This window comes from Jatropha curcas, chromosome 5 (genome assembly GCF_041381405.1).
Source record: "Jatropha curcas cultivar XTBG-Jc1 chromosome 5, XTBG_Jcur_1.0, whole genome shotgun sequence".
NCBI lineage: Eukaryota > Viridiplantae > Streptophyta > Magnoliopsida > Malpighiales > Euphorbiaceae > Jatropha > Jatropha curcas.
This window is the reverse complement of record NC_143155.1, coordinates 17,686,703-17,758,791: the sequence shown is the minus strand read 5'-3', so window position 1 is coordinate 17,758,791 and position 72,089 is coordinate 17,686,703. Positions and strand designations below refer to the sequence as shown.

Genomic DNA, 72,089 nt, shown 5'->3' with positions numbered 1-72,089 from the left:
ATTTTTGAAGCCTCAATCTTTTAAGAGTTAGCATCATCGACATGAGAATTATACTCATTTTCACTTTAGGATTCCAAGGTTGATCAGCATTGACAATTTCTTGTAAATAACTTCGTATCGGCATGAACTTTTGCGTGCATAAAATGTTCAGAATTCATTAATTCTTTTTCTTCCCTCATTTTTTTTTTTTTTTGGTTTTTGGTTCTTTTTGAATTCTATAGCTTGTTTGTTTCATTGAAACTTGAACTATGGAAATGTCAAATTATGGCTCTCATATAACATAAAGAGATAAACTCGAACTATGGCATGTGTCTCATGTCTTGGTTATCTTTTAAATTAACATGATGGAACTATTTTCAAGTTCTTTTTCCATTGTAATGTGAATTCAATTGATTGCAATTTCATTTGTTTGAGCCTTTGAGGAACCTAATAATAAATAAGGAGGCTGGAGGCAGGATATTTCACCTTGAAGCTTAATGTTCTGACTCCATAAACTTTTGCTTCCTGTTTATAATTCATATTGTTCTATTTTGTTATCATAATCATCATCATAATCATGATCTAGCATTTTCTTTTCTGGTATGCAGTCAAAACTTTGATGGGAATAGGAATTCGGGGTTCACCCCACAATCTGTGCTAATGGGCAAAAAATCTCAAGATGCTGCAGTTGGTGTTCTTGTGCGCATGCTGAGAACAGCACCTCCTCTGCGTCAAGATCCAAGTTGTTACTCATCCCATTCTATGAGGACTGACTTAGATGAAGGGATTGCCACAGCTTCTGGATTCTTTATGCCTCGAAAGATAGCAGATGGACTAGAAGAGCTTAGGAGCTATAGAGAAATGAAAGATCTACTGCTATCTAAGAGTGGAACTCGGATCTTCAGTAAAGAAGAAGCATAACCACAGCTACTTTTTATGGATTTACAGGGGCAATATAGATGATGTTGGACACCATACTAACCCGTGTTCGTTATCAAAGAAGCTTCGGAGTTATACACAAATGAAAGATCTACTAGTATTTAAGAGCGGAACTCGGATATTCAGTGAAGAAGAAGCTTAACAGCAGCTACTTTTTGTGGGTTCATGTTTTATGATAGACAGGCCAGAGTTACAAAGGGCAATATTGTAGATGATGTGGAATACTGTACTTATCTGTGTTTGTTATAAGAGAACCACAACTCAGCTGATCTATAAATATCCTGACAGACAATTTTGTTTAGATATTTAACAATTATGTACATATTGTGATTGAAAATTTGTTATCTAAATTTATCCATAGATTTTAGTGGCTGCTGATGTATTCTTTCTATCTGTAATGTGCACTGGTGGGCTCATTCAAAAACTGGGTGAGAGCTGTACCATGTTTGCAATTTCACAAACTATGTTTAATATAGAGCTTGTTTTGTAAACGACTTAAAGCTTTTATTTCCCTTATGGTTGAAAATTATTACTGGAGATAAATTTAGTACCTGTTTGGTATATGTTGTAATAACCTATGACCCGTTAACCTATGAGATATATATATATATATATATATATATATATATATATATTACAATTTTTAAACTCAAAATCTGCTACTGAGAATAACAAGGCAAAGTTAGGTTGAACTTTTCTTCTTCCTTTATTATTTTATTTCACATTGAAAAAGTTTAAAAAAAAAAAAAAAAAAAAAAATGAAGGCACATATAAAAGCTGCCCATTTGTACGGATGTTTTCGAATTTTATAATTTTAGGTTCGTAAAAACTAATTTATTTAGATTTTTCAATTTAAAACTAACTCGTTTAATTACATAAATTTTAAATTGGAAATTCCTATAGCTAATTGTCATCTCAAGAGTTTGGCAGTAACTTGTATAACCCTGTCTACGCTCCGAGATTATAAAATGTATTAAAATGTGCGCAAAGACTTCAAAAGGAGAGGAAAAGAAAAAGACAAACAGAATGGAGCAAAATTTAATCTTCCCATTATTTGAAAAGAACATTATAAATAAAAAAAAAAAAAAACGTTATATTGCCAGTGGCTCGATGACAATACTGTTTAAAAGCACAATGAACAACTCAACTTGCTTCACCTTCTCTAATAAGATGCCCATGTTCGGTCAATTGGTTTTGTCTCAGGAAAAGTCATGGCAACCGATAAACTCGAACCAGACCAACCAGTTTTCTCCAGCAACTTACCAATTAGGTCGCCTGCTATATAACAAGCGCCAGACGCCATGACTCCAATCACCACATGATAGAGCACAGTGCTTATATAAGATTTTGGTCGTCGCCGAACATGAGCCTTTCCAATAGCAAGTAACATAATACATATAAGCGAAGCACCTCCAACCACTGCAAGCTTGAGATCTTTATTATCACTCTTATGAAATGAGAATCCATATATGACAGGAGGCAACATCCCGAAAATGAGGAATGATATAATAACTACTGTTGCATGAAGTAAAAAATTCTCTCGCCGTCCTAATGTTTCATGGTACCGGTCCTTGGGTTCGTACATTTGATCAGAAGTCCCGCCAGAGGTATCATTTTTTAGCTCCAGAAGCTGTAAATATCATAGTTCTTCAAGTTTAAATTGCAATAAAATGAACATGAAAGGAACATGCTGCATTTTAATTATACCTATCATGATATCAAGTGTAAGATAAAGCAAAGGTCCAACTCTTTTTGTCAATGCCGCTTAACATTTGCCTTTTAATTGTTAATATTATATTATAATGATTCTTTATAAAATTGATCAACACAGAACTGTTACATGTATTGCTGATTTCAGAAGTGAAGACATGGAAATATCACTCACATTGTGACCAATGATGAAAAGTCCTCCAATCACATTCGCCAATCCCAGAGCTAAAATGTTTACTGCGGAATCAAAGGTCAACAAAGTTTCATGTCGCTATGCATTTAAATTACTTCAAAAATACAAAAGAGGGGATTTTTAAATATATATACATATATGATTTATATATATATATATATATATATATATATATATAAATAGAAGCAAATTATTTTTACTGTAAATGAAAGGATAGCATCTCAGGAAGCTGGAATTAGCCGAATCTTAATTCATATGTCATCCAGTAAAATAGCATGAAGTGATTATAATTTAAATTTTTATTTTATGGAATCCAATGAAAAGCACGAGGTTTCGTAGTAAAAAGAGTTTTCTTATCTTAGAAGACATGTAGATGTATAAACACATCAGTCATTAGCCAAATTTGGCAAGGTTTTGAAACTTTAACTACAATGTTTCACATATAAGAAATATGAACATCTATAGTCGTTTATGACCCAATACCTTAGCGAAGCGCATTGAAGTGTCTCACATACCATAAGATAATAATATAGTTGAACCTAATAAAACTAGATAATACTGTTTAGTTAATTTGTTATTTACTGTAGAGTAGCATCCAGTTAAAGCAAAATAATGCTTACATGTAGCAGAACCAGCAGCAGCTGCAGACGACACAATGCCTAGACTTGTGATGGATTCTATTAAACCACCATAAACAATGCTTTTCAAGATATCCACAGTAAGTCCAGTACCAATTTGCTCTCTGACATATGTCTGAGTCCCAGTTTCTAGCAAGCTTGTGGCTTCAGTTCGATCATCAATATTTTGTGCCCCCAGAGAAGCTGTTGCAGGTTCCAGTTCTTTTGTTTCAACAATAACTATCACATCACTCCCTGCATCATATGGTCATGTCAAATCAATCTAACAACTAAGAAGCCCGACGCCACATATCTACATACACATATAAAAGATTGCTAGAAGGAAGCATTAGAATAATTAATAACTAGATTGCACAATGGCAAACAATCTGAGATTGTTATCATAGTCACGAGATTATTTGACAACATGATAGCATTAAACTTTCGTGTATCCTAGGCATGAAATTTCACAAGGATCAAGTTACATTCCTAATTATGAAGCATCACTACAATTCAAATGAAGATGGAGATGACTATATTTTCATCAGTCATTTATCAAGTATGAAGTATGTGGAATGGAAATATGAATCATATGCCTAATACATATGAACATTATGACTGGCTCGTCATGTAATATAAGTTCATAAGTAGCTTAAAAAGATTTCATTAAGTGTGCGAATCAGCCAGAGGCATTGATAATTTAAAGAGACAACCGTATCTAAGAAAGAAGATTCACATTTTGAAATCATTTTGTCTGCCACTAGAAAGATTCTAGATGGTCACTTTCATGCAAGACCCTGCAATTTTGTACATACCTGTGTTCTTTTCTGCAGAACCAAATACTGTCTCTCCAACACCAATTTTCCGTTTTTCAAGAACTAAAGTTTCTTGGATTGAAGAAGACATAGCATCTTTTCTAGATTCATGGTGTACAACTGCTGAATCATTTAGAATTTCTCCTTTACCATGCAATTGTGAGGGCAAGGGAGCGCCTAGTACTACTGAGGCTTGATCATTTTGAACAGGTCGTTCTTCTGGCATAGCTATGTTGATTTTCCTGTCTATCTCTAGCTGTGAATGCTCAGGTATTAAAGACTTGTACGATGAAGCCATTTTAGGATTCACTTCACCCTGCAGAGGTCCCAACGAGGCATCTTCAGCAGGTTCTCCAGCATTAATACTGATCCCTGGAATGCGAGTTGCTAAATGACCTTTCTTATGTTGATCTACAATGTCTGTAAAACATTATCAGTTAAAATGTTTAACAGCATGCATTATGGTATTGTTCCATGCATACCAATTGTAAAAAAATGTGCAATGCTGCAATGCATTTTGCCAGTCATCTGAGAGATGAGTGGAAGTACCTTAACTACACCCCAGTTCAATCTCATACAATATCAAATTCCAAAGAAAATATCTACTCTCATAAATATTAAAGGAGCACACAGACAGATTGGTAAATTTATTGACAACAAAAATGCAAAAAAGCTGGATTTGATATTAATTTTAATAAGAACAGTTATAAATACCAAGTCCCCAGAATTTGGAAGCATTAACGTACACTAGAAAACATTGACATGCATGTATAGACACAGCTTAAACACACACACACACACACACACACACATGTGAAACAGCAAATGCAAAACAACCTTGGATCAAGATAAAAGTGCATGTCAATGCCACTTCACAATCTCACAAGCCACAAGGTGGATAAAATTACATTGAGAAATGGAAAAATGAGGATCTCATTCTGGAGATGATGATTAGCAGGGTGGCAATTAATCTTGAACTGCTAGGTCATTCCTGAAACCTGAATAATAGGTAAATGGAAAACCACTTGTCTTTTCAAGAAATGGTAAATCTTGGAAAATAAATTGATGGCCATTTATTATAGTAATAGGCATATGATTAAATTATTTCCTTTATGGTATGAGTCATCTCCTGAAAACTTGATTAAGCATTAAACAGGCCAGTACCCAACAAGGCATATTACATATGTAACTGGACATGTGCACCAGGAAAAAGAATTTTCATACCTGTATTAGCTTGTTCAGTTGCATTTTTTGGTTTCTCTCCAATGCTGGTTGACGCATTTTCAAAATATGTATTATCTCCTGTTGAAGAACTTGCAACCTTCTTTCTAGCATCTTGGTGTGCACTCCCCAAATCATTTACTGAGGCTGTAGTGGAGGAGCAAAAGGAGTGACAAGCTGATTAGATATATCTCATTTCCTGCTGTGGAAAAGTCTATTTCAAGAACTATTAATACTAATTGTTTGGAATGGAGTAAAACAGCTCCAAAGCTTACAACGGAATCAAGAAAAGTGTGTTTGGGTTATGCTCCAAATTAGGTCCTTCAGTTTTTTGAGGTAAGGGGGCGGACATGAACATGAAACAAAGAGCACTTGGGCGCGACAGCATGAACATAATGTGAGTAATAAAGACAAGGGTTTATAGACCAAAATCCCATGGCAATCTAGACCAATTACCCACAGCCTTGTGCCAAGAATCTTCAAGTAACATAATAATTCCACATACCTATACGGACCATTAGTACATCAACTTTGTAATAGTTGATCCTTAGAACCTGTTTGAGATAACTCTATGATCCGAGTTTTAGAAACTCCAATCTCTTTTAAAATTATGCTTACATCGTCATTACTCCACAACCTTTTAAACAACTAAATGAACCTAAAGACTTATAACTACCCACTACAATAAAATAACTTCCCACTACCATAAAGAACTTGTACAACCACCACCAACCAATAAAGAAACTGATTCTAACCTTCTTAGCAACACATGGGAAAACAAAAGAATGGAATACTAAGGGCCCATTTGGTTTAACGGTTTGTACCAGATGATAGCTGATAGTAGTTGCTGATAGCGGTTAGCTGATTACTATTCATGTTTGGTAAATCGTTGGTAGTGGTTGCTGTTAAAATATAAAATGACTATTAAAGGAGTAATTGTTTTTCTATATTATGATGTATAATATATATGAAGACAAATCGAGGGACAAGAAGTACTTCGACCTAAGATCATCAACCCCAGCCCCAAATCCTTCATTCTCTATATATATATATATATATATATATATATATATATATAAATTTAAGGTGAATATGTTATTTTAATGTATTATGTTAATAAAATAATGATTAAAAATTTTAAAATAATATTTTAAAGAAATCATTTTTAAATAACTACAAATAAAATGATCATAAAAAAGATATCAATTTGAAAAAACAATTTATTAGCAATTACTTTTATGAGGTTAATGAAGTCCAAAGTAATATAAATAGGAATCAGCTACCAGCTGATATGAAAAAGCTCCAAAACTTAGCTGATGAAAATTGCAGCTGATTGAGACTTCCATGAGCTATCAGCAGCTGAAACTTTCCAAACACATACAACGTAGCTGTTGGGTGTGCTACGTCGTATGTGTAACAACTATCAGCTCCATGAAACAGCAGAACCAAATGCCCCCTAAGTAAATATTACACTAAATACAGCAGCAGATGCGGCAACTCCATAACAGAATGCTTCAAAGTAAAAGATAACTTGCATTGTAGATACCTTGAATTAACCATCTTTTTTATTTTTTTCAAAGGCTTATATGCAGATGAAAAGATGCATACAACAAATGATAAGAGAGTATGCAAGCTAAAAACTCATTTTAAGTAGAAGAGTTTCATAATATTTCTCTTTCTTTCTTTCTTTTATCCCCCACTCTGTATTGATAGTTTTTCCAGAAACTAATTCATATTTCACCTTCATATGATCTACTTTCATATCATCTAAAGTATTTCCTTGAATCCATTGTGTTAACCTTTAAATATTACTTTTCAAGATGTTAAATATCTCAGTAATAAGATTAGCATTTTTCACTAACTAGACCATATTGGGTGACATGAAACTCCATGTCATGAAGAAAGAATGGTCTAATCCGCAAGGACATTATTACAACATAAAGCAGAAAGATGTGTAAACATAATCACTGTGTTATTAAGTATATCTTCAATGGATGGAAGCCAAATCATACCTGGTTCAGTAATCATGTTATTTTTATATCCTGCAAACATGGAAAAGAACCAATTTCTCTCTGTTGCATGTTTCATTTGAAGACTTTGAACATTTTCATTTTCATGGCTTTGAAGACTTTGCACATTTTTATCTTCAGGGCTACCTCCAAAAAGACGAAACAATTTAAAACCACCTCCTGTCAAATTTGACAAAATAGTTAAGCTTCACAAAGTAGATGAATAAAGCAATACTCTGAATTAGGAAGCAAAGTAATGCACTCCAATTCTGAAAGCATATTGAAGCATTAACAAATTGGTAGAACAGCTTCATTTTATACGCAAAGGAAAAAAGGGAAAACAAAAACAAAAAACAAAATGAGAGAGAAGGAAAGGAATCTTTGGTTACTAACAAGTTCATTGTTTTTTGTATTCCTTTTGAAGTGTGAACCAGAAAACAAGAAATGGAGGCCATTGAAAGATTAAATGTTAAGCATGATTCAATTAATAAAAAGCCTAAGGGCAGAACATTTGGTCCACTTAGCTACTTGTCATGTCCAAGGTCCAAGTTCAAGAAGTAAAAACTTATTTTGAATGGAAAATTTCAATATGATGCATTACATGAGGAATGTTGTCTAATATTAACTAAACGAAGATGAGTGGCAAATTCTATGAAGAATGAGGATCATAATATCGTATAAAGAAAGAAAATAGTTACAAGTAATGCACTTATAGGCATGCAATATTAATGTTACAAAATGGACGGTGATGTGAACAATAATGAATGTAAGCATTTGTAGGAAGGTGATGTGGCACCTAAGGAAAGTTGCGAGAAAGGAGATTGAAATGATTTGGACACAAGCATCATATGGTAGCAAATATACCCATATAGAAGGTTGAGGATATTGAAGTTGGAAGAGAAAAAGAAAATGAAAGGTACTAGAATGATGTTGGGAATAGTGGCAGAGACTTTTGGCAGCCCTAAATCAAGTGGAATGAAAGAAAAAAAAGTTCATATGGTTGACCCCAACTAATTTGGGATATTTTGTTTAGTTGAGTTGATTCTCCAACTTCCATATTGCCAACCAAGCAAAATTGTTTGCAGAACCCTCTAAAGTCCTCTTACAAGAGCAAATAATACGATTTGACAACAATTAATGTGAAGATAAAGTTAGATGACAAGAAATTAGATGTGATACTTTTTAACATAGGAATAACAATAATCCCACATTGATAGGCTTGCTTATTTGATGTTGAAAATCTCTAAAAATCTTGAGGAATGCAGACATTCACCGTCCTTAAAAATAGCTGCTATTGCTAAGATATTAAGAAGATTAAACATAAGGCAGAGTTCTTTACACAAGAAGGATAACATCAGTACCTGTAGGTATGAAAAAGCTGAAGCATGATAAGCATCTGAATATCTCTGGTTCCCTGTCTCCATTGTAATCATTGGCTGTACCCTCAGGACTACCTCTTGGATGAAGGTTAACTGAGTCATGAACTTGCACATTGACTGAATTGGTAGAATTGGCATCCAAATCAGAGCACAAAACTGTGTCCACTTTATTGTGCTTTGGTTTACGACGTAAACTTCGAATTTTTTGTTTTCTTCTACGGAGGATAACTCGTCTAGTAATACAAGAATTACAGTTTGGGCAGTACAAATCATGAGTATTTTGCTTCTCTAACACTCTCTCAACATCAAATTCTGTCACTTCCTGGTCAGTTTCTTCTATTAAGTCATCTACTAGTCCAGTTCCATTGTTAAAAGAGTTCAATTTTATTTTTTGTTCATCATGTGGCTCCTCTAAAGGTTTTAAACCTGAATCAGATAATCCTTTATCATCTAAATTTTCACTGTATTGATTGTTCATTTCCTCAACGAGGCTTTTCTGAATCTCCACATTTGCATGGACGTCAACATCTTTGGAATTCATAATAAAAGCAGAACTTAGAAAATTACCATTCTTCATTTGAGAAACCCCATCAACAGATTCAGTACCTGCAACCAAGTAGCCGCTAAACCTTTAATTTTTGAAGCAAGGAACAAGAAAACAAGATTTTTGTTGATTGTACATGTACGAAATCCATCTGAAGAATATTAGAGGATTATATCAATGTTACAAATTTGCAGTAAAGAAATATCAGTAAACATCGCATACTTAACAGTTTCATTTTCAACAAGCACCTACAATAATCTTATACTTGATATACTTCATGAATCAGAAATTGGCATCCAAAATTTTGGTATTTAGAAATGAGATATTTGAAATTCTTCCAGTTAATGCAATTTAAAAAACAAGTGTACCATCTGAGAAGAGCTACGCTGCTGACAGAAGGCTACTAACTTTTACACTACCTCTAGTCCACATGGATAAGAGACTAGTTTCTCACAATATAGTGTGGACAAATTTACGACGGTTGACTGTTCACAATTTAAGGGCAATGCAAATTGCATTTTCACTAACAGTAACTGCTAGCATTCAGCCAAGAAATCTTGGCATCTACTGACCTTTAGTTTCAAAATTGAAACTTGGTCGCTGCTGATCTAAGATTGGCATGTGCAAATACCCTTTAAGATTCTGATTAAGATCAATCAACGGACTTCCCATGCAGTAGGTCCAATTGCAGTGGCAACATTTCCATATTCCTTCAGTCAAAAACAAGGAAAAGTAACAAAAGATTTGCCAAAACACCAAATCCTACAGATTACGCATAAAACATAAATAAGAAAACTAGTCACAATTTTGAGTTGAGAGTCTCACGATTGGTTAATATGAGACTTAGGTTTCCTTTTTCTTCTTTCTTTAGGATTCAGTAAAAATTTAAGGGAACTAACCGAGATATAACCTTACTTGGCAGATCTCACATCTGGAATGAATCTCTATCCTAAAACTGGAACCAGGATGACCAGGTTTACAGACATCATCCAAACTCAAAGTACAACTGTGGGTTTAAAGTTTAACCAATTAGAGTTTGTGGAACAAAATCAATTTTGCTAATAGCTTCAGTTCTTTATACAACCAACCAAAGTTTGTGATCATGATGAAAGCAGGTCTTGGGAATTAACATACATCAAATTTTACTGAGAACCTTCAGAGACTGTTGGAATGATATAACAACTAGCCATACAGGAAAATATGCTAAGTCCCTCCTTGACATGAGCTCTATAGGTAAAGGAAACGAATTTCAATGATTTTTCTGTTGCATAAAGAAATGGATTCTTTATTGGATAGAACAGTGTATTTTTTTTTTTTTTCAATTTCATAGCAAATCAATCAGATAGTAACTCAATCAGCTACTATTATTACAGAAAGTGCACAAAGGTGAAGCCAAAATGTTGTGAGACACAAGAAAATTTTGACCGTCATAAAACTAAAATTAGAAAATCCTGAAATCAGCTAGAAATCTAAAAATACATTTTGGTGGCAACTCAGCAACGTAATTCAGCTGGTGAACAAAGTGAGACATGGAAACGCTATGGTCCATCAGATGGTGCGCGTAGGCAAACTGAACATGTGAAATCGAGGTCACACACACACATACACCTTTTACTACTCCATTAAAAGTATCAAAGTTGAACTTGTTATGAGAACTGAACTAATACTTATCAATGCTTCTATTTCGCATGTTCCAAGTAGAAATGATTCAGAAACACCATTCCACATGAAGTAACAGAACTGCAGCATACAGTATGAAAAATAGCAAGACATCCGGTGAACCGAACCTACCTTGATCTCCAAAACAAGAAATCGATCACTCACACTCACATGCTCCTGGCAAATTTTCTTAAGTAGATTAAGACTTATTTTCAACATAGATTCGAGTTGGCTAACAATAGATGACATATGATAAGAGTAAAACTCTCCTTAGATGTATAAACAAGTTCTAAAAGAGAACGCAAGGCAATTGATTAAGAAATCAGTAAATCAAAAATTAAGAACAGAGAACAACAAATGCAATGAAGGAATACAGCAGAATTGGAAAGTGGAGAATAGAATAATACCATCACTTTGGTCGAAGTAAACGCTACTAATATGCAATTTATTATCGTCCTCAATGTCTTTACTAGGAGATTCATATCCAATTCCATTTGCAGTCGTAATTCCATCACTATTGCTACTCGGAGAAGGAACCACGTAGCTATTGCCATTTCCATTGCTAGAAATGACAGTGGAGGAGGCAATGTTGCTGCGCCGTCCTGATTGCCTGCCTTGCAAAGCAGCCTCCTCCTCCACTTCCTCTTCCTCCTCCAACACCAAAATATGGTGATCAGTTTCCATTCCTAAAGTACAGAGAGAGAGAGAGAGAGAGAGCGTGAGAGAAGGAGTAAGAGCTTTTCTACTTATCCTCCTCAGCCTTCTGTCTCAATTCAACTCCCAAGGAAGGAAAAGGTAGCTTCACATTTATGGCGAGTTACAACTTCTTTGTCTGTTTTTCTGTTTTTCTCTCTCTCCAAGGTCTAAAGTCTTGAAGTCGCAAATTAGAAAATAAATCCATAGTTGTCAACAAATTTTTTTTATGCACAAAAAGACTAATTACTATAGCACATAAGTACGCTTTAGTGCCAAGTGAAAATTCATTCTCATCGGTTAAATAATTAAATATAGATTAATATGCTGTCAGCTCCGTCTTATTCTAGAAGAAATTTATTTTTCATTAAATCTAAAATTATGTTAAGATAATTTTGATTATTAGTCGATGGACAACTATTTATATTAATGACTAATCTGTAATGTTATATGAAGATATATGACAAGATATTAGGAGATGACTCACATTTTCTCTCCCAATAGGCAACAGCTATATTTTTCCTATATGAAAACGTGTCTCTTTGGGGTAATGTCATTCCAACTATTATTCTCATATTGAAAATCAAGCAATCTACAGTTTCCATAATTGTCTCTTACACCTTATTTTGACTGCTTTGGTTTTATCACTATCATTAAAAAGAGTTGATTCTTTTGAAAAAAAAAATTAAAAAAGGTTAATTACATAGTTGATACCTGAACTTTTTAATTTTTATTATTGTGACATTTCAATGGATAAATTTTCCAATCAAGTGTTTAACAGTCAAAAAAAACTTTCCAATCAGTTATTTTTTACATACATAACACTCCTAATTTGGTATATGGCTTAAAATAAGATTCACTTCATTCGGATAATGTATAATATAAACTTTCAAATTACCCTGCCAAAGAGGATCCGAATGTTTATTAAACTTTTACAATTTGCTTAGAAAAAAAAATTAATCTTGTCAGCTCTAGTAAACATAATCACTATTATCTGCATTTCCTAAAATTCATTTTGTCATATTTTCCTTCCTCCCTCTTAATTTTTAGTAAGAAGAGATAATTATTGATATGGAGTAATTAGGTAAGACCAAAGGTTATTTAGGGAAATTAAGAAATATTTTACGGTAATTTAGGTGATTTAATTATTTCTTTATTTATTTTGAAAAAACCTTATAAGACAAAAATGGACAAAAAGAATAGTTTTTATCCTATAAAAATAGGTCTAGCTTAACTTCACATGAATAAAGAAAACATATTCACTATGGTTAAACCGCTTTTTTTATGTTACCCTTATAATATTTTCCTGATATAGGAATATAGAAGGTTCACAATTTAATTAGTTGTTGAGTTGAAAGACTTGATTTATAATAACAACGGTTACCGAATAGTATAAAAGATTTCAAATTGGCATGAGCTAATTGGCTCACTCAAACAAGTAATCATGACTCAGCACCCAATTGAGTTACGAGGCAAGTCTCTAGTCAACTATGCAAAAATCAGAGCTTAGAAGCAGGATTAAATTATAATTTTAGAGAGCTAACTCAAAATCAACTTATAATTTTAGAGAGCTAACTCAAATTTTTTAGAATCAATTTACAGCATCCAATCCTCCTAAAAGTTATCCTTTGACTTTCAAGAGATGAAATAGAGCTATAACGAGAGCTTAAGACAGGATATAATGCACTTTAACAATGAAGAAAATCACGTGAAAATTTTGAATTATAAAATAGCTCGTGAAGCTATAAGAATAGCAACCAGAAATATCAAATTTACTGAATCATTGTTCAAAACACCTCCAAAAAAATAGTTCATAAAGCGAGTTTAAAAAGACGTTCGATTTGATGATGTCATATCATCTCAAGAATCTTAACATAAACCTAATAGGACCAGAGCTCAATGCATAGATGATTAGCTCAAAAGACAATTAACGTGATACCCTTTTAACGATTCAAGAAGAAGAATCCTCCTTTGGATTCAACAATCTCAAATTCCTATCAAGTATCTACAAAAAGATAGATAAAATATCTACTATCACTGGGGATTGAAGCAAGTTCTATAAATTTTATGATGACTACAGACATACAATGGAGGAATATAGACAACTCAAAGATGAAGTTGAAAATTTTAATAAACAAAAAAGTCTAAAACATTTGTTTTTTATACTGGTTAGTCTATATTTACTCCCGTTAAAACATTTATTATATCCAAAAAGTATCATTTTAAGAATTAAGTACCGTACAATATTTTACTCTTTAATCTTCATATTTAGTATAGCATTACAATTTAGTTCCTCATATCTATTATTAAATAATCATTAATTTCTTTTTTAAAGGAAAAAAATATTTTTGACGAATGACTAAATACTAACCACATTGATCCATTCTAAACTTGATGGTTAAACTCTATTGCGGTAAAGATAGCGTAGGATAGATCCTCCGGAAAAATAGCTCGACCCAAAGCTGAAATCAGTGTATTAAAAAAATAAGTGTACTAACAAAATAAGAAATATTAAGTTTCAATTATGATCAAATTTGAGAGATTAAACAATTCTTTACCCTAATTTAAATTATATAATAGGTATAACCCTTATTCAATTTAAACAAAACCAAATATACACTAACAAAATTTATTTGACGCACATATTTTGAATTACACTATTCAAAAATTTAAAAAGCTCAATTAATTAAACAGAATTGAAAATTTTATTTTCAAATTTTCTTTTTATTCAATTTTAACTCAATATTTATTCATTTATTGCAAAACTATGCACAAACTTACTCTTATTTTAATAATTTTTGTTATATTAGCAAAATTTTTTTGTCATATAACCAAAAATTGAAAATTTTAGTTAAATATTCTTACTCATCCAAAGAAAATAAAAACTGAAAAATTCTTAATTTCCTCTATTTAAAGAAAAAAAAATAGAGACTAATCATGTTAGACTTAGTTGAAGAGGTATGTTTTTGTAAATTTGAATAATTAAAAATGTTTTACTGTTCGCTACAGAAAGGAAATCAATTTTAAATTCTTAAAAAATTCAAGATACTTTGTGCTCGTGGGATTCCAACTAAGCACATTTGTTATTCTCAGAAGAATAACTCTTTAGAGTAGAATAATAAATAAAATAATATAATTTAAAAATTTATAAGTGAGTATTTAATTAGTTATATATAATATAGCTCATTTGGTTTAAAATAAAATAAAATTTAATAGCTTATCAAAAATTAATGTCTGATAGCTGAGGGATAAATAAGTAATTAGCTAACTTGTTTTTACTATAGTCCAATTACATTAAAGTGAGTGCATAGAATAAAATAAATAATACTACTAGTATGAAAACTTATAACATGTAGTATAAATAAAATAACTTAATGCTGTTTTCAAAAAAAAAAAAAAAAAAAAAAAAACTTAATGCAAAAAACAAGAATTAAAATACTACCTCCCCTAAATACTTATGATATTTGAGAAATTATTATATTTTAAAATATTTATTACCTTTGTAATTTCAATGAGTAATAATTTTTTTTTCTATATTTACCATTCGTATATGACCAATAATTATTGTTTTAATTTCTAAGTAATTTGGTATTTGGATATATTAAATATTGGGTAATATAATCAATTTATTCGATAATTTATTGTGATAGACAAATTTAATAGTCTCCTATGAAATATGAAATTTCAAATATGACAAATATTTAGAAAAAGAGAGAGTAACTTAAAAATGTATAGATGATTACGTAAGAGTAATACTAAAACAACAACAACAAATTATAACTAAAAAATTTTATAGATGTCAACAAGGCGGTAGCCTGGTTGGTCTTCTAAATTATACGAAAAGTGAAAAGTCATGAGTTCGAGTTCTCTTGACCATAGTTATTGTTACCAGTTTGGTGAACTAAGGGGAGAGCTACCTCTTATTGTATAGCTCGCAGTGTTATTTTAGATCATAAAAGCCTTCAATAAATTAAAAAAAAATTTATAGATTGTTAACGACTTTTTTTCAACCAAAAAAAATTTTTGTAAATTCATGAAATGTTTAAATTTTATGAAATTAAAATAATAAATTTATATAATATTGGTCAATTATTCTCCTACCAGATCAAAGTCGATCGGGATTTATTGTTTTAAATTAATGCGCATTAATGACAGCAAATGAATAACAGCCCACAGGCTGATAAAGTGGAATGGCATTTTCAATTTTTTACAATAAAATGTCAACTATTCTATTCACACAAGTTATTACTCTTATTAAACTCAGAACGTGACACACGTTTAGACCATCATCTCTCGTGTCTCTGATTCAAAGTCTAGATCTATCTTTTAAATCCACGTGGTAACTTACTTTTTCTAACCTATCATACTTTTCTACTACTACTTTTTATGTTGATGTATTGGACAATTTATTTATAACTAGTACTGGTACTAGTTTTAATAAGGTGGTTTGGAAGTTGTTTATATTTATTATTCGTTGTTGTGATTTAATATTTTTGAATAATAAATTTAAGTTTGAATATAAAGATTAATGTTTTGCACTTCCTCCATTTTTTTTATATAAAAATAAATAAATTTTCACCAAGATTAAAAAAAAAAAATGCCTTAACCAATTTGATGTCTTTTTTTTTTTTTCCTAATTTACCTTAGTATCTCATTAATTTCTCTTCGATTATCAATATAAGCCTTAAATTAGGTTTTAATCTTGAATAAAGATTTAACTATTTTGTTGATTAAAAAAAAAACAAATAAATACATGTTTGAAAATTCAAAAGTGAGAAGTTGTTGGAGCCAAATTTTCGTTTCCCCAAAAAGAGTCTCCTCAACTTCATCAAGACGTTTTCATATAAATATGGATTAGCACACAACTCCAGTTGTTCATCCACAAGTTTTTTGCCAGCATGAATCCACAAAATCCATTTGACTTAAATGTATCTCTAGTTAGGTCTTTAAACATATAATTTACAAGCAATTGATAAGTGGTGCTTGCATTTTTTAGACCGAATGCTATGGTTCTATTCGTCTTGTTTTTTTTTTATCTATATTTGATGATATCCTGTAGTTACATTTATAAAATTATATATTTTATATCCAGCTAAATCATCTAATATACTCTGAACTTAACGACTTGTATCAATTGTACTTCAAAATAACCTTAACCCTTCATGCACCCTAAAATGACATTTTTGTTAAACTTGCATCCTAATTTTAATTTGGTCAAAATTAGATAATAAAAATTAATACAGTTGGGCTTCACACCTGTAGCTTGAGTTAGTTAACCCAAGAAAATGGGTAGCACAAAATATTGTATTCATACTTACTATAAGCTAACCACAAATTCAAGTTCAAAATATTAAGCAGGCAAAAAAAAAAAAATCCTTCTATCGAATAAAAGCAAATCAAATATTATCAGCAACCAAAATAAACCAACTAATGAACTAAAACAATTAAACAAAACAAAATGATTAAAACTAATCTCAAAGCCAACAACAAGTAATATAAATGACTAAAGATAGTGATAAGCTTATAGATTAGAGAAGAGAAGGATCAAAGACAAGATTGCTTTTCGTCAAAAAAAAAAAGACAAGATTGCTGGTCAAATTGGAATCTTTGCGCTAACGGACAGGGTTCGATGTTGGAAATTCAATTTCCTTTCTCTCGAGAGGCCATTAATTCAATTACTTCTCTGACTCGAGCCAATTGAGAGTTTTTTTACTTGGCTATCCTTTGACAACGCATCACTCAAACGACTTACATCGGTGGAATAATCAAGCGACGATTTCTTAGCAAAGCGAATGGGAAAAGATTTAGATCGGAAAGGAGAAGTGTGACATTCCAGGCTTGGGGCACTACACCTTAGGCAAATCCCACATCAGCTAAGCACAAATTGAAAGTGATGTATATAAATGGTGGCAGGCCTTAGGATGTCAATACGTGTTTTGGGCTATCAGGCGTGGTTTTGCTGGCTTAGGAACAAAATCATGCGGGCTCGTGGGCCCAAAGCGGACAATATCTTGGTAGGCCTGAGCTCTTAAAAGAAGTAGATTTGGATCCTTCTCCTTAAAGGAGTATGAACTGGTTTAAGTTGAGCAATATCAAATTTTAATGCCTTAAAAATTTCCAAAGTTAGTAAATTTACTGCATTGCCATAATCTACTAATATCATTTTTGCTCGATAATTTTCAATTATCCCCTGCACGATAAGTGCATCCACATGAGGGTAATGTACATGAGCTGCATCCTTCTTTGAGAATGTGATTGGTAATTGATTCTTAGGAACCTGACTTTGGATCGAGTAAATCTTCTAAGCATGTCTCTTCTTAGCTATATTACTATCTCCTCATGTGGCTCCTCCGAAAAATTATATTTATTATTCTTATTATTTTTATTTTCGAAGATTGCTTTCCATCTTTTTTTTGGCTCTTCAAGTTGAGAAGCTCGTATTGGAAAATTTTATCTCGGCTAAATAAAATTATTTAATACTCCTTTTTGTATTAAACGTTTTATCTCTTTTTTAAGTTGCCATTGATATTCGATATCATATCCTATATCTCTTTGAAAGTCACTGTACTTATTTTTATCTCTGTATTCAGATGATTATTCTTTCATCCTTTTAGGATAAGTAACATATACTCTATCTTCGGGAATGGAATGTCCACCATTATAAATTTAGCTCGGAATATCTATGTGTGCTTGCCTCTCTCCGAGCTCGATTGTTACATCTATGGATCCTTCTACCGGTATGTGTTTCCCTATAAGACTTACTAAAGGAGTATGAACTGGTTTAAGTTTAGCAATATCAAATTTTAATGCCTTAAAAACTTCCAAAGCTAGTAAATTTACTGCATTGCCATAATCTACCAATACCCTTTTTGCTCGATAATTTTCAATTATCCCTTGCACGATAAACACATCCACATGAGGGTAATGCATATGAACTCCATCCTTTGAAAATGTTACTGGTAATGGATTCCTAGGAACCTGACTCTGGATTGAGTAAATCTTCTAAGCATGTCTCTTCCTGGCTATATTACTATCTCCTCCTATGGCTTCTCCGAAAATTATATTTATTGTTCTTATTATTTTTATTTTCAAAGTTTGTTTTTCATCTTTTTTTAGCTCTTCAAACTAATAAGCTCATATTGGGCAATTTGTCTTGTCTAAATAAAATTATTTAATACTTCTTCTTGCATTAAACGTTTTATCTCTCTTTTAAGTTGCCATTCATATTCAATATTATGTTTTATATCTTATAAAAGTCACTGTATTTATTTTTATCTCTGTGTATAGATGATTATTCTTTTATCTTTTTAGGATAAGTAATATATACGCTACCTTCGTATTGCTATAACCAATTAAGTATTGAAGTTTTGCTTCTGTTCAGAGGTATGAAATACTCATCATCATGTTCACCAGCTCAAGAGTATGGTGTTCGAGATGAATAGTTGTTCGGGAATAACTTAGTCTATAATGTCTTGGTGGAGACCTCTTCCTAGAGGATTCTTCTTTTTCATTTTCTGTTTGAGTCTTTGATTGAGACTGTTGGGATTTCTAAGCTTCATCCAATCTCATATAATTATTTGCTCTTACCATGAGTTCTGCAAAAGAAAAAGGTGGTAATGGCGCTTTTGCATTCAGGTCTTCTATTTGCATTGTCATTTTTTCAAATTTGGTCAGATATTCTTTAAATGATTCGCTTTCGTTCCTTTTTAGATTAATCAAGTCCAATGAGATCTTTTTGCTTGGGATACACACTGTGAACCACTTTGAAATTAAATTTTAATTGTTTAAAAGATGAAAAGTTTTGATTGTTTATTACCATTCCTGAGCCGAACTATTTAAGGTTATAGGAAAGGCTCAGCAAAGTAATGCATTTTGAAGTGATTTGAATATGCATTATGATGTAAAAGTTTGCTAAATGACTTCTTGGATCAGAATTATCATCATAGGATTGAAAAGGTAAACATTTTTTATTATTTAATCATTTGATTATTCTATTAATAGTTTTATTTGAACTATTTTTAAATTTTTTAGCAACTTAAATTAATATAGAATAAATTTATATAATTTTCTATTAATTAAGTTAAAATATTTTGACATTACTTCGTGTTTTTTAATTAAATTTTTAACTTTATTTGATAAAAGATTTTTATTTTAGGGTTAGGATAGAAAAAATTTCTGATTTCTATCTTTATTTTTCCTGGTTTAATAGGTTTAATTGAATAGTATTTGAATTCAAATAGGAAACTAATATAATCAATCTAATTAAAAATTATTATATAATTTTAAAATTAAAAATTTCCTAATTAGGATGAGACTAAATTATCATTAATGATATTGTTAATCAACCAATAAAATACAAATAAAATTTGCATTTCCTAAACATGCAAAAAAATTATGATTTATTATATTATAATTTAAGAAATTATCATGGCTATTTTACTTCCATCCAAATATTTGAAACTAAGAAATAAAAAAAAAAAGATATTATCTTAAAAAATATTAATCTTATAATCCAAATAAAATTTAAACTTTTATTAATAAAATATAAAATAAAAGGTCGGAAGAAAAAAGTAAAAAGATGATGAGGCATACCAAAAGACAAGACGCGAAAGAAATATGCAATGAGTTTTAGGTTTTTGCAAAATAAATTATCAATTTTAGTTATAACTGTAGCAACGGATAAAAATTTGTTTTAACCATTTGTAGAACCTTTGTGAACTCTTAGTGACAAAAGAATAATGAAACAAATAAAAATCAATCTAGATTATTACTTTAGAAGCGGATAAAAATTTGGTTGTTAACCCATTTGTAGAACCCTTTGCCAACTCTTAGCAATGGAAAAAGAATGAAACAAGATTTGTTAATTAATAAAAATAATCCGATTAAGGAAACTAATATAACCAATCTAATTAAAAATTATTATATAATTTTAATCAATTAATAAAATTAAATTTTTTCTAATTAGAATGGAATTAAGTTATCCTTAATTATATTTTAATGAAGCAATAAACTATCAATAAAATTAACAAATTCCTAATCAGAATTGAACAGATTGGAATAGAAAAGCGAGTCCCTGGCTTGTCTGCTGTGTTACTTTTTGTTGATAATTCGTTTGATTAGTTAATAAATATTAATATATTCTATAAGGTGGATATTAACTTATATTTAAATAGGTAGTAATATAATGTTATAGTAAATTCACATTAGCTAGCACGTTATAAATATTAATTAATGGATGATTTCCTATTTGGGATTATATTAGACTTCCTAATAGAATTTAGATTCAAATAGGAAATTAACATAACCAATTAAAATTAAAATTTTTTTTCAACCGATAAAATCAAAATCTTTAATGATATTTTTATCAATTTATAAATTATCAGGGGCATTTTAGGAACCCAAATTTCCCCCAATTCGTACTTTTATATATATTAGTATTTTTTTATGACGTGCGTTGCACGTTGACTATGCTTGTTATATACTCATTTTTTTGTACTCTTTTAATTTTTTTATCTTTATAATATTAAACATAAATTTTTATTTAAATTAAAATAAATACAATTGATTAATTTGTATTGCACTTTTCTGTACAACTACTTGTAATACTTAATTCTATTTTTATATAATAAAATGGTAGCAAAATAAGGTTCAATCTAATCTCTAGACCTAATCTTTCAGTCCCTAATTTGTAAACGCAGATTCTTAAAATCCTAATAGATGCCCAAAAAGAAAATCATACCCTCACTCAATCCCCAACCCCTGCCTTAACCCAAAATCAATATTTATATACAACTATAATGAAAAATAATAATAAATTATTTTTTATTGCTAGGTAAAAGAAAAGTGATGAGAAGATGATGTGATTGAATTGATAATAGTAATCACTTTGGCTGTAATGACAGTATTATTTACCTAGTGCATTAAAGAAAGGAATAGATTCACATATACACAAATTTTTGAAATAAAAAAAGTGACCCAAAATAGAAATATATAGTTCTAATTTTTTTTTCAGTTTCCTAAATATTATTTTTTTTCCAAGTAAAACAGATGTAGGATATAAGAGAAAATATCAAGAAGATTAAAAATATTTAATTATCAAGAAACTATCTATTTATTGTAAGGGAAATATATTAATAAATTAAAGTGACAGTAGTTACAAATTAATTCATAACAAAAAAAAAAAAAAGTTGAACATTTAATAAGAAACATATTATATTAAAACAATTATCAATTTGAATTTCAAAAATCAACTATTGTATTCTCTCCAAATACCCCCTCAATTTTCTCTACAACCATACAGAAAAAATATAAAAATATTTCTATAATCGGATGAGTAGATTTCCGACACTTTACATAATCGAATTGTCTAATTTTAAAAGTGTTTTCTGTCGTAAAACAAGTTCAAAGGTGGAATGAAGAATTTAATATTGTAGGAGGTAAAGGAGTTTTTTTGTTTTTGATAACTTCTCAAACTAGACTATTAGATTACGTGGTTATTAAAAATTATTATTCAGACACATAATTGAATTAGATAATTATTGGTATTTATTTAGATATATGTTTTGATTTTAAGACATATCCTTAATATAATTAACTACTTGTAATTTTCATAATTTGAACTTTGAAAATAATTTCAACACCAAAAAGAAAGCCGGCCTATATGAAGAAAGCTCGAGGCAAAAATGAAAATTGAAGCTGACCATTAAGTCCAATGAACCAAGCTAGAATATCATACCAAGGATAATTGACTTTTCAAAAAGAAAGCCCATCTTAAGTAGGCTTCAAAAATAAAAATAAAAAAATTAATATTATTTCACTAATTTATCTTCTAGCATGATTACATATTAATTACAAACACGTACATAAGCTGGAACGTGAGATGATTGGTTGGCGAATTAATGGAAACCCAACACTCTTAGCAATTAAATTAAGGTATAATATAAGTGTGAGGTCGATGATTTCCACACAATTTCGCCATTTTCTCAACTAATACTCAGGTGTCAATCGGCGGTCGGACTGCGTTCATGAAAACCCATCTCCATCAATACAAGTTAAAAATGGGCATGATGGGATAGGACAACTATTAGGAAGTCAAATGAAATTTTTTAAAATTTTTAGGAGGGTTAAATATTATTTTTCTACATTTTAATGATAAAAATGTTTTAAAAAAAAAAAATTCTTGGACCTCCTTTAGGTAGGGGGTGAAACAAGATCAAAAGGTAATTGATTTTTTTTTTTTTTTTTCCATTAGAAGATTGAATGGGAACTAATATTGTTGAAGGTTATATAAGGGATAACTTTCCTCTTTAACTTAAATTAGTAGAATCTTTCTAATTAAGAGAATTCAAATCCGAATTATCTCATTCTCTATATTTTTATAAAACGTGAAAAGATTAATTATACAATATTTGATTAATAAAATGTATTGAATATTTTGATTGGTCTAAGGTTATGGAACTTTCTAAGGGAACATCTCAATGATGAAATTTACAACGTTGCATTGCCCACCATAGAAGAAGTGGACAAAAATTAGAAAATTCGATCCAAAATCAAAAGGCCTAATGCATAAATTTGCCCTTGAACTTTCACCGTTTTTCCTAGTGGCCCTCTGAACTTTACCAAGGCTTCTATGATGACCCTGTACTCCAAATCAAGGAGATGTGAATGGGATAGGCAATGAGGGTATTGTCAGTGATGAATTGAATAGAGATGATGTTAATGTTGATATTAATGAGGGGCTGAATTATAATAGCAAGGGGCGGATCACCTGACAATGAGGAAAATAATAGAAATAAGGGTACTGTCCATTTAGGGCAAAGGGCAAACGTGGAAAAGGGAAAGAATGTAAGTGTTGCTTCAGCTGCTGACAGTGATAGTAGTGAGAATGATGATAGTGTAGATGAAGATTACACTATTGAAGAAAGTAGCAATGAAGTAGATGATGAGGCTTTTGATGTTGGGGAAGAAAATATAGAGAATGGTAGTGATGTGAATGATGAGTTGAGGTCAGCTAGAGAGAGACTTAGGCAATTCAAAAGGACAAATAGAGCACTGACTAGATAAGAAATAGGAGATGTACCTCTAGGAGAGACAAGTGTAGACTATGGATTTAGGGATGACGACCTCTTGAATGATAAAATTTTTAGGTAAGACAAGGGATGATGAACTATACCCATACAGTTCAGATCTTGACGGTAGGGTAAGCGATGATGAAGATAACGAAAATGATGGAACCAACTCTTTGAGTAGAAGAGAGAGGAGATTGTATTATGACCCCAACACTACAGTTCCATACTGGGAACTTGTAATAATTTTTATAAATGTGCAGCAATGTAGAAAGGCACTGAGTAATATGTTGTAGTTAGGGATGTGGATCTTACAATCAAGCTTAATGATCCTACTAGAATTAGAGATAAGTGTAGAAAAGGTTGTCCTTGGCTTCTCTTTGCTTCAAAGGATTCTGCTTCCAAGAACTTTACAATTAAGACCTATACCCAAACACATAGATGCTATATGTCAAATAGAAAGAAACTTTGCAATTCATCTTTCATTGCTAGGTACTTTAGGCATAGGATCTTGTCATAGTTAGGGATAAAAATTAGAGACATACAGAATTTATACAAGGACCAACTTTAGGTTCATATTGGTAAATCAGTTGCAAGAAGGGCTAGGATAAAGGTGCTTAGTGCTGCAATGGGTGACTATACTCTAAAATTTACAAAAATACACGATATTGTGAAGAGATTAGGAGAGTTAACCCTGGTTCAACATGCTTTGCTAAATGTAAGAGACTTAAAGATGATACACAAAGGTTCACAAGGTTTTACATGTGCATTAAGGCTTTGAAGTAGGGATTTCTTATCGGTTGTAGGCCTATCATAGGCATGGATGGGTGTTTTCTAAAGAGACCTTGTGGTATTCAACTTCTAGTGGTTGTGCCAAAGGATGGAAACAACCAAATGTTTCCAAAAGCATGGCTAATGGTTGATATTGAGAATGCCAAGAACTGGATATAGTTTATATCAACCCTGAAGCAAGATCTTGGGATCACTACTGGATTAGGCTGGACAGTGATTATAGACATGCAAAAGATAACATTTGAATGTTCTTTGTCAATTTAATTACTTGTTAATACATTTACTTGTTGTTTCTGTGATTTGTAATTGTCATTTTATACTTGCTGTTTCCATGAATTGTATATACTTACTCTTTAATTTGCTTAATTTTAAGGGTTTGGACAAAGTCATAGGACAAGAACTACCTGAGGTGGAGCATAGAATGTGCGCTAGATACATTTGGGTTAAAGGGCAAAAGATAGGGAGGGGTGAGGAGAGAAGGAAAAAGTTTTGGGAGGTTGCAAGGGCGCCATATAGGGCCTTATTGAAGGAAGAACTCAGATGGAAAAGTTAGGTGTAGGGATAGTTGAGGACCTATTGTACTATAACACTAATACTAGGTGAAAGGCATTTTTCAGTTCCAATTCCCAATGTGATGTTTTTAGAGAATAGCATGTCTGAGACTTTCAATGGGAGGATCCTAGGTGCTATAATGAAGTCAATTATTAATATTGTGAGGAAATTATGACATATATGGTGGAAAGAATTAGAACAATGAGGGAGTTTGCAAATACTTGGATTTGTGACATCTCACCTGTTGTTATGAATATCCTAGAGATCAATAAAATTTATGCAATGCATTGCACACCAACATGGATGTTAAGGGAGAATGGGAACATGTAGTTGACCTTAGAGCAATGACATGCACTTGTAGGTCATGGAATTAAAGGGTATACCATGTGCACATGCTATTTGTGCTATGTTTCATAGAAAGCTACAATCAGAGAATTATGTAGCTCATTGGTATAGGAAGAGTACATACTTGAAGGCTTATGCAAATTGCATTCAATTTGTGTTGGGGATGAAAATGTGGTGTAAATCCAACAATCCATCCTCCAATCATAGTGAGAAAAAAAACTAAAGAGAAAGAAGCTTTTAAAGAGGAGGGATAAAGATGAACCTAAAAAAAAAAAAGAGATAGGGAAGGCACACAGGAAGGGTTTACTTATGACTTGTAGGGAATGTAAACAACCAGGGCATAATGCAAGGAGATGCCCTTTCAAAGGAAAAATAGCTCCACATGTACTAAGTCAATTAAATTATATTGTTATATAATACATAATATTTATTTAAAACAACTTTATTATGTATTGCTTTTCACTAGCAGGCTTCTTAAACGCAATTTAGTTGAAATTCTACAACAGGTCCATCACAAGCAACACCATAAGAAACTCCTTCAACCTCAACTTTCCATTCACATGTAGCAGCTCCTACAACTTCAACGACCCACAAACAAGCAGCAACACCTCCCATTACACCAAGGCTTGTAACTGGAGTAGGATGTTCAAATCAAGTTGGTGGGACATCCATAAACTCAACTCCAGCCCATCCATTTCAAAGAGGTATATAATATTATAACATTATGTATTGCTTGTGAAAATTTTGCATTTGTTAATGGGTGAATGATATGACTGACAGATACAGATGTGAGGAGCACTGCCACAATTTTGAGTTGCATGGAAAGGACTCCTTCATTGGATAAAAGAGATGCCGTAATTGGTAATGGAAGGGGTGATAGAAGAAGAAATGTGTTAATTTCTGACCAAGGGAATAATGACAAAGTTGGTGGTAGGAGAAATAGTAGAGGAAATGCCAAAGCAGCTGAGAGGAAATGGAAGAGGAATTGGAAGAGAAAATGGTACAGGGCAAGGTAGAGGTGCAACTGATGGAAATGCCTTATTTGGAACCAAAAGAAGGTTCCATGAGCCAACTACAACTTCACAAGCAAAGAGGCAATATATTCCTAAACGTGTTAGTGTATATATTAATGAAGCACAAGGTCTTTCAATATACCAAGTATACTATGCTTTTTAATGTGTATGTAATTAAGTTAAATAAGCCATTATAAAATGATGTGCCAATGTTGTTGTATTCTACAATCTTCAGTTACTGCAGGCTCATAAATTATTACAGCAGCAAAAGGAATTAGGAGCTTAGCTATTGTGACTAGAGATTTGGGATTTAAAGCACTTGGTTTGAAGTGGAAAGTGAAAAATGCAGTTACGGCAAGACAGCTCCAACAGCAACGGGACATAGCAAATAGACAAATATCTAGCAGTAGACCATCAACATTTCCAAGCTTCAAGGAAAGTGGAAGCAGTCAAGCTTCATAAGTTAGCAACATCCCACCTCTTTAATTGCTAAGACTAGCTTTGAATTTTGTATATAAATCCAGTTACTGTGAACTGGTTTTGCTAGTAGAATCTGCCCTATTTACGCTTATTAGGTCAGATTAACATATTCGTAGAATGAAGGAAATGTTTGAACAATTATTTTGACACTTAATGATAACTTAGTAATTCCTTTTTATTTCTATCTCAATCCAATTTTATGTTTCAACAATTATTTCTTATTTATGTGTGTTTGAGATTTTTATATATATGTCTTTCAAATTTTCAATTTAGTGTGTTTGCGATTTTCATTGTTGTGTATTTCAAAGATAATTGACAATAACAATTCATAAGCAATGGGACTATTGTCATTGCATTCCAGGAATAATAGGTACAATGCAGTGACTTGCAACAAAATCAAAATTCCACAAAATCAACACAATGGGTATTATTTCTAGTTACACCTCAATTCCACAAAATCAAGCAACTTATACTCACCACTATTTTCATCATTATAACTACCATTTCCCTAACAAAACAACTGCACTAATATTTCCCTAACCTACCAAGGCAACAAACATTTAATGCTAGCATAGCAAACAGCAACACAACGCCAACAACACAGCGTAGGACCTTCAACAATCTCCTCCTCTGTTTCGTCTTCTCTTCCTCATTCATCTTTATTTTCCTCAATAAAGTCAAACTCACGTGTTGAATGTGATCTGGCATTGGTGGATCATGCCACTAAAAGAAATTGCAGGACACAGCTCCCTGTAAGAAAAGAAGTAAACATGCATATTAATTAGCCACCAATTAATATAATGTGCTACAATGAAATTTTCTCCACTTACTCCATATTATCGACACCTAAAGTGTTGGCTCAAGGGTCAATTTTATCTTGAGATTTTGATGATTATACAAAACAAATAAATTTAATATTCTTGTATGTGCTAATATTATTTTATGCAGAAATTATTGTTGAAAATTATTGAAGAAATGAAGTTCCTGCATCCTAAGATTTTTATTTGAAGACCATGAAGATTAATGAAGATATTTTCTATTGGTTAGTATTATAATAAGTCTTAGGAAATTATTATAGGATAGAGAGTAAATAATTTTATAAGCATAAATCTATTTTATCTCTCTCAAAATTGTTTTGAAATGTTTTTGAATAAATTTATTAAGAGGATATAGCCAAAATTTTTACTCTTCACGTTTTTCCATCTAAAATATCTTTGGAGTAAATATTCTTGGTAGCTATTAAATGAAATTCTGCAAAAAGTATTTTCTGATCTAAAAAGCAGTTTCTGATTTAATACAACTGCTGTTTCTGATATAAATGTTACACTATTTTCTAAACTGAACCTTTCACCTCCAAACCTTGCATGTGTGAATATTAAATGTGGTCTGACAGCCCTTTTAATTACAGCCCATGCATTGCCTCTTTAGTCTAAAAATGTCAGAAACTTCATTGCTTATTAAAGCAATAATCTCAACGTTAACTTCAAAAGAGAATATCATCTTTTCATATAAAAACCATTTCCTCTTTCAAAAAGTTGGGGTTTTTGCAAAAGAGTATGAGTCCATTGTTCAAAGTTTAAATCTCTCAAAACTCTCTCTTCAATCCCCCTATTTCTTTTCGTCTCTTTGCTTCAAGAAAAATTTTTAAGAGAAAAGAAAATTTATTAACAACATTTTCTGAAGAACAGTTCTAATCTTTATATCTGTTTTCTAAATTCATTTTCTGTTCTTCCTGTGCTTATATTTGTATTTTTCTCTGTCTATATAGATTCTGTAATCTGTTGTAGACAGGCTCTTTATTTGAAAAACTTTTGTGTAATAGCTTAGGTGAAAAGCTATGGTGTAATAAGTTATCAAGCGGCCTTCTCCTTGTGTGAGATTCTAATGTCTTGATTTGAGTTTCTGTTCTCTGCAAAAATAGAAAGGGTTGAGGTTGATTAGAACCTTTGGAAAATCTAGTGGGATAAAGGTTAGATCTAGGTGTTGATCTATTTCCTTGTATTGTTGGTTTGTCTCTTACCCTTGAAAAGAGATAACATAGTGGAGGATCTCAAGATGCGTCTTGGGGAGTGGATGTAGATGAGTTAGTGCTGAACCACTATAAATCTCTGTGTTTATCTTCTTTTACTTTCTGAAGTTCTGCTTGATTATATTCTATTTGTACAACTGTTAATCTGTTTAGAAATGCAAAGTTGTTAATGAGTTTCTGATTCTAATCGTGAATAAGCTTTATCTCTGTGGAACACTAGAACTCTGGATTTCTGTATTGTGATTATATCAAGTTCTAATATGTCCTTCTATATTCAGTATAATTCACAATATGAATTATAATCAGTTTTCTAATCTTGCTTAAAGCTTTGTGAACCAGTTCTAAAATGCAATAACTGTTGTTCACAGAGTCTTTCTAAAATAGCAATAAACTTTGTGAAGTTGTTCTAATCGCAATAGATGTTCTTCATAGAGTCTTTCTAAAATTGCTTAATCTTTGTGAAGCTGTTCTAATCGCAATAGCTGTTTTTCACAGAGTCTTTCTAAACTTGCTTAAGGTTTGTGAAGTAGTTCTAAATGCAATAACTATCCTTCATAGAGTTATTCTAAAATTGCTTAAGCTTTGTGAAGCAGTTCTAAATGCAATAATTGTTCTTCACAGAGTCTTTCTAATCTTGCAATAATCTTTGTGAGGAAGTTCTAAACATGATAACTAACTCTCACAAATGCTTTCTAATTCCGCTACAATAGAATTCTGATTTTTGTTTTTGAAAGATAAATTTTTAGAAAACCCAATTCACCCCCCCTCTTGGGTTGTGCCATACATAAACGAGACCCACACAAAGAATCAACGTCCAAGATTCGATTCTGTGTATGAGATCTTCAATCGAGCAGTTTGCCCATAATTGCACTCTGGATTTGGGTAAATCGAGGGGATAATTCATCACTAAAGAAAACCCTAGATTTAAAATGTGGTGATCAAACCTTCTCTATTTTTAGCAAGTTTCCTTCCTTCACGCAACAATTTTTATCACCTTCTTAGAGGATTTGTTTTTCTGAAAGAAAAGAAAAAAGATTATGGTCTCTTTTTCATCGATAACGAATATAAATTGGGAATGAGAAAGCTCTTTCTCTGTCTTCAAAGTCAATATTAATCTTTATTCATTATCCACGGTGGACGACTGAAGTGGCAGACGTGGCTCAAATAATAACCCCTCACACTCCAATTTATGCTTGAGTTCATGCTCCCATTATCCTACATAGCCAGGGACAAGATTACTGAAGGAATTTGGAGTACAGGGTCATCATAGAACCCTCGTAAAGTTCAAAGGGCCACTAGAAGAAACAGTGAAAGTTCAAAGGCATATTTGTGCATTAAGCCAAAATCAAAAGTTGATTGTCAAATAAGTGGGGCTATATATCTTCATAGGCACGAAACAAATAAAATGAATGTAAGTCATAACACAAACTTGCTTTAGTTTAGCATCTCCATGATCATTTGGAAAAGCCAAATTTTAAAAAGACTATTTCTAAAGCCTTAACTTTATATTTGGCGTAGCTACAGTTATTAAAGATTGGTCGTTCAATCTTAAAAGGAGACGGTAATTAATTTAGAGTGCAATATTTAGTGAGATTTATTATCTTTCATACTTAAATGATTCGTATTGTATATTTTAAGGACAATCAAATAAGAAAAATTTAAATGGTGGTACTCCCATCATGATGAGATTCTCTTAAAAATATTAAAATTAAGATTTAAGATTTATATTTTATGGTATTAATAGTTTAGGGTTTAGTTTAAAGGTTTAGGTAGGGGGTGTAGCTTGGATCGGAATATTCCAATCCAAATTGAAATTCCAAACCAAATGTTCATATGGAATAGAATTTTGGGATACAAAATTTAAAATGTAATGCATTTTTTAAAATATTGGTATATTAAATATGGAATGGAAATAAAAAAAATAAAATTTTATATTCCAATCCATATACTGAATTTTTATTTTATTATTCTTTAATTTGTAGTTATATATTTTATAATAAAATATTAAATTAAAGATTAGAATAAAATATTTTTAATACTTTCATATTTTTTTAAGAAAATTTCTATTTAATTCTAAAACTACGTAATTTAGTAGAATATTTTAACCCTAACCCTAATTAATAATCAAAGAGAAAGAGAGGGACTATGTGATCTCTGGTATTATTGATTTTGATATGATTTTTTAATAAAAATCCTTTTATTTAAAAAAATTAATTGTTCATCTTCAACAACTAATCATTCACTACTAACATTATATATCAACCAAATTAAGATATGTACTAAAATGAATAAAATATAATTTGAAAGAGAATTAAAACTAATTTTTTTACAATTTTTTTAAACTTACCTACTTTTTTCATATATTTAACTACTTTATGCAAACATTCTAAAAAAAAAAAATAAAATAAAATAAAAACAAAAACTTAAAAACCTAAGAAGGATGGGACATAGTTAAATACTAGTCGCCAATCCGAGCTTCGCATGCAGGTATATATGTTGTTTAAGTAATAATTATTATTGAATGATATTGATGTTATTTTATAACGTTTTTTAATTTCACTTTATATTAAAATAAGAATAAAAGTGACTAGAATAAATTATTTGATGTATTTTAATTTAAAAATAATTTCATTTTATTTTTAATGAGTGTGTGTAAAAGTAAATACAAAGTAATATATATATAATCCTAAAGAAAAAAATATTTTGAAATTGTTGACGTGGCGCTCTCCTTTTTGAGCATTCTATTTTTCCTCTTCTTAAAAATTTTTTGGATTTTTTCTTTATATATATATATATATATATATATATATATATATATATATATATATATATATATATATATATATATTTCAATTTGATATATATCTTTTTAAAATTATTTTCTCTAAATAGATATGGATTTTTTCTTTATAATTTTAAAAAGATATATATCAAATTGAAATATATATATATATATATATATATATATATATGTTTCAATTTGATATATATCTTTTTAAAATTATTTTCTCTAAATAGATATGTATCACTTTGAATTTTTTTGAATACTTTATTACCCATAAAATAACCGTAGTCCTTATATGCATATTTATATCTTCTATAAAGTGATTTCAAACTAGCTCGTAGTATCGTCTCTATTCTACGATAAAAAAATCATTCAGAGTCATTCTGTTAAAAACACTTCACTTTCTAGGCTTTATTTTGAGTTTTTCTATTTCTTGGCTTTATATTTTGCTCAGTGATCTTTTTTTCAAGTTTGTGAAGAAGGAGCTTCCACTTTTTTTGATCGTATCATCCTTCATAATTTCATGGTATTGTTCTGAGTACTAGAAACAAGTTATGGATCTTTAAGGCTCATGATAAAATTTTTTTAGTCGCTCTTTTTATTTATATAATCTAGGCATGGCTAGTTCATTGAACTGCCAGTTCTGATTCACGGAACCAATAGTTTAAAAATTTTAAAATGTTAAACCTGAACTAGCCCTTGAACCGCCGATTTCGGTCCGATTCCGATTTCAGCCGGTTCCAATTAACCGATGGTTCTGATAACGGTTTCCGGCGATATATATATATATATATATATATATATATATATATATATATATATATATATATATATATATATATATATATATATATATATTTATTTAAAAAAATTGATATTAACGTTACATCTTTCTTTCGAAAATATTAATATAAATTTAAAAAATATTGGTAAATTTTATTTTAAATAAATTTTAGAATGCTCATACTCATATAAGAATAAATTTACAAAATAATCAAATAAATTATCACTTCATTTTGTTTAAATGTTATTAATTAAATAAATTATAAGAAAATTTTAAAAAAATTTTCAAAAGAATGTAATTTTAAACTTAGTAAACAATTTAAAAAAGTAAAAAAAAAAGTTAAAAATAATATAAGTTTACACTAAATATTTCTCTCTTTTTTTACCTTTTACTTTTTAGATTTTTAACTTTTAAAGTAAAATATATTTTTTTTAAAAAAATCTTAAGTAAAATATATCATGTAGTAAAATATTATTGAGACTTTTAGAGATGTATAAAATAGGCTAAGTGATTATTATTTTGAAAATAAAAATAGAAAATTTCCGATTCGAACCGGACCGAAACTGTCAGTTAACCGCCGGTTCAATGCCAATTCAGGTTCAGATTTTAACATTCACATGAACTTTAACTGGCCCTTAAACCGCCGGTTTCGGTTCAATTTGAACCGACAGTTCCAGTTCATCTGCAGTACGGTTCGGTTTCGGTTCAAAATGAACTGGTGGCCATGCCTAATATAATCTATTTGTATAATTAAGCAAATATATTTATGTTTTGCTTGGAAATTAGAATAGTAATTCAGTGATATTATTATTTGGATGCCTATTTTGGTAAATATTCTTTATGTTTGTATGTCTAGGGCATATGCATAAATTTTTTTTTTTTTTTTTTTTACTTACCCTATAAATTTACAGGTGCAGGTGCAGGTGCAGGTGCAGATATATGTCTTTTCATGAATATTTGGGTATAGAGAAAATGTTATTCTTAGGCTTTCCTTATCAGCTAAGGATTTCACATCCCTTCCTATATTTTTTCTATCTTCAAGATTAATCTTTTTTTCTTTCTAAATTTATTTTTAATCTTCTTCTCTAAATATTACGATTCTTAATATTTTTTTTTTAAAAAAATCTTCTTCTTAGATTCGTAGATTCTTTAAATTATCATGATTTTAAATTTTAATTTGTTGGCTAAAATAGTTTATTAATTATATTTTTTAAATTTTGAAAGAATAATTCTTTTTTATTTTAGAAGATTTATTATTTGTAGATTAGAACTATAAAGAGCACTTTGATCCAATATACGAGTAGAGAAAAATAGATAAGCATGGAGAATTTTTTTCATATGATTACATACGGGAGTTCTTCGTGTATTTACAAACATGATGAGCCTTCTATTTATTGGGATCTCACTTGAGCAAGAATTTGAATTTTGTGAAGAAATTAATTACTAAAGTTAGCTTAGCTTTTATACGTTAAATCAATTATTATACTCAAAATTATTATGAAAGTGAGGATAAAACTGTTGTATGTGATGATTTCGGTGGAAGCTTGATATTTTTAATCTTTATTTTAAGACTTTTTTGAATCAAATATGATACCCATTATATATTTCAAAATTTCTATCTAAATTTATTTTATTATCTATTTGATAATAGAAAGATATATAATATTTCAAAAAACTATAAGTTAGAGTGACAGTGACTTGATAGAGCTCATGTCTTAATGCAAGAAGGAAGAAGGAAGACAAAATTTCAATACTCAGTATTGGAATATATTAAAATTACAAATAAATTTCATTCTTAATTTTTGTATTTTAAACGTATAGTTAATTTGATTATGTAAATTACTACTTAAATATATAACTAAATGATTTTATAAATACAAGTTATTTTCAAGTATTAGATTAAAAAATAAAAAATTTTAGTTATTAATTAATTTATTTATTCCATTTAAATAATAAATAGGATATATAAAAAATGATTAAAACTTCATAATAATATATATTAATTAAATTAATAAAATAAAATAAATTATATATAAACGAATCTTTTTAATATTATATGAAATAAAATTTACAATTATAAATTATAAACTATAAAGTATAATATACAACAATAATGAAATCTATGAGAAAATGAATATTTGAAAATGTATTAATGCAATTTATAAATTCTAAGTTTTAAATTCTAATATATCACAATAAAGTAATTAACTCATGCAATGCGCAGGTCTTATCTAGTTAAATATAAATATACAAACATTTTCATTAAATAAGAAATATAAATATTTTTATTAATTATTATTAGTTATTTCACTATCTATCCTTTACACTAAATTGTCTCTCTTAATTTTCTTTGTATTTCAAGTATTAATTACTAAAAATATATATATTATTTTTAAAAATAGAAAAATAAAATATTATAAAATTTCATATTTAATGATGTACAATATAAATTTTAATATTTAAGAATATATAATTAATATGATTATGGCTCCATTTGTAATATTAAAAATTAGTTAAAAAATACTAAAGTCTCTATCTAGACCATAAAAAAATACTAATAATAATAGAAATTTTATAATTTAAAAATTTTATTGTTAAATATGAAAAGAATGCAAATCTATATATAATAAAAGCCGCCGGTGGCGGGTGGTGGTGGTCGGTGGTAAATGATAACTGGTAGTAGTAACTATGATGATTAACAAATTAAAAAATATGAATTTATAAAATTTGCCAATGTCCGGAAAATATTTTACTCTCTCAAAAATGAAAAGTTATTTTTCTTAAAAAATAACTTAATTTTCCTTTGACCAAAAAAATATTTTCCGTTACTTATTTTCCTGAATGCCTAAAAGAACAGAAAATTATGAAAAATATTTTTCTGCAAGTTATTTTATGAAAACAAACGGAGCCTAGATTTCAAAAGTGTTATTATTATTAAAAAAAAAAAAAAAAAAAAAAAAAAAAAAAAAAAAAGAGAAGACCAAACAAAAGAATTGTTATATACATATGAATTCATCAGTGATTGTTAAACAAACAATCACCTAATAAGTAATTAATTATAAACCACCAAGAACAAACAGCGATAGATTAAAAATCACCACAGAGATCGGACAAGGTGAAGAGCGGACTCCTTCTTGATATTATACTATGGAAGGACGCGTGCAACTTCAAACAAAAAAATATGTATTATAGAAGAGCTCTAACCTCTCTGAAATTGTAGAAGTACATATTTTTGTATACGAAACAAGAATTCTATAGAAAATCAATAAGAAAAAAAATACTAATCGCAAACATATTAACGGTGAAGCAACAAATCAGAATCTAAATGCATAACGATGAAAAAAAAATAATGTATATATATATATATATATATAAATGTTGTATTTTTAAATTTTAAAATTCAACTAATTGTGGCTAGATTTTAGGTAGAGTGTATACGTATAATTTAAACAACTGAATATACTATATTTTAGAGTAGATAATTATATACAGATAAAGTTAACAATTTAAATAATTCAATATGGATAATTCACATTAAATACTAATTAAAATATTTAAGTTGTCCAAAATAAACTTTAAAAATTTCTAAAAAAAGAAAAATATAATGCTGTTCAAATAAAGTATCTTGAACTTTCTCTTTATTTCAGTTTTTATATAGATATATAGATGAATCCAAATTCAAATTTAACTAATCTTATAAGTTTGTTTATATTTTTTTATAATTATTATATTTTTCATTTCAAATATAAGATATATATATTGAGTAAATTACAGAAATTCATTTTTTTAGGGAAAAAATGATTGGAATTATTATTATTATATATAAAATCTTGTAGGTATTTAAAATAATTTAAATACTTAATTTTTAATTTTTGTAGAGATTTATCTAATCGAGAGTATATAATTAAAAAACATATTAAAACATGATAGTTAATACACCATTGCATAAAACATATTTAAATCTTTTGAAATTGTACACACTTAAATTCTTGCAAAAATAAGTTAAGCCAAATATGAAATGATAATAAAATGAAAAAATAAAATCAAGTAAACAACTCAAACAAAACAATGAAATGTCACAATGATCTTTTGTCAATCGACAATAAACCGAAGAAGTTAAAGTAAATAATTAAGTTAAGAAATTTAAAAATTTTATATAAAAAAATAGAATAGTAAACAAAAAGAGAATCTTGAGCTTTCTGTGTTTATATATGACAATATATAAATATTCAAATTCTCAATCAACCTAAAAAAAATATAATTTTTGAACGCTAAAACCACTAATTTTACATCAACCAAAAATTTTGAATTTTAAATCAAAATAAGAAAAACCACATAGATAGCATTTTTTTATGATAAATTTGATATACTCATACAAATAATTAATTGAATTGAAGTTCCCAAACATTATTGATTTGAAAATATTCAACTTATCGTAAGAAGAAAAACTAAACTTGTATCCTTATAATTTACTCAACAACTGAAAATCATAATTAAACAAATCAAAAGAGAAATAAGAAAAAAGAATACTACTCACCATCTTGACTTATGGTTCTTAAATTGTATCTTATAATGTATATTTTTGAAACACGGTTTTTACTAATATTTTTTAAATTATTAAATTCTAAACATACTATATTTAATTTGAAGTTTAGATTATATAAAATTAAAAATTTTTATATTTGTAAATTATGAAAGTTTAAAGATTTAGACATTGTATTGTTTTTCTGTCACGTATTTGATTTCTACCAAAAAAATAATAAATAGCATATTTAATTTCAATTTAAAAAATAATAAAAATATTTTAAAAATATGTAAATTATGAAAATCTAAAAAATGTAATTGAAATGTTTAGATTTTTTATAATGCAATAATTGGATGAATTTAATGATTAAATTTTTCTATATTTTAAATTTTTCTATATTTTAATGGTTAAAATTTAATTTTTCAAACCCAAGTGATTTAGGTCATGGGTTGATCCTCCACGACGCAAACTCTCCCGGGATAGCCCATTTTCCTCTGAAGGCGAACAATGATTAATCAAATTTGTAAACCGTTAAAACAGATACGGACCTAGATACCTCGTTCAAGTATAAAATATATATATATAATTTTTCATTAGAAATTAAAAAAGAAAATTCTTGGGGTGGCTCCAGCATCCTTCAGCCCCAAGGAGGTCTGCCTCTATTCAGTAGTGAAACAAGACCAAAAAGGTATTTAATTTTTCTTTTTTTATTGGAAGATTGAACGAGTACCAATAATGTTGAAGGCTATATAAGGGATAACTCTCCCTTTTAACTCGTTAAACTAGTAAAACCTCTTCTAATTAAAAGAATTCAATTCGAATCCTCTCATTCTTTATATTTTTATAAAAAAGTGAGAAGATTAATCATAAACACCTGTTTAATATAAGTATTTTATTTTTGATTGGTCTAAAATGTGAAACTTTCAAAGAAACATCTCAGTGGTGAAGTTTGCAATGTTGCATTGCCCAGCATAGAAAAAGTGGACGAAAATTAGAAGCTTCGGTCCAAAATCAAAAGTTGATTGTCAAATGAGTGGGGCTATATATCTTCACAGGCACGAAATAAATAAAATGAATGTAAGTCATGACACAAACTTGTTTCAGCTTAGCATTTCCATATTCATTTGGAAAAGCCTATTGCTAAGGCCTTAATTTTTATATTTGGCCAAGCCACAATAGTTAAGGATTGACAGTTCAGCCTTAAATGGAGAGTTCAATTAACATCTATACATTTTTTTTTTTTTTTTTTTTTTGAGGGGAATTAAGATCTGTACATGATAAGGTTTTATAGAATCAAAATACACAAAGGTATTTATGCTCAATGCACAAAATATAAGTTAACCCAATGTCGCCTCTATTGCAATGAAACGAATATTATGAAAACAAGATATCAGCTTACAACACATGAGTCATGATTTATATTAGATAATTAATTTAGAAATGAATTTTTTAGAGAGAAAAAAAATATTTATCACTTGAGACAGTAATGAGTATAATTAAATACAACCCATTTTTATCTTACAATATTTTTATCATGTATCAATTTGTAAAATAAAATATTCTTTCATAATCCGTATCATGAGAGTGATATAATTATCTTATTATTATAATTATTAAAAAAAGAAAAGAAAAAGAGTAACAAATATTATAATGGATTAGCCTTAGATCCTGTGAGTTTACTTATGGATCAAACTAATTAAAATAAAAGTTTTGTAAAATTTGTTCCCACTTATCATTTCTTTCAAGTGAATGGTAATGAATACCTTCATTTCAACAAAATTTTATTTTTATTGATTTGATTTATAGGTCTATGGATTCACTCATAGACTAGATCTAGGTAAATCAATCTACACAACAAAACAACTCGCAAATGCACGCGCGGACTTTGATTTAGGTTGTGCTTATTAAAAATGCTAAATGTTTTTTTTTTATAAGTTAAGGTAACATTTTATAAAAGGTTAAATTCTCTGACATTAATTTTTAGCGGTTTGTGAAAAAACTATTCAAACAGCTAAACGCTCTTAAAATAATTAATAGTTATCAAAATAATTAATTTACCCGAATAAGCCCAGTTATAATTAAACAGTAGATAGAAGCAAGCATAGCCCCACGAAAACGTATCATGGAGTTTAGTGGGTCGTTTTTACGCGAGCAAGCGGGCGTCCTTGTACGCATCTCCCCTGCGTCAGGAACAAAGACAAGTAAGATGCCACCAACAACAACATACTTTTCATTTCATATATTACTAATTAATACCAAGCATATCCCACATAATATTCTTCGATCATCGTCATACTAGGATTATATGTATGACTGGAATTTGATGAACACTTATAGTTTCACTATCAACTATAGCAAAAATGGTGAAAACTACGCCGGCTGATCAACCCGATGAACAAGAAGAGGTGATCATTGAGGTAGAAGAGAAGAAGAATAATGATGGTCATGATGAAAAGGAGAAGCTGAAGAACGTTAGTAATGGAGTTTTGCCATTTCACAAGCTCTTGAGCTATGCAGATTCAGTGGATTGGGTACTTATGGTGTTAGGGACATTGGGTTCTATTGTACATGGATTGGCTCAACCAGTTGGATATCTCTTGTTAGGGAAAGCACTTGATGCTTTTGGCAACAACATTAACGACACTCATGCAATGGTTCAAGCACTCGACAAGGTATATCAATGTCCTTTATTCAACCACTACAGGGATTGTATAGTGTTTGTATGTTTATATTATATTTATACACACACACAAACACATAACCGGTTAGTTCTACCCTTTTAGCAGTAGTTGGTTCAAATCTGAGTAAACTACAATCCTTCTTCATGGATTATTACATTTATTCAGTCTCTTCCGCTCTTATATCAATATATACAAAAATTAACTGATTTTAAGAAGAATTGTACCAGGTTATTCCATACGTGTGGTACATGGCCTTCGCCACCTTCCCAGCTGGAATACTAGGTAAGTTAATCTGCTTCTACTCTTTTATACAGTTGTTTGGATTTAATCATACCATTCTACAACTACAACAGATTATTAAATATTAAAAGGTTATAATATAGAAGATTAAAGTTTAAATTGGCTCATCTAATCACGTTCAAAATTACTTTACGCTTTATTGGGAAATAAATTTTTCATGGAATAAATTGAAAAATTAAAAATTCACGTGTCTTTATTCTTAAAATACTATTAGCATAATAATCTTAGAAGGTTAAAAATAGTGGAGTCACAAGTCAACTTTAAAAGAAAAAAGTTATTTCCCACTTCGGGATGAAAGCAGGATAAATACCGGTGATTTTTGACCTACCCGTATTTTATTTGTACCTATTTAGAATTTTACTATTTGAACAGTTTAAAATTTTACTACTTATATTCGTCTATATCCAAAATTTTAAATTATCTAAATGCAAACGTATTTAAAACATGTTTTACCGATAAATGGATAGGATATCTACAAATATTTATAATCAAACTCATTTAATATAACAGGTAATAGATAGCGAGTACCCAAATATCTATACTCGTATTCTACTCATATCTATTGTGGGTTGTAATTTCACTATTTATAATTACTCATATCTTCGTTAAACAAATCGCTATTTGTACATGTTCCAAATTCACTTATATTTACTCATAACGTTAAACAAATTGAAGTAAGTTAGACACCCAAAAATAACTGTCTCCCTTTCATTGCTATACCTGTCTCCCTTCCATCCCTATGTCACTTGCTAGAAAGATGTACATGAAATTCATTTGGAAATTTTACATGAAATTCATTTGGAAATTTCACTTTTTTAATAAGATTTTATTTAATTATAATTAAATTCATTCAATTCTTTTTTTTTTTTCCATATTAAACACAAAAATTTAAATTTATAAATAAATTTCATAAAATTTTATTCAATTTATTTATTCCCAATAAGAGATTAGAATCGGATTATCACTTTAACTTTTAATTTCATTTAATCAAATTAAATTCAGATCCAAAAATAAACGCGTAATTTTAATAAAAGTGCAAAACAACAAAATAATTCTGTAATTTTCACAGGATAAAAATTAGACATTACTCCAGTTTCAATAAATGCACCAATACTATTGATTAGAGTGATATCTTGTTTAATTACCATGAAAGAGTAAAAAAATTTCGAGTTCTACGGCTCAAAGGAATATTACACCTCCAAATTGTCATTGAAAAAAAAAAAAAGAAAAAAGAAAAGAAAATAGTGCCAATAAATGCAATATCCGGATACGACAAAGCCTTCCGTATAAGATTAGCACTGTAATTCCACTTGTAATCTTCGTCCCACTTGCCTCGGCTTGGCCTTTGGATTGTGGAAAATATATAATTATTTTAATTTAATTTAAATAAATAATATTATATTCCTAAAGAAATCATAAAAAGGTTACTAGGATAGAAAAGATATACTGAGGAAACAAAATTACTTTCTCTTTAGTGAGATTATATGAACAAATGCCAGAACCTACTACTGGTACTAGATTGAAACAAACATGCCGCACTTTTGTTCAGATTTTTCATTTGTCCTTCAGGAAACAAAATTAAGAATGTTCATCATTAATGATTCCAATTTCCAACTGTCCCTAAAATCCTACACAGCAACACCTTGCAAACCTGCTGCACCTGCAAAGAACTTGACACAGCAGATAAAGGGGCTTCAAAGATTATCAAAAAGTCAATTTCCAATTTCAATCAAGGTAAAAGATTCGTGGGATAATAATGGAAGGGAATAGAATAAATAAGCCCATGCAAAATAGTACTGTCTCAACAAATAAACTGACAATTGAACTTTCCAAATGAAATTAAATGGCATTTTGGTTGGTGCATTAAACCTTTCAACTGGTAAAATCATATATATTATGAGCACAATCTAAGTGCATAAAAAGCAAATGAATCAAATTCGTATACTCACATTTGGAAATTGCAGAGATTGGGTGCTGGATGTATGCAAGCGAAAGACAATTAGCACGGTTAAGATTAGCCTTCATGGAAGCTGTCCTTAGCCAGGAGATTGGGGCTTTCGATACTGATTTAACAAGTGGAAAGATCATCACTGGAGTTACCAATCACATGAGCATAATAGAAGACGCAATAGGGGAAAAGGTATCCATGCAAATTAAGACATCTAATTAATTTAAGTGAAAAAAACTGTTAACATTCATTTATGATAGTGCTGCTTATCTTTGATATATCATCATGTAAAGAAACAAATAAGCATTAGTGGTTAAAAATGTAACAAAAATTACATAATAAGTGAAAAACTAATATAACTTCAGGTCAACAAGTATAATTTCGGACTAAATAACCTAAACTAACAAAAGAAAAAAAAAAAGAAGTAAAAAATAAAAGCAAATTTAGGTTGTTCACGTCAGCAAATTCAGGTCTCATTTCACCTGAATTGAAATGGTGATAATGTGATAGAAAAAAAGGGGCAGCCAGTGCCCAAAGCTCCCGCTATGCACGGGTCCAGGAAAGGGTCAGACCACTTTGGGTCTATTGCATGTGAAGTGCTAAAGTTTAAAAGATTCTACATGGAATTACCAACATTATAAGTTTGTGATGAGTTACTAAAAGTGCTAAAGTTGAAGTGTTTCTTTTGTAATTAAGCCAAGACTAAATGATAAGGGAAAAACTTTGTATTAGCACAGAATAATTGCAATGCAAAGTTAGAAACAAAACAATAGAATAGTTGTCATTTTTTTGCCTCCTAGTTCACTTCTTATCTCATGTAGATGTGATCACATTTCTTTGGCTTTCTTCTGAAGAAAAGAAAAAAGATACGAAAATGAACAAAGGAAATGTTTTCTTGAAAGATAAGAGGATAGCCAAAAATATCACAAATGAAAGAAGAAGTTCAGTTGAGAATTTTTTATTTATTTATTTTTATTTATCAATCATTATCATTATAGATTAAAGACTACATATGGCACCAATAAAATAGAATGATAATGGATATAGGTAAAAAAAAGAAATTAAATTTTCATCCATGTCATCTACTTATACTCTCGTGATTCCAAGTAAAGAGATAGACAATTCTTGAGAATTAAAATAGAAATTAATAGAAAGAATAGAATATAAAAATAGAAACCTAATATTACAACAATTAAATATTAAGAAAAATTAAGCTAACCTAGTTTGTCATTGGTAGTTGGGCCATTTCTTGTCGAGCTTTGCAGCATTTTTCTCTGGAATATTGATTGCAGCTATATGCTCTTGGGAAGTGGCATTAGTTACCCTGTTAGTTGTTCCAATGATTCTGGTGATTGGAGCCACCTACACAAAGAAAATGAACGCTATATCCGCAGCTAAAATGTTATACCTATCAGAAGCGACAGCCATGGTTGAACAGGTATTTAACAAATCTTGAGATGTTAAAAAATGATCTAAATTATGAAGCGGTCATTTCTCACTAAAGACATATCTGCTTCTCATGTATGACAGGCTATATGTCAAATCAAGACAGTTTTTTCATTTGTGGGAGAGAATCATGAAATCAAATCTTTCTCACAGAGCATGTTCAAGCAGCTTTCTCTTGGTAAAGGGGAAGCACTGGTAAAGGGAGTTGGAACTGGAATGTTTCAAACAGTCACTTTCACTTCCTGGGCACTTATCATATGGGTTGGAGCCATTGTAGTTACCGCCAATAGGTCAAGTGGAGGAGAAGTTATAGCTGTGGTTATGAGCATTCTCTTTGGAGCTATGTAAGTGGATCCCCACAACACAACAGAAAGTTCATTGAGGTATACATAATAACTGGCTTTCCTTGATATCAATGCAGATCACTGACCCATGCAGCTCCAGACATGCAAATTTTCAATCAGGCAAAAGCTGCAGGAACTGAAGTTTTCCAGATCATCCAGAGGAAATCACTCATAAACCACAATTCAAAAGGAAAGATGCTGAATGAGGTTGAAGGCAATATTGATATACGTGAAGTACACTTTGCATACCCATCCCGGCAGGAAAATTTAATCCTTAAAGGCTTTTCATTATCAATTCCTGCTGGCAAAATGGTGGCATTAGTCGGTAGCAGTGGCTGCGGAAAGAGTACCATTATCTCCCTAGTTGCAAGGTTCTATGATCCCCAGAAAGGTCCACTGCTCAAGTCCTTGAATGTCGAAGCATTTTGTTCCAATACTAATGCCACAATTACACACACACCATGCACTGCCATGTGCCTATTTTGTCCATAGGCATCAATTTTCAAGTTTCAAGCGAATAAGAATATGAACACATGCATGCACAAAAGATTACAGGAGCAATAGATTACCTATAATTGGCTTGAATCTCTTATGAGGCTAATCAAATGCACAAAACTCCAGGTGAGATACTCATTGACAACCATAACATCAAGGAATTTGACTTGAAATTTCTTCGAAGAAACATTGGAGCAGTTTCCCAAGAACCATCGCTTTTTGCTGGCACTATCAAGGACAATTTGAAAGTAGGAAATATGGATGCTAATGATCAGCAAATACAAGATGCGGCATTGATGGCGAATGCACATTCCTTCATTTCACAACTTCCAGATCAATACTTGACACAGGTGATTGACTTACTCTCTTTACTCATCAACCAGTCACCTCTTCCCAGAGCTTTTTTTTTTTTTTTTTTTGAAAGAGAGAATGATTTCATTAACTCAAGGAAAAAAAATCCAACTAACAGTAGGGAATAGTTCCCAACTATGAAAGCGAGCATGAGGGTAGGATGCTCTTGCAAGAGTATGAGCACCTACATTGGCCTGCCGTCTAATCCAAATAACATTAACATCTGGACATTGAACCAAAATATCCTTACAATCCAAAATAACAAGTCCTAAAGATGAGTGATCAATAACATTATTTTTAAGAGCAAAAAAATACCACTTGTGAATCAAGAAAAATGATCCTTTGCCTGGAAATTTCTCGCGGATAAACAAAAGGCAGTGCTGCAAAGCAATGGCCTCAACTGTAGCAGGATCCGGACCTCCATCATAATAACCTGAAATGGCTTTTAAAAAGCACCCTTCATAATAACCTCTTTTCAGAGCTTAAGTTGCAAACTAATAATTGAATTCAAGTTAGCACATCCAGTCATCTTGGTTAATTGTAAGATCATCTCAATTGTCATACTCATATTTAAATGCAGGAAAATAAGCATTTAAGGGCATGGCATAATCACAAAAAAATAATGTGAAACAAAAAATATTGACATGTTATAGAACATAATGGTTATAACTCCTTAAAATTTCTATCTTCAAATGTAGATGGGGGCGTCTAACACTGTCTGCAATTCACTTAAAGATTTAAAACTACAAAAGCTACTGTTAGTTTGTAAAGATATTGCATTGATGCTAACTGGTAAGCTCTATTCCCATTAATAGAGTCAAATTTCTTTTTCTTCTTTTTCTTCTTTTTCTGCTTTTCACTTAAAAGTTTAATCATGCAACTATTTAATTTACTGTATTAAGTGACAACATTCATGAAAAAATGCAATATGAGTAGAAAATTAAGCTATGGGAAGCAAGAGAAAACAAACATAAAATAAAAGAGAAAAAGAAAGGAGCAGAAAAGAAACAAAGAAAATGTTCTCTACTTTTTTTTTTCCAAGTGCCAGATGAAAGATCAATTATGTTCACTTCTTTGGCTAAAATGGGATCCAGGTAGGTGAAAGGGGAGTCCAGTTATCAGGAGGACAAAAGCAGAGAATTGCCATAGCAAGAGCCATTCTTAAAAATCCTCCAATTCTTTTGCTTGATGAGGCTACAAGTGCACTTGATTCAGAATCAGAGAAGCAGGTCCAGGACGCCCTTGAGAGGGCTATGGAAGGCAGGACAGTTATCTTGATTGCACATAGGCTGTCAACTATTGTCAATGCAGATATGATAGCAGTTGTGGAGAATGGACAAGTTACTGAGACAGGAACACATAGCAGCTTGCTGGCTACCAACAACTTCTACATTAACTTATTTAACATGCAGAATATCAGCACAGTTGATGATTCAAGGTTTTCACAATTAAATTTGCTATTCCTTCAGCACAAAATCCAACACAGTAAGGATTTCCTTTTAACTTAACCAATTGGTTGGATGACAGAAATGCAGCTTCTGAAGATATCAACCATCAAAATGCAATTAAAAAAGTTGAACACCATGACAAATCTAGTGATTTCTGCCTGGATCCGAGCCAGTCTTCAAAGCAAGAGGAACAGAAACATAGAACAAAGTCAGCTATATTCTTCAGAATCTGGTTTGACCTCAAACAGAAAGAGCTTTTAAAAACTGCTATAGGCTCCTTCGCAGCTGCTTTCTCAGGCATTTCAAAGCCTGTTTTTGGATTCTTCATTATAACAGTGGGAGTAGCATACTACAAGAAAGATGCAAAGCGGCAAGTTGGATGGTATTCAATCATTTTTGCTCTGATAGGATTGCTGTCATTTTTCACTCACACCTTGCAGCATTACTTCTTCGGGATAGTTGGAGAGAAGGCCATGACAAACCTCAGAGTAGCATTGTATTCAGGTAAGAATCACATTATGATTTCTTTGTGGGAAACAAACTAGTACCAGCATTAAGAACTGTCATCTAGCTAGGATAATGCAGTGGACACTAACTACTATTTTGTAGGTATATTACGCAATGAGTTAGCATGGTTTGAGAAACCTGAGAACAGTGTTGGTTCACTTACTTCCCGGATCATTCATGACACCTCCATGGTCAAAACAATAATTTCAGACCGCATGTCTGTCATTGTTCAATGCATCTCCTCCATACTAATTGCAACAGTGGTTAGCATGGTTGTTAACTGGAGAATGGGTCTTGTAGCTTGGGCAGTGATGCCTTGCCATTTCATAGGTGGATTAATTCAGGCCAAGTTCGCCAGAGGATTTTCAGGTGACTCTGCTGCCGCACATTACGAACTTGTTGCACTTGCTTCTGAGTCTGCAGCAAACATAAGAACCATTGCATCCTTTTGCCATGAAGAGCACATCCTCAAGAAAGCAAAAATATGCCTGGAAAAGCCAAAGAAGAAAAGCAGGAAGCAAAGTATTAAGTATGGGCTCATTCAAGGTGTCTCCCTTTGTTTATGGAATATTGCACATGCTGTTGCACTGTGGTACACAACACGTCTAGTTGAAAGACATCAAGCAAGCTTCGAAGATGGCATAAGGTCTTACCAGATTTTCTCCCTCACAATACCTTCAATCACCGAATTGTGGACACTGATCCCTACTGTCATATCTGCCATCAGTGTATTAACCCCAGTATTTGAAACCCTTGATAGGGAAACTGAAATTGAACCAGATGCACCCAAAAATTCACATGTTAAGCAGATAATGGGGAAAGTAGAATTTCAGAATGTCAAATTTAAGTACCCACTAAGACCAGAAGTGGTGGTTCTCAACAATTTCAGTTTAAAAATTGAATCTGGATCAAGGGTGGCCCTAGTTGGGCCAAGTGGTGCTGGAAAGTCCTCAGTTTTGGCCCTTTTGACCAGATTCTATGATCCTGAAAAAGGAAGGGTGCTAATTGATGAGATGGACATCAAAGAATACAATCTGAGAATGTTGAGGACACAAATAGGCTTGGTGCAACAAGAGCCACTTCTTTTTAGTTCTTCAATTAGAGATAATATCATTTATGGTAGTGAGGGGGCTTCAGAAACGGAGATTATTAAGGTGTCAAGGGAAGCTAACATTCATGAGTTTATAAGTAACTTGCCTGATGGATATAATACAGTTGTTGGTGAAAAGGGTTGTCAGCTTTCAGGTGGACAAAAGCAACGGATAGCCGTGGCTAGGACTCTACTAAAGAGGCCAGCAATTTTGCTCCTCGATGAAGCAACAAGTGCCCTAGATGCTGAGTCTGAAAGATCTGTAGTGAGTGCCCTGGAATCGATAAATCTGAATAGCAACGAGAGTTCCTTATACCGAACCACACAGATTACAGTTGCACACAGGCTTTCCACAGTAAAAAACTCGGATACAATAGTTGTTATGGATAAAGGTGAGATTGTGGAGAGAGGTTCTCATTCAACACTAGTAACAATGTCTGGTGGTGTATATGCTAGGCTATACCAACTTCAAAACTTGACAGAAAGTTAATATAATCATTTTTTTCACCATGAAAGTTACCGTTAAGAGGTGAAAACAAGTAGATATGCCTCATAGGTCACAGTACCATGCTTTTTGTACAATGGAAAGCAAATGAGCATGTATTCATATTCATCATCAAAAGAGAAAGGACGAGTTCTAAATACATAAGAAAAGGATAAAAGCGAATAGCATAATGTAAAATCTTCTTCTAGAGTTCAATAAAGTCACTATCCATTATCTTGAGCTTCTCTATCTCCTCCCCTCTTGCTACTCCAGAATCAATATAACATAACTGGAAAACAAATATAATGTCAAACCTTATCATCAAACAATAGTGAGCTTAAATGAAATAATTTGACTGGGAAGTATAACCTGGTATTGAGGCTTCCTTAGTGTATGAACTCCTCTTTTTATTAGTTTCTTCCATCCAAGATTTTCTTTAAGTGATTTTTCCAGAGCTGCTGTTCTCTATATTTATAGTACAGAAACAATCTGATAAATATATTGGACAGTCACAATAATATTACACTAAATCATCTTCAAATATTTCTCATTGCTAGGTCCTACATATTTCCCAGTTGAATTTAGTATTTTTTTACTTTTGTGATTGCAGTAAAATACTTGAAAACTAAATTTAGCTGTCATGTCCTTCAACCTACTGTAAGCGAGAACAAATTAACAATCAAGAAATAAACATATGTGAAAAGTGAAGGGCTAGAATTCCTACATTTTTAAATCAACAGGTGTTATGGGACAATAAAGAAAATGATGATATATTTCCAGGAGAAGTTATTAGAGACAAGAAAAAGGGCAATATCCAACAACAAGAAAGATGGTCATACCAAATTTGTCTCAAAGAGGAAGGAAAAGGTGGAATGCCCAAATTATTTTAAGTAAATGGCTAGTGAAAAAGATGAAAGCTTGGTGCTGCGGTGGCAGTTGGCTTCTCTTTTGTAGGATAGTTAGCAAGCACCTTGAATGAAAATAAAGATTTTGTAAAAGTTTTTAATGGCTAACTTTTAGAAAAAGTCAACCATCCTGTTTGAATTATTAAAATAAAAATAAGTTGGAGTATGAATTTCATTCTTTTTCTGAACTGCAGCAAGAGTTGATCAAGGAGTTCAATGCTAAAAGAACGAGTTTCTTTCTTCTTCAGCAAAGGCAGTCTTGCCTTCCAAACTTAAACAAGACTTATTAATGCTGCAAATGAGAGAAACAGCTTGATCTTTTGCTATTGAAACATGGAAGGTATTTTTTACTTCTTAGTTATGGTACACAAAAATATTTTGCTTAAGGTAGGATTATAGCAAGATTTCAACGAGAAAGGAAGATGATGTATGGGGGAAATTATCTCATACACCATTTGTTTGCTTTCATCAAATCCTTGAAAAAAGAGATCAATAAATCTTCACCTTTAATCAAACCAAAATGGCTTGGAACGAAGAGTACAGCTGAGTAATTGTCAGCAGCCAAGCTAGCAAGTATAGACATGAATTTAATCCAGCAAAGATGTCTCTTAAATGAAAGGAATTAAGTATCAGTATGTTTGAATTAGCTGAATTAGCTTTATGAAGCATCTATTGGGGATGGAAAGCTAGGGTTTTTTTTTTTTTTTTTTTTTTTTGATTGGTTAAATAGGAAGTATACAATGCACATACACAAGTTAAGGACAGGGCACACTTCTTCAAACCATGGCAATTTTGTAAGGCATGCTAACCTATAGTCCTATACAACCCATAACCCATGCATGCACACTTTACACAACCAATGTGGGATCCCAAAGGACCAGCTGCTCCCTGGTGACCGTAAGTAGAAGACTCACACATCATACAAGTTCAATCCTTGTTTTTTTATTGGTTAAATAGGAAACACATAATACACACACATGGATATGGAAGGCCAGGAATTTAAATATTCATCAAATCAAATGTAAATTCTGACCATATTTCACATTTTAAGATTTTGTGATGGGGTACCCTGATAACAAAAAGTAAATATCTAATGGTAGCTTGAGTTGCTAAATAGGACTTGCAGCATTCTCATTAGATTTTAATTGTCTAATATCTCCATCTGGTTACATCTATCCACCAGATAGTTTGGCTTAAGATTTACTATTTTCATGAACTATAAAGAATGTAAAAGCTAGGAGCAGTTTGGTGCTTTTTTGAATAATATTCGATAACCAATCATCTGTCCAAAGAATGCAAGTGCTTATACTTACATGACCAGGGTCCAAAATCAAAAGATTATATTGCAGTTTGCCATTCTGTTGATGTCTGGCTTCAATCCCAACAATGGTTCTTGAGTGTCCATCATGTTGGAAGTACAAGGGCCTGCAAAAGAATAACCTTAACAATTTACGTAATATTCAACTGTCAAAACATGTGATAAAACCATTAGAGGCGGGAGGAATACATATGGGCTTTCCAAACCTAATAATCTATGTTCAAAGTAGGAGAACTAGTAGGAAAGATAATTACTTACGCTCTGTCAGTAACAATGATATGATGATGGTGAGCAGATGAGGTTGAGCAACCCTCTGAAAAGTAATTCCACACCCAATCAAGGAGAACCTGATGACCCCCCTTGCTTGAAAATTTAATTTGATTGCTTCCACCATGCAAGTGATTCACAACGGATCCAACATCCTGTGAATCATGATGTCTACCTAGCAAATACCTATCCATGGGCCCATAGACCTTCAAGGCTTTTCTCTTCAATTTTGCATTTGCAGATCCAATTTGGGCACCAGGAACAGAAAGAAAAAGAGATTCCATTTCCTTAGGACCAAAATCAACAATCCTAGCCCGGAGGCCAAAAGAACGAAAGAGTGCAGCACATTCAGTGGCTCCAATCCAACTTTTAGACCCATAAACTGAATGGTTGAAATGATGAGCACCTAGGGCATCAAAACCTCTATCCCAAGCAATTTCAAGCCATCTTTGAAGATAAGCAATCTCAGGAACAAAACAAGACCCACCAAACAAAAGCTGTTTGACATCTTCTCTATGGTAAAGTAAGAAAGAACTAAGCATTTGGATGTTACGCCATCCACAACCCCAACCAGAATCCTCAGAAGGGATGCTCTGGTAATGATCAACATAACCAGACAATAAAACCCTAGAACTAGTAAAACTATCACAATCTGATTCCAGACGCTTGCGCAGCAAGCCCATCAAACCACCACCACAATCTACTTTGACATGGTAAAAGGAGCTCCTAACCTGTAAAGCAACCAAGCAAGATACTTTCTCATCCGAAGGAGTAGAAGAGGGCGATGATGATGATGATTCAAGGGCAAATCCTTGAGCCGATTCCTTCTCCTCCTCCTCAAAGTGGCTATTGGCATGCCTATATCATAGAAAAACATTAGTATCTCTAAATTAAGCATAAAAAAAACAAATAATTTTTATTACCTTTGAATTTCTGATTGCGAAATACTAAGGTGACAAAAGGGACAACTAACAAAGGAATCCATTGCTTCTACTATATCAAACAAAATCACCGTTCTGCAATATCGACTGAGCCAACTGTTATTATCAGCAAAGAGGAAGGAAGAGGGTGAAGAGCGGGAGCGGCCTTTGAAATTCCACCTTTTCTTTAAAAGCGACTTTTGTCTGCTTCAAAATTTCCCCGGAGTCCATCAGAAATAATTTTTTTTTCTTTTTTTCCTTTTTTTTTTTTTTAACCGACAGTACACTTCCTATTTTAATAATAATTACTAATTAAAAAACGATTTTATTCATATAATTTTTTTATTTTTTTCATTTTAAATAACACATGAATAATTATTATATTAAAATAATAAGTAATAATTAATGAAAATTATTAAAAATAAGATAAAATTTAATAAAAATATAATTGACAACTTAAAGATTAACTATAATATAAAAAAAAAACTGAATTATATTTTAAGATAAATAAAAAAATAGACTATCTTTTTTGGGACGGGAGAGTATAAAAGACATAAATTAAAATTAAGTAGCTAATTAAAGATATTTTATTTAAAAAAATCAAAATTTTAATAATTAAATTCAAATCAATATGAAAACTCTAAAATTTACTATTGAAAGAAGATAAAGTCGATGCTCTCCAATTACAATAAATAAATTTAGCCCTCTATATTATTTTTTTTTTTCGAATATTAAAGAGAGGATTCGAAATTGGATTTACAAATGTGTATTTACAAATCGTATGACATAAAACTAGTAATTATCTTTAGCATGTGAGTAACCTTATGATAAAAGAATTTAAGGCTTTGATCAAACATTTTTAATCTCATATTTTTAGAATCTTTAAAATTAATTATTGACTACATAAAAACCGATAAGAATTGAGACTTTTTAATATTGGAATTTAAATATCCATAAATTTGACCAATTGAGACTTAAACATTGAGAAAAGAATACTATCACAACTATTTTCATTCTAGTTTTTTTTTTTTTTTCATTATTACTCAACAGTAAAAATTCTATTAGATTGACTAATATTGGTGGGCTCATATATGGAATATAAGTACAACAACAACATGTCTTATATGTATGTGGGTTTGACTCAGTGGGCTAAGTTAAGCCGCTCAAGGAAAATTAGTGTCCCATCGAGGAACTTAGCCCCACGGGACATGTTTGAATTGGAAGTGTCAATTAGTCTTTGGGTTGGGCCCTTTAGATATTTTGAGATAACCCTCAATCCAAAAAACATAGTTCTTTTTATTTCATTATTTATTTATATATTTTTGAGAATTCCAGTTGTCTTCCGGAAAAGTAAAAAACATGGTTCACTCATTAATGGTTTGTTCCGCAGCGGCTTTTATATTTTGTAAAAAATTAATATTTAGATTCTCGTGTTTTATGAAAAATTAAGCTAACAATTAAACGTTGTTAAAATAATTAACAGTTAAATACTGCTAAAATAGTCAATGCTAAAACAGCTAACAATGAAAAGTAAAAAACGTGATTCACTCGTTAATGGTATATTCTGCAATAGCTTTTATATTTTATAAAAAGTTAATATTTAACTTTTTAGTATTTTATGAAAAATTATTTAAATAGCTAATAATTAAACACTGTTAAAATAATTAACAAATAATAAAACAATTAATTTTGCTGAACAGATTATCATTTTGTAAAATTTTTTAAAAATAAACATTACCGTTATAAATAAATATATGAACCGATTCATATTAGAACATAATCTTAAATATAAAAAAATAAGAACGTTCAATTTAAATTATTTAAATTTTTTTTTATTTTTCAATGAAATTCAAACAAGTTTTATATATATATATATATATATATATATTATGAAAAGGTTGTTTTTTATATGAAAATATGAATTTTTTAATAAAAAAAACTAAGGAAAATAACTTAAATTTATTTTTAAATTAATTAAATTAGTTAAAGTTTGGCGGATGGGTGACATGTAAAATGTTAATTTTTAAAGAATTTAAGTAACATTATTTTTTAACAACTACATATTGTTATGAATGAAAGAGATAGAGAATATATTTAGTCGAATAATGAATATAATAAATTTATCATGGGGTTAGTAACTATTGAAAAAAAATTGTAGATTCTTATTACCAATACAATAAACTTATATTTTAGCTTATTAATTATTGAAAAGAAATTAAACCGTTTTTCATTAATGTAAAATATTTCTTAATAAGTTATTATAGAGTATTAATTGTTGGAAAAAGAAAATCAAGAGTTTATAATTTTAGAATGAGAATTTCTTAAAATTAGGAGATCATCAATTTAAAAGTAATAAAAATTTGACAAATAATAAAATACCACATTTGTTATGAAATATAAAAAATGGAGAGAATATAAAGAAACAGAGTTTAGAACATATGGAAAGAGTAATTCTTATTTATTAGAAAAGTTGTATCTCCATAGAGAATCTTAGTTACCAATCCATAGGATTAAAGAACTCTTTATAGGGTATAAAATACAACATAATCGACATAACCTAATACATCAAATGATATAACTCTTAATCGTAAAGGACATAACCTTACACATTAAAGGATATAATTTATCTTAAAGGACATAACCCTTTATTTCAAAGGACATGACTTATGAAAAAGATAAATAATTTTTTTAATAAACTTAATGGACATCCATTATAGAATATAACATTCATAATACTCTCCCTTAAATGTCTATTACACAAAAAATATGCAACGTTAAAACCTTACTAGGAAAAAATCTAATAGAAAAAAATTATAGTGAAGGAAAAAGAGTAAATTATTGTTTGTGTTTTAAAAATTTATTTCTCTCCCTGATGAAGACATCACTACTTGTCTTTTTCTTTAGTGTATCATTCCTTCAGGAAATATAATATATTTTAATATTATTTCTTGCAATATTATGGAGCTTGTTTTCTATGCAACCAAATTGTATGTACTTTGTACATGTCAAAATATCAATTTCAATCAGATACATTACTGGCTTGCTTTATAAATCGTGACGTCTTTCATAAATAAAGAAATGTAAATCATATATCAATCATTATGAGTATAATGATCCTTAATATATATACTCAATATGGTACTTCAAGATATAGTATTTTCATTATTGCAAAAAGATATAGTACTTCAGGATTAAATAATTCTTTATCATTTTTGGAGGTCAAAATTAGTAATGTATCTTATTAAATGACCTCACAATTATTATTTTTATTAATGGATGAGTTTTATCCATATACAATCATTTCAATCCCTTGGATTATATGTATTGATTAATGAACATACATTCTATTTATAAAATGTTCGCTCTTCAGGATGAGATAAAATTTTATATTTTTAAATTCTTTCATCTCAAATTTCTCCTTTAAAGAAATTATAATCTTTAAAAAGTTCTTCATGAGTTTTAATAATGTTCATAAACCAAAATAATGGTAAATTATATTTAATTGTCTTATGAATATATTCTATCAATAAATATTCACTAATTAATAGGTTAATTTACCTCTAAGTAGAATATCATATAAAACAAATATCAATACTTCATCAAAGAAGAGTGGAAACATGATAGAATTACATCATATATTTGTTTTCCACCATAGTCATTTCTTTAAGGCGATTATACCATCTTTTCCCACATTTTCTTAATCTGTATAGAAATCTTTATAATTTACTTGACTATATTTTCAAAGTTTCAATTTGCATGTCATAAACATGTTTTAATCCTTTAAAGATTATTATTATCAAGTATTCCATATAGAGCTCTTCATAATTTCTTGAGAATTTGATTTTTGTTCTTTAAGTAACTTAAATTCTTTAGGAATTTTCACATATATATTTATATCAAATGAGCCATATAAATAGACAATCACTATTTATAATCAATGCTAGTGTTTTACGAAAATTTTATGCAACAAGTTTTAATGTTTGGATTACAAATCCAAAAACTTTACTTTTCAAATAAATTATATCCCAATTGTGCCACTCCATTTTGGCCAATCATTTTATGTCTATATTTAATACACTTATATTTAAGATCCTCATCATTTTCACAATATTAAATGTTATAACATATTTAAAAATACAGTCGATATTTATTTTATATCGATTTCATCTTTTCTTGACATGACATATTTATCGAGATCTCATTATTTTCATCGAATTCATTGATTTCAGGTACCTGAGTTTCTTCTGAAAATTTATCAGTTATGTCTAAGGTCTCTTATAGAGTTTGCTCTTCTAGAGTTTTTCTTTCTAGAATTTGCACATATAACATATTTGCTCATTTTCATTTTCAATGCTTCTTGTCCTTAGAACTAATCAATCTACCACACTTTAGGCTTGCAATCGATTTATTAACATATGTAATTTATCATTCAAGGACTTTAAATCTAATAGAAGTCTAGCAATTGATTTACAATAGTTTGCAAAATAACTTTATTTAGAACTTCTAGTTCAGACAACCTTGTGAGAGGATTAAAGTTTGATAATAATAATTATTTTTCAATAATTAGCATTTTCAGCTACTTATTCTCTCCCCCTAATGTTAGGATCCATAATCAAAAGCAGAATAATTTATAATAACTTATTGGCTTGATGCGAATAATTACCATTGTATATAATAGTGATATCCTTATACATAAATAGGGAGCTTTATTTTTATAAAAATTGCTTTGAGAACACAACCATTAAAATTCATTAAATTTGAAGAAACTTTCGGTTCTTTAATAAATATGCATATAAGGATTTAGTTCTTTTTTTACATCAATATTGATTCGAGATAGCCCAGCCATCATTGCTAAACAATAAAAACATTTGGATTTGTAAACTTCTAGTTTTCAACTATATTTACTACAATTATCTCTATATAATATTCATTTCTATAAATATCCTTAAAATAAATTTCTACAGAATTAAAGAGATAATAATATATAATACATGAAAGTCATTTTTCTAAATAATAATATTTGCTCTTGAAGAGCTTTTTATAATTCTTTTAGTATCAAAGCCAAAATTTACTTTCATATGTTTTTGTGTTCAACAAATACAAAATCAACATGTCATATTATCTTTTGCCACTTTAACTGGTAAGTTTCTTTTGATTACTTGTGGTTACTACAATTATAAAGATCAGTAATTCAATCATATGATCTTGTTAACTTTCTCAATGACAAGTATATAATTGTCATTATTCACACTCATATCCAATATTATATATTATTGCATTCATCTCAGGGGATGAAATAAATCCAATTGAGAGTGTTTCATTTTATGACATCTTTTATATCACGATTATAAATATGTTATTGTTCATTATTGTTTTTATTTATGCCCAGTATTATCATATAACATTTCATTCGATCTAGGGAATGAAAATAAATTTTATTATGTGAATTAAGAGCTTAATTTTTGCTCAATAACAAAAAGACTGAAACTAATATAAAATCCACAATAATTTCTAGCATTTAGTGGCTAGCTAATCTGATTTTGAATGTTTTCCAACATATTTCATAAATATTGATTATGATTAGAAGGTTTTAATAAATTAAAGCAAAATTTAGCTACAGCTACATAAATTAATTGAGAATTTTAATAAACATGGAGTTATAGTATGAGTTTTAGATAAATTAAGTAAAACATATAATATAGATGCTTGATCTTGAGGAATATATAATTAAAGGAAAAAGAGTTAGAAGTATTATTATATTATTTTACAAAGTTGGACCTTAATTTTATTATATATATGCGTTCCTTAAGCAGAAATTAGTTCCATAATTTAGTTTGAACTAATGATTATTAAGGACTATGAACTAAATGAGGAAGTAAATTAAATACTTAGTACTATACGAGTTATGTTGGAGACGGAAGGTAATTTAAGTAAAAGGGAACTTGTTGTTCGATAGATAATAATTATTTTGAAATTAGAATTATATTATATGAACTAAGGTGATGGTGAATTAGGTTATATAAAGGTATGTTTATTTATTAGTAATTTAATAGAAGTATTAATTTTAGTGGCTAATCTAGAATAATATATGAGGGTGTACTGAGATTAAATTGAAGGTTTATTTTAATTGATAACCTAATAGTTGAATTTAAAATCGCTATTTATGGTGTTTAGATATTTGAATTGTTGATTGCCCGATGGATGTGCTGTGTAAGTAATAATTGATAAGTATATTAAATTGTTAATATTTGAGTGAGTGGAAAGTCCTATTTTGGGGGAAATGCTGCCCAAAATTTTGATAGAATCTAGATTAATTCTTTAATTTCTTATTTAAGGAAAGTCATCCATTTAATATAGTCTTTCCTTTATATTAATGTTTTATCTAGATCGTCTAAGTTCGTTTACCACTCCTGCTAGTTAAAATCCAAATTAAAGCTTGATCTTTCTTCTACCACTGTGAGTAATAATAAATGGTGCATACCATCATCTGCATATATGCATCAATCATGCTATACTATATAAACATACACATAATACTTAGCCTTTATCCTTTGTATTTTTAATATTATATTTATACATTTATCAAATAATTATATATATTATAGTAATATCATTACACATGAGTATTATATATTAGTACACCATAATGATATTCATATGTTACATATTGATTATTGATGTAATCTATTGTATTGAATAAATTATTTAGATTGCTTGTGATGTGATTATACTGTGCCTTATTTTCGTGTGAAATTGAGATGAAGGGGGACATCATGGGATTGTGAGGGAGGTCACAGATACCGTCGACCATATATGGGAGATTAATGCTCCCGTGTACATCCATGTAGAAATGATATGAAAAATCACAAGGTGGCTTCCTATTAGTAATGGAAAGAAAAAAAAGAATGGAAAAACAATGAGAGTGTTGGTCAAGTGAGGATTAGACCGGTTAGCCATGTATAGGGGATCGTGTCCTTAGTGCATACGTATGAGAGGATAGACTATGTGTGAGAATGACTTATCTGGTGTTTCGTTGACGCCATTGATTAATCTTCACTTGATATGATTATGTGAAAGCGATATTGTTTATGGATGTTGATGCCGTGACACATGCTTGACTAATCGTGTGTTCATTATATAAATTTGGAAAGCATTTTGCGTGATTATTTGGGTTATGCATTAGGTTATTATTATTCATTGAATTGTAAAACTCTCTCATTTCCTTCAATTTTTTCCAGGATGTAGACATTTTGCCTATCCAGATAAGCTCTGCATTCTTCTCCGCAAAGTTACAATAGTAACTTCTAGCTTTTTGATAATATTTAAATATACAATATTGTGTGTAAAAATGTATCCACATCTATTTATTGAGCTCCACAGCTAGGGTATTTTGTGTTACATTTTGTTATGTAGAATTTATTAGTGTGTTATTCGATAAACCTGTGGATTTTCTAATTATTTATTCAAGAGTATGAATGGACCAATTTGCCCATATCATGAATGATGTGAATTACATATAAAAAAATACAGACCCAAGCTATAAATTATTTGAAATATTGAAGTTGAGCCAGATATATAAATTGACTGTATGATTTAATAATATAGTAATATGAGCTTACTGTTCTTAGAGTCGGTTTAAAGAAATAGATTCTACGTGAGTTAGGCTTATTACGGGCCTCGGAAGCCTTAAGCTTATCTAAACCCTAGTGTCTATCCGACCCATGGTTTTGGATCGTGACAATATATATATATATATATATATATATATATATATATATATATATATAATAGAAAAAGATAATTTTATAAAATAATAAAATAAATAAATCACTTATTAAAGAAATGATATATTTATAATAATAAAATATTTTTATAATTTGCAAACCAAATTTTTATAGTAAATAAAATTATTTATCAAATAATTTAAATTTTCTTATAACAATTTAAACTTAATTAACTTAATTTTTTACATATAATATAATAGCATAAACTGTTTATATTACTAAAATATGAAAAATCAATAGTAGCTTTCATATTTTATTAATCGAGAAAATAAATTTTTGTTGCATTAGTTTAAAAAATTTATAAAATATGTAATTATATACCAATGAATTTTCCATTTATAAAAGCATGAAGAATAGGTTCGGTACTAATGGGTATTGATAATATACAATAATAAAGTATCTAACTAACATACAAATTAAGATTCCCTCTATCCTTATCCTACTATGATTACTCCTCTCCTAATATATATATCTCCAACTAAATCTAGTAAAGGGGGATTTTTTCTCAATTCTCAATTACTAGTTAACAATTTGTCCGGTGAGCGTGGAACACACTTTCAACCCTGTTACTTTCGACCTCTTTTCATTCCTATCACCATGGTTAATGAGTCGGTCGACTCCCTAACATGGAGGGTTAAGATAACAATCGTGGCGAAGCTGTTGAACACACCATAATGCCTTCTCCACAAACAATGGACCCCCAAGTGGCAGTAGCCCTAGCCCAAACATATGCGTAATTCGCCACAGTGCTGAAGCGCCTCCTCGAGGCTCCCACTCCAGGTGGCAAATCGACTCTCATAGGCGAGCCAATGAACCAACACCAGAAGGAGCATAGTGTGCCTCTGCCATCGTTTGGAAGACAGGGACACCCATCATCTGAGCAATTTCATGAAGCAGAATTGGAGGCGAACCTCAATGTAATGACTCCGTATAGTCAAGGGTCAAGCCAGGCGAACCTCAATGTAATGACTCCGTGTAGTCAAGGGTCAAGCCACACATAGCCAGTTATAGACAACGCCAATATTCGAAATGTCGTTAAGGAGCTCTTCATAGAGTGCAGGGAAACATGAGATGTAGGAGAATCTTAGGGGAGACTCACCTCTATCGGTCAATATCTTAGGGGCAACATTTCTACCAAAATTCAAAATACCCACTTTTGAACCCTATGATGGATCCACCGACCCCCAAAGTCATTTAGCGACTTTCCGAATCATGATGTACCTGTAAATTAATTTCGAAGATCTCATGCGGAAAGTCTTCTCAATCACACTCAAGGGAGGGACCTAAGCATGGTATTAGACTCTTAAAATAGAATCCATTTAGTCATTCTCCCAATTAGTCACTGCATTTCGAGCTCAATTCATAACAAGTGCTCCATCCAGGAAAATCTCAACTGGCCTGGTAGACCTTAAAAGGGAAGATGGCGAGATATTGAGACAGTACGTCTCCAAATTTCAAAGAATGACAATGCAAATTGAAAACTTAAATGATGAGGTGGCCATCAGTGCCATGGCCAAAAATTGCAAATACAGCAAGCTATTCGAAAGTCTAAATATAGACCCTCCTATAGCTTTTGTAAAACTCATGGCCCGAGCCCACAAATATACAAAGCTGGACGAAGCATATGAAGCTCAACACCAAATATTGGCCAAGGAGGAAAACCTAGACATTGAAGATACCCTTCCCCAATTAGAAGGCGCTCACCCAGGAGGAGATCACCTCTCCGACACTCTCAGACAAGCTACAATGTTAAAGCACCTTACTTAAAGGAAGATAGATCACAACAAAACTGAGAGTTCACCCCCTTGAATAAACCATGCTCGAAAATATTATCTTGGGCAAGAGAACATGGGAATAATGTTCAACTCAATTATCTGAGAAAGATAAAAGAGGATACCGCCGATTATTGAAACAAAAGTAAGTACTGTGAGTTTAGTAGAGACATCGGCCATGATACCGAGGCTTGTTGGCAATTAAAAAAGGAGATTGAATGCCTCATACAGAGAGGCGAACTAAAGGAGTTTGTTGGGCAAGTTTGAAAACAAGTTGAGAAGAAAGAAAAATAGGTAACACAATGCAATACTTTGGGTATATTTCACAGAATATTTGGTGGCTCCACATGAGGAGATAGCAAGTCAGCAAGAAAAAGAAGAGTTAGAGAAATTTACTCTGTCTTACCCTAACCAAAATTGATCACAAGACCACCATGCTCATTTTTAGAAGCAGATGGCGAGCATGTGCATATCTCGCACAATGATGCCTTAGCAATAGTAGGGATCTTAGAAAATTTCTTAGTAAACAGGATCCTAATAAACGATAGTAGTGCAGTTAACATATTGACTATAGAGGTTTTCAAAGCCTTAAAGTTAGACTAGCCAAAGCTGTAACCTGTCCGAACTCCTCTGGTTGGACTAGTTGGAAACTAGTCTCGATAGTTGGATCTATAGATGTAACTCTAGAGCTCGAAGTAGAAGGCATCTCAAGAAGGCTCAAAATAGAGTTCATGGTGGCGGACCTTTATTTCCCATACAATGCTATATTAGGCAGACTTGCCTTATACGATCTAGAGGTAGTCTCGTGCATCAGGTATCTAATTCTAAAATTTTACTCTGATAACATTGCAATTGTCATGTAAGGGGAAATCAGAAAATGGCTCGGGAAGCATATATGGATCCACTCAAAGAGATACCCTCGCCCTACCTATAATGTGGATGCCATATGAGAAAGAATACACAATATGAGATGAATATCAACCCCCCAGAGAAAGCTCGAACTTAGGTCCAGCACCCATTGATGACCTCACCAAATGGGAAATGGAGCCAGGAAGACATCTGACTTTGGGTGCCGAGCTCTCTATAGAGGTACAAAATCACATAAATGAGGTTATAAAAAACAATTCAAGCAGCTTCACCTGGACTACTAGAGATATAGTTGGGATTAACCTAAACACCATATCCCATAAATTTAGCATCGATCCAAATCTCAAGCCTGTCAAGCAAAAGAAACAAAATCATGGGCCTGAAAGGCAACAAGCCATAGCGACCGAAATGGACAAGCTATTACAGGCATGGTTTATAAGAGAAGTATTATCCTGAGTGGTTGGCAAATGTGGTTCTTGTACCAAAGCCCAATGGAAAGTAGAGGTTGTGTATGGACTTTACCAACCTAAACAAGGTATGCCCCAAAGACCCTATCCTTTGCCTAACATTGATCAACTAGTAGATTCAATAACTGGTTATGAAGTATACAGCTTCATAGATGCAGCTGCCATTTACCATCAAATAAGGATGAACGAGCTAGACGAAGAAAGGACAATCACAGACAGAGGAATTTACTGCTACCAGGTAATGTCCTTCAGTTTAAAAATGTGGGAGCCACATACCAAAGACTAGTTAATGACATTTTTCAACACCAGATAAGGAAGACGGTAGAAATGTATGTAGATAATATGATTATCAAGAGTACTTAGGCCTCGAATCATCGCAATAACTTAAAAGAAGCATTTGAAATCCTAAACAAATTTAACATGAAGCTGAACCCAAATAAGTGCACATTTGGGGTAAGAGCAGACAAGTTTTTAGGGTTCATGATATCACAACGAGGAATCGAGGTGAACCCTGAAAGGATCAAGGTGATCTTAGAGATGAAAGCACCAACCAACATTGATGAAGTACAACAACTAAATGGTCGAATCACAGCCTTGGGATGTTTCATCTCATGTTCAGCCAAAAGATGCATGCCTTTCTACCGAGCCCTAAAATAGTTGAAAGATTTTCAATAGGATGACAAGTGTCAGCCCGCCTTTGACAAAATGAAAGGGTTCCTTTCCTCATCTCCTCTTCTAAGCAGAACTAAGAAGGATGAACCTTTGTTCTTATATCTAACTGCTACCGAAAGTATCGTAGCATCCGTCCTAGTTAGAGAGGAAGATGGAGAGCAATACCCCATCTACTACACTAGCAGAGTCCTTTGAGGTGCTAAGTTTAGATATCCTAACAATGAGAAACCAGCATTTGCTATCCTCATATTGGCGAACAGGTTACATTATTATTTCCAATCTCATATTATATTTGTTAGAACTAACCATCCTTTGAAAAAGGTTTTGTATTGAGTAGAAACCTCAAGGAGGTTAGTGGAATGGTCAATTAGATCGGGAGAATATGACATCAAATACACACCTTGTATTGCCATGGAAGTGCAAGTGCTAGTAGACTTTGTAACTGAATTCTCTAAGGAACATGGAGAGGGCAAACTAGAAACCAAAGTAGCAAATCTGAACAACATAACTTGGCAATTATACACTGATGAGCCCTCAGAAGTTCAGGAGCTGCCGCAGGTATCATGTTGCAAAGACTCGGCAAGCTAAGGATACAGTATGCTGTCCACCTAGACTTTACCACAACCAATAATGGTGCTGAATATGAGGGGTTAATCAGAGGACTGAAACTAGCTCTTGAGGTACGTGCCCCTATCCTTCACATCTTCCTAGACTCTCAGCCAGTAGTGAACCAGATAACGGGCACATTCAACACTTAAGAGGCGAACTTAACTAAATACCACTCTTTAGCTTTGTCACTCCTACGTAACTTAGAAGATGAGGGGAGCACTTTGCAAATTGCCTGGATTGACCGGACATACAACAAAGAAGTAGATGCCATAGCCAAAATCGCAGCGCAAAAAGAGAATTACCAATATGAGTAATTTTAGAGCAGCAAAGTCAGCTGAGCTATGAACAGAGCGAAATCTTCATGTCTCAGTCTAGCAGCAATTGGATTAGTCCGATCATTGATTTCATAAAGAATGACATCTAACCTGACAATGGGCAAGAAGCCATCAAACTCTATAGGAAGGCTGCCAATTATGCACTCAAAAATGGAGAATTGCATAGGAGACTAAAAACACACCCTTGGGCGAAATGCCTAACTGAAGAAAGGTAACTACATTATAAGGGGGACTTATAAAGGGGTTTGCAGAGCCCGTGAAGGCTCAGACGCGATGATAAGGAAGATATAACTCTTACGGTATTATTGGCCAACGATAAAAAAAGACAGTTGCCAATATGTCTGCCACTGTCTTATTTGCCAAAAGTACAAACGTGTACCCATAAAATCTTCCTCTGAACTACAACCATTAGGTTCAATAGGGGGTAGATATCCTAGACCTTTTCTTGTAACAACTGGACAAAGGAATTTTGTAGTGGTAGTATCGATCACTTCTCTAAGTGGGTAGAAGCCAAAGCACTCAACATCATAAAACAAGCTCAGATAATCAGCTTTATCAGAAATAACATGATATTCAGGTATGACATACCCCATAAAATTATTATTGATAACGGCGAATAGTTTGATTTAGGAGTTTTTAGATCTTTTTATGAAGATTGGCATATTGGACTTCACTTCACCTCAGTTGCTCATCCCTAACTAATGGCCTCACTAAAGTGATAAATAAGACTATAGTGCAGCGATTAAAGAAGAGACTAGACGGTGAACAGCTAACTGGACAGAGGAGCTAAACAGTGTGCTTTGGGCATACAAAACAACACCTAAACAAGCAACAAGCCAAACCCCGTTCTCTCTTGTATATGGAACTAAAGCCATGGTTCCAATAGAGATAGGCATCCTAATTAAGAGAATAAGCGAACATGAAGAGCTCGATAGCAATGAAAGTTTAAAAATCAACTTAGACATAGTGGAAGAGCTTAGAGAAGAGGCGACAGTTAGAGTTGCGACATATAGATAACAAATGTGAAGATATTTCAACCGACAAGTCCAGAGTAGGTAATTCAAAGGAGACAAGGTATGGAGAAAGGTTGAAATAACTAAAGGCTCTGCAGGCATAGGCAAGCTCAGAAAGAACTAAAGTGTAGAAAGTCGTATGCGTAGGCAGGCTCTGTAGACCGAACTTCCTTGAACATGGAATTCAGAAAATTTGAAGAAAGCATATTGTATATCCACAAAATAAAGTGTAGAATAGTTCTGGGTTAAAATAATAAAAAGAAATCTTAGGTTTTTTCCCTTACCATATCATGCCTTGGGATCATTACACACTAAGCATGATATGCTAAGTTTTCCCTGAAGATTTTTTACTTAGAATTTTTGACATTCTTTCATTTGTTCTTTCGCCATATGTAGTAGTTCTAACTTAAGCAGTCCATTAGTTCAAACTTAAGCAGTCCTCCAAATTTGGACTTAAGCTGTCCACCAGTTCAGACTTAAGTAGCCCACCAGTTCAGACTTAAGCAGCCCACTAGTTCGGACACAAGCAATCCACTAATTGGAACTTAAGCAGTCTATTACCACAATTCGTTTACTCGACTTACATATCTACCACGACAAAATTAAACAGTTCTTCAGTTCTAATATAAACATCCTTTTGACGCGGATCAAAGCAGTTCATTAGCCTGAAATACAAATATCCATCAAACACTTAAAATTCTACAAACACTTAAACATAAGCCCATGAAAAATAAAGAGTATGAGTGGAAGACAAATATAAAGTTTCCATTAAATAGCCCAAAAAAGTGTGACAAAAACATCCTTATACTATTACAAAAAGTTTAACTAAAACAAAACTAATTAGTAGCCTCTCCTAGTTGAGACTCGATATTTGAGTCTTGGCCTACAGGGGGATCTACCCTAGTACTCGAAGGGACTTCAGGCGGATTTTGACTCATCTCATTTTGAATAGAGTAATTTTGGTGCACTAGCAAAGAAGAAGGGACCAGTGCGGGAATCATCACCTACAAGCTCCTCTTCCTCATTCTCTTTGCCATCAGGGTACACTTTATTGATCCAGCTCTAATCTCCCTGAGGGTGTCGGGCCTTCAGTTCGGCCAAGATATTAGTTCTAAGACTAAGGCAGACTTGAGCTAAATTTGCCTCCACTGAGCTCTCTTGGTCTCGAAGCCTTTTAATCTCATTCTCCAGCTCTTGATTCTTAGCCTCCAAAACCTCAATCCTTTTAGCTTGGGCCTTTGCCTCCTCTTGAAGCCTCAAATGCTCGTTATTCAAAGCATCAATCTCCACCTTGTGCTAAGACCCTTGCTCTTTCATAGCTGCATCCACGCTCTTTAAGGCCTCCTCTAACTCCAGCTTTTTTTACCTCCAGCTTGATATATTTATCCTTTAATTTCTTTATAAGAGCATAGCTGATGGAATTAACATTTATGGCGTACAAAAAAAAAAGGTGTCAGCCAAAACACAAAGAAAATAAAATCAGAGGATGAAGTATAGTAGTACCTAGAAGAGGCACTGATTTCCAAGGTCCCTCACTCCCAAGTTGTCCATGCATTCATAATAGTTTTGATTTGCCAGAAAGATGCAGTACTTAATCATTTCACAACTAGGTAGATCATTCTGAAGACTAACATTCAGACCATAATTCCTCTAGAGATAGGCTCGGATGTTAGGAGTCCCACTGACATTAGGAGGATGAGGTATTGGAAACGAAATTTCACAAGGCCTTTTCAATATTGCACAGTAGCCAAACTAGGATGAATGGTATGTGAAGAATCAACTGGAGCAAGCTTGGAGTTAGGACTAGCAACTAAGGCTGGACGATCAAGAATCACCAAAGATGTCTCTGTAGCCAAGCCCTCCCCTTTAGCTTGTTTCTTCATTACCTCGGCTATCCTGGATACCTTGGAAGAGTTAAACTTTTTAGGGGCCATTTCTACATAAAGAGAAAGAAAAAGAAAAAAAAAAGTGTCAGTGCAATCGAACGACGACACTTACACAACAGGAACAAGCCTACCAAATGAAGAGGGGTTCGGTCTCATGGGTCCACTAAGAGAATAAACTGGGTAACGCTCAACAATTACTTACTTAAGGTTCATTGATCTCAGTCCCCTAGCTTCAATAAGCTTTACACATTGCTGATTGTCAAGGGTAAGAGCAGCGGGGAGGTGGCACATAGGGTCATTGGACCATTGGTTCGATACTTCGAATCCTCCAGGATGATGTATAATAAAATACTTATGTTTCCTATTCTTCAAAGAAGAGATCTTTGACTGTTTGGAGAAAACATTGCAGTTATTCTTCGCTTTGAGAAAGTAATGGTCTTTATTTACATGGTCATACAGATTATAAAGCTTCTGCACCCCCCAAGCTATAAGAGTTATCACATCGCAACGAGCTAGCTCCACTATACTACATAAAAGCCTTAAATTGTTAGGATAGAGTTGACTAATAATGATGTCATAATCATTAAAAAAAGACTTTAAAGGCTCCTGACAAAGGTAGCCGAACTTCGGACCGAAAATCTTCTTCATATAACATAATAGAGTGGTTATCTAGAGGCTCGTTTACCCTCATATACTCTAAAGGACAAACTAACTTATATTCTGGGGCAACACAGTACATGGAGCATATATTAAGGAGTTTGCTTCCTCAATATCAGAAGGAACATCAATGATCATAATATTCTCTTTTCTACTTTTTACCTCACCTACCCCGAACTCAGCAACTTCAAAATCCTCATCCTCAGACTAGTCTACCAAAATTCAAACATCCTCATCTACTAGGCGAACCCATGACCCCAACATAAATGAATAAGAAATGAAGCAAAATTATAAGATTTACTAAAATGAGGAAAGCTAGAGAGAGAAAGCAAACACTACTAGAGAGAGATGCTTTGAAGATCAGAAATGTGCAAGTAAGGAAAATGATAGGAGGGGAAAGCTATATATAGAGAGGTGAGGCACTGAAAAATCACTCACATTTAATGAAGTGACTTTTGAAGTTCCCTCTAGAAAGATGAACCGCGACCTCATTCCTTAAATAGAGCCGTTTGAGTTTTAGGCACGGATAAAAGGTCCTGTACTTAAAACACCTAATAAAATAATAGTAAAATATAAATATGAAATAGATAATAAGATATATTCCTCAATATCATATTACTTTTGGATATAAAAGACCAAATAATTAAGGGATGACTGCTGATAATATACAATTATAAAATATATAAAAAGATAATATATAGATATTAGAGTCCTAAATAAACTCTAATTAACAGATAAATTAGAATTCCTTCTATCCTTGTCCTACTATGATTACTCCTCTCCTAATATATATTTCTCCAACTAAATCTAGCAAAGGGGAAATTTTTCTAAATTCTCAATTTTACTAGTTAACAAGTATGTATATTAAGAAATATATTTTCTTCTCATTGTTTATTGAGGTTCAGACGAATTAACGAATTAACGAAAATTAATAAAAAAGAATTAATTTTCAAACTCATATTATTTAAAAGTATAAAACAACATTGCAATTGATCACACATTTAGTCAGTATCGATAAATAATCATTCAAACCATATTTTAACTTACGAAATTACTACAAATATTGGTTGGATAAATAATTAAACGTTAATTATTATAAACAGAGACTATTAAATAATTTATCTTTGTAGTATTGAAACATCAATCACGATAACAATCAGGAAGGAGACTGAAAACCCAATCAACAAGGAAATAATCTTTTGGAATAAAGCTTAAGTTACCCTTGAACTTAAAAGTAACATTCAATTTGCCCAAAAATCAATTTTTTGTACAATTTAACTCCTGAACTTGTACCAAAAGAACAAAAAGCTCATTTAAGAATTTTAATTTAAATCAAAATATAATTAATAAGTAATGAAATAATTGATTTACATTAAATATTTTGAATAATTAAAAAAAATTTAAAGGAAATATTCATATAATCAATTGTTTTTCTAATTTTATAATTTTTTAAATCAAATATTTTATTTTATTATATTTTAGATCAAAGATAAGGCACTAATTCTTTTATAATTATTTTTATGTTTTTAAATAATTTTTCTTTCATTGTTTTAAACTTTTTAAATAATATTTATTAGTTAAAATATTAAAAAAATTATTAAAAATTAAGCCTTTTTTTTGTGTAAGTTCAGGGGGTAAATTGTATAAAAATTTGAATTTTGGGCAAACTGGATATTGATTCTAAGTTTAGGGGGGCAAATTGAGCTTTATTTCTAATTTTTTCTTCAAAAATCAATCAATGTCCTGTCATTACAGTTTGTATTTGTGAAGAGATAATTTATTTTTCCTAATTAAAAAAAATATAGTTATCTAAAATATAAATAAAAAGGCCTAATGGTAAAAAAAATCCTGAACTTTGAACGTTTTAACTAATTTAAGCAATTCTTTTAATTTTGTCAATCAATGTATGGAGCTTTTTTTTATTAACAATTGTGACCTCCGTCAGATATTATAACCTAAACCATCAAACGACAACATATTCACTCTCTTTAAAACCTAAAACGAATATGATGTCGCTCTCCCTCTGTTGAAACCTACTGGCGAAGACTGATCTCTCTCTCTCTCAAATCCCTAAAAACGATTCTCTAAAACCCTTTATCCCTTTTGATGTTGAAGAAATTGATAAATATTTATGAAGAGACAGATGAAGATGTTATTACACCTCATAGTAGCGATAGTGAGGTTGAAAGGAATAGGTTAATAAAGTGAAGGAGGAAAATTATTTATGACCCTTAATGTGATCATTCTAAGTTGAAGTTTACACTTGGGATGAGATTTACAGGGCTTGAATAATATAAATCTGCTGTCCAAGAGTTTGGAATTGCAAATGGATTAAATGTGAGATGGTATAGAAGTTGTTCTGAGAGGGCTGATGCTAGGCTTGTGCAAGGTTGCCCTTGGAGGGTATATGCTGCTGAGCTATAGAGAGAGAAGACTTTTGTTGTGAAAACTCACTTTGATGAGCATAAATGTTTGAGGAGCCTGACAAATAGACAAGCAAATGCAAAGTGGATAGCAACTAAGTTTTTCCCTACATTTAGAAAGAAACCTGAATGGGAAGCGAAGGAACTACAAGATGAGTTAAAAGAGAGGCACGACCTTACAGTTAATTTGATGATGTGTTATCATGTTAGAAAGAAAGCTCAAGAAATGGTTAGGGGGTCTATTGAGGAACATTATGTAATGTTAAGATCATATGATGTTGAGTTGCATCAAGTTGATAGAAATGGGAGGTTTGAGTCTTATTTTGAAGAAGGTGCAATTGGTGTTTTTAAAAGGTATTATGTTGGATTCTCATGCCTTGTGAAATCATTTAAAGGAGGATGTAGGCCCATTATTGGGCTTGATGGATGCTTTTTGAAGACAAGGTTAGGTGAATTATTTGAGTGCAATAGGTAGAGACCTAAATAATCAAATGTACCTAATAGGTTGGGCTTTGGTAGAGATCGAATCTCAGGCAACTTGGACTTAGTTCTTAGAAATTCTGTTTGAAGAATTAGGCTTAAGTGATGGGCTTGGTTGGACTTTTGTAAGTGACCAACAAAAGGTAAGTTGTTCTTTAGGGCTTCATTTGAGTGTGTGGTTTTGCATTTTGGCATGATCTTGAAACTATTTGATATTTTCTCCTTGCCAATAGGGTCTTATCAATGCCATTCAAGAACTTGCTCCTTTTTCTGAACATAGGAACTGCGCAAGGCATATTTATGCAAATGGGAAGAAGACTTATAAGGGTGAAACTTTTAAGAAATTATTCTGCGAACTGCAAGAGCAACCTATGTTGCAGAATTTAGGAGTGTAATAAAGGAACTCAAGGAATTAAGTGTCGATGCACATGATGCATTAATGAAGCAAAATCCTGAGAAATTTTGTAAATGCTACATTAATGCATTGCCTAAGTGTGATGTGATAGAGAATAACTTATTCGAGATGTTCAATGGGTACATTGTCAAAGCAAGATGTTTGCCTATTATAGACATGTTAGAGGGAATTAAGAGTGCCTTAATGGAAAGGATGCAATCAAAAAGGAGTTTGCTACTGAATTTTGGTGACTAAATCCCACTAAGAGTAAAAACTGAAAAAGGTGAAGCTAGAAACTAGATACTGCATCCTTAAGCCAGCAGTTGGAGAGAAATTTCAAGTGGCTATGGGGCAAGATGCTTTTGTAGTAGACTTAAATCGGAAAACATGTTCATGCATGGTTTGGGATTTAATTGGGATCCCCTGCTACCATGCCCTTTCATGCATCAATTACATGGAATATAATGAACTTGACTTCATTGATGATTACTTGAAGAAGGATACAAATTTTTAAGTGTTATGAAGATGTTTTGCATCCATTGAACGAGAGAAAAATGTGGCCTGAGGTAATATTAGATCCAATCAAGCCACCAAAATATGAGAAAAGGCCTGGTAGACCTAAAAAAAAAGAAAAGGGCAATGGGTTTCGATGAAACCCCAAAGGCTAATGGTAAGTTGTCTCATACTGGTTCCCAAATGAGATGCCAAGTGTGCATGCAATATGGCCATAATAAGAGGACTTGCAAGATCCAAACTACAGAGGCAGCAACAAGCTCACAGCCTCTACAGATTTAATGAAAATCACTCAAATGCTTTATTGCTTAACTAACAACAGCCGATGGTGTTTTGAAATTTGTTTATGCAGGTGAAAAAAAAGGTAGACCACCAAAACCGCATGTCCCTATAGCAAATGAATCTCAACTACTAGTAAGTATTTTTTTTTAAGCCTTCAATGCGGTGATTCTTTGCTGTAACATATATTTATTCTTTCAAATGTCAAATTTGTTATGGAAAAAAAAAGAGGCAGGCCTTCTAAACCCACCAACGTGCAGTAGCAACCTTCTTCAAATGCTGTTGTCATGCCTAATGCAATGCCTA

At 31.3% G+C, this 72,089-nt stretch overlaps 6 protein-coding genes across 18 annotated transcripts in view; 4 read left to right on the top strand and 2 right to left on the bottom strand.

The window, feature by feature from the left end:
- Positions 1–1,409, top strand: part of ATG13 (Autophagy-related protein 13) — a 6,383-nt gene extending 4,974 nt beyond the window's left edge. Inside the window, exon 4 of the mRNA XM_012234164.3 lies at positions 588–1,409. Within this exon, the coding sequence (XP_012089554.1) occupies positions 588–900 (313 nt within the window). The 3' untranslated portion in view covers positions 901–1,409. The remainder of the gene's footprint in view (positions 1–587) is intronic.
- Positions 1,410–1,945: 536 nt separating this feature from the next.
- On the bottom strand, positions 1,946–11,951 carry LOC105647941 (membrane protein of ER body-like protein). Of its 2 annotated transcripts, XM_037640090.2 has the most exons (9): positions 11,473–11,951; positions 9,979–10,116; positions 8,845–9,468; positions 7,487–7,663; positions 5,478–5,621; positions 4,254–4,673; positions 3,442–3,693; positions 2,804–2,865; positions 1,946–2,548 (listed from the first exon to the last, which is right to left on the bottom strand). In XM_037640090.2, the coding sequence occupies exons 1-9, from the start codon at positions 11,747–11,749 to the stop codon at positions 2,081–2,083; spliced, it is 2,562 nt and encodes an 853-aa protein (XP_037496018.1). In that variant the 5' UTR covers positions 11,750–11,951; the 3' UTR covers positions 1,946–2,080. The 2 variants fall into 2 exon arrangements, with proteins under 2 accessions (XP_037496018.1, XP_012089553.1); XM_012234163.4 differs by lacking the exon at positions 9,979–10,116 and having other exon boundaries at positions 11,473–11,829.
- Positions 11,952–39,447: 27,496 nt separating this feature from the next.
- Positions 39,448–42,884, top strand: LOC149496304 (ABC transporter B family member 19-like). The gene is made up of 4 exons (XM_089721321.1): positions 39,448–39,800; positions 40,037–40,091; positions 42,074–42,249; positions 42,879–42,884. The coding sequence occupies exons 1-4, from the start codon at positions 39,489–39,491 to the stop codon at positions 42,882–42,884; spliced, it is 549 nt and encodes a 182-aa protein (XP_089577447.1). The 5' UTR covers positions 39,448–39,488.
- LOC105647939 (Peptidase C78, ubiquitin fold modifier-specific peptidase 1/ 2) lies at positions 41,557–51,843 on the bottom strand. Of its 11 annotated transcripts, XM_089721500.1 has the most exons (10): positions 51,636–51,842; positions 50,704–51,570; positions 50,441–50,552; positions 48,592–48,687; positions 47,302–48,511; positions 45,721–47,136; positions 45,009–45,126; positions 43,277–44,916; positions 42,059–42,172; positions 41,557–41,779 (listed from the first exon to the last, which is right to left on the bottom strand). In XM_089721500.1, exons 1-5 carry the CDS (start codon positions 51,695–51,697, stop codon positions 48,428–48,430), a joined length of 1,221 nt encoding a protein of 406 aa, XP_089577626.1. In that variant the 5' UTR covers positions 51,698–51,842; the 3' UTR covers positions 41,557–41,779; positions 42,059–42,172; positions 43,277–44,916; positions 45,009–45,126; positions 45,721–47,136; positions 47,302–48,427. The 11 variants fall into 11 exon arrangements, with proteins under 11 accessions (XP_089577626.1, XP_089577624.1, XP_089577623.1 ...); XM_089721498.1 differs by having other exon boundaries at positions 43,277–44,324; positions 44,417–47,136; XM_089721497.1 differs by having other exon boundaries at positions 43,277–43,419; positions 44,417–47,136.
- LOC105647940 (ABC transporter B family member 1) lies at positions 43,370–44,821 on the top strand. Its single transcript, XM_020684856.3, has 4 exons — positions 43,370–43,495; positions 43,588–43,847; positions 43,925–44,238; positions 44,469–44,821. Exons 1-4 carry the CDS (start codon positions 43,397–43,399, stop codon positions 44,819–44,821), a joined length of 1,026 nt encoding a protein of 341 aa, XP_020540515.2. The 5' UTR covers positions 43,370–43,396.
- On the top strand, positions 45,947–48,253 carry LOC149496303 (ABC transporter B family member 14-like). Of its 2 annotated transcripts, XM_089721493.1 has the most exons (3): positions 45,947–46,131; positions 46,221–46,645; positions 46,751–48,253. In XM_089721493.1, the coding sequence occupies exons 1-3, from the start codon at positions 45,947–45,949 to the stop codon at positions 48,226–48,228; spliced, it is 2,088 nt and encodes a 695-aa protein (XP_089577619.1). In that variant the 3' UTR covers positions 48,229–48,253. The 2 variants fall into 2 exon arrangements, with proteins under 2 accessions (XP_089577619.1, XP_089577618.1); XM_089721492.1 differs by lacking the exon at positions 45,947–46,131 and having other exon boundaries at positions 46,515–46,645.
- Positions 51,844–72,089: the final 20,246 nt, after the last annotated feature.

Bases quoted from the DNA above. Each gene is read 5' to 3' on its own strand.
- LOC105647941 (XM_037640090.2), bottom strand. From the start codon at position 11,749: ATGGAAACTGATCACCATATTTTGGTGTTGGAGGAGGAAGAGGAAGTG. The intron at 5,622-7,486 runs GTATGATTTGGC...CCTCCACTACAG, and splicing joins TAACATGATTACTGAACCAG to CCTCAGTAAATGATTTGGGG. The intron at 2,549-2,803 runs GTGAGTGATATT...TGATATTTACAG, and splicing joins TTTTCATCATTGGTCACAAT to CTTCTGGAGCTAAAAAATGA.
- LOC149496304 (XM_089721321.1), top strand. From the start codon at position 39,489: ATGGTGAAAACTACGCCGGCTGATCAACCCGATGAACAAGAAGAGGTG. The intron at 39,801-40,036 runs GTATATCAATGT...GAATTGTACCAG, and splicing joins TGGTTCAAGCACTCGACAAG to GTTATTCCATACGTGTGGTA. The intron at 40,092-42,073 runs GTAAGTTAATCT...TGGAAATTGCAG, and splicing joins CTTCCCAGCTGGAATACTAG to AGATTGGGTGCTGGATGTAT.
- LOC105647940 (XM_020684856.3), top strand. From the start codon at position 43,397: ATGATTCTGGTGATTGGAGCCACCTACACAAAGAAAATGAACGCTATA. The intron at 43,848-43,924 runs GTAAGTGGATCC...ATATCAATGCAG, and splicing joins AGCATTCTCTTTGGAGCTAT to ATCACTGACCCATGCAGCTC. The intron at 44,239-44,468 runs GTCCACTGCTCA...ACAAAACTCCAG, and splicing joins GTTCTATGATCCCCAGAAAG to GTGAGATACTCATTGACAAC.
- LOC149496303 (XM_089721493.1), top strand. From the start codon at position 45,947: ATGGAAGGCAGGACAGTTATCTTGATTGCACATAGGCTGTCAACTATT. The intron at 46,132-46,220 runs GTTTTCACAATT...GTTGGATGACAG, and splicing joins AGCACAGTTGATGATTCAAG to AAATGCAGCTTCTGAAGATA. The intron at 46,646-46,750 runs GTAAGAATCACA...ACTATTTTGTAG, and splicing joins CAGAGTAGCATTGTATTCAG to GTATATTACGCAATGAGTTA.
- LOC105647939 (XM_089721502.1), bottom strand. From the start codon at position 51,697: ATGGATTCCTTTGTTAGTTGTCCCTTTTGTCACCTTAGTATTTCGCAA. The intron at 50,553-50,703 runs GTAAGTAATTAT...ATTCTTTTGCAG, and splicing joins ATCATTGTTACTGACAGAGC to GCCCTTGTACTTCCAACATG. The intron at 48,512-48,591 runs GTTATACTTCCC...TTTGTTTTCCAG, and splicing joins TAAGGAAGCCTCAATACCAG to TTATGTTATATTGATTCTGG.